Here is a 58,753-nt window from a genome sequence, read left to right on the forward strand (position 1 = left end):
ACAATTCAATTCCCAATTCTACGATAGATTCCTATACTTTCGTCGAGTTTTCTGTTCCAAAATTTTCTTGCTACAAAACTCAACTTGGAGAAATTGGATTGCCACACTGTACAGTGAAATTTCTTCGCTTGAAGTCTGATTTTCGAAAATTTGTCCAGTTCCTGGTTAACTCTCACTACTTTTCTGCCAACGCGGAAAACTTCGACGTAATCGGTGACCCGAAAATCTTCCACTTTCCTCGGAAATCGCGATCAGCGAATCGAATATGTATTTCGATGGATCGAAAACGAGCGAAGTCAGATGTCACTCGTTAGGAGGGCCGACAATGAGAACGACTGGAATTGATGAACTTACTCTGTCGCCGATTACGATAGAACCGTATCGATTGAAGGTGCATCCTTCGTCGATGGAAAGCGAGGGGGATGCGATACGCAACCAGGACGTCTTCCGCGGACGGCGTTACGGGTTCACCAAAGCGTCGCAGCAGCAGGAGCTGGGGCAGAGCTAAGGGACGATAGACGTTTAGTGGAGAAACACGATCACGAAGAGAGAATCATCCAGGCACATCGTTACTCACAAAAGCATCGTTTATTTTCTCTTTATCTCTCTTAAAATGAATTTATAATTTTTATAATAATACATCAATAATAATTATTAATAATAATTAATGATAATAATTAATAATTAATTAATTAATCAATTAATTAATTCATAATAATTAATCCATAATATAGTGATATCAAGATCGAAGGGAGTTCGTCGATCGACGCGTGAATCACGTCCGAGATTCAAGTTCCAAACGCAATCCAAGGGGGAAACGACCGTAATATAGTACTTTACGGTCTCCTCTTTGATACGATGAAACCTGCCTGGTTTTTCAGGATTCGCGACGTTTGGAACCTGCTCGGAGCAAAATCTGTGAATGTTGTACGATTCGAGAATCGTACGCGCGACGTTCGTTGAGTCGGTTTTCTGATCGCACGCCCCCCAAAAATTCTCGGGGGGGGGGGGGGAGGTTGAAGACAAACACGAGAACGATACGACACGCGCGCAACACGTCTTTCATGCATTTTCTTTAATTGTTCTGCGCGTGTGTATGTGTGTACGTGGATGTACGTGTAAGTGTGTAGGTGTGTGTGCGTGCGAGTGTGTATGGGTGTGTGTGTCTACGAACGTATCAGTGTATGATACAGGACGACAGTGCGTTATATAGAATTTTTTTACACCGCTTAACATTACACCGCATAATTAATATAATATCTTTCTCACGCGCTATGTATAAGTATTTACAAGTAACGGAGAGTCGGTAAGTATCTCGGGTGCGTGGGTGAAGGCTCGAACTGTGGACAAAAGGGGACGAGGAGAAAAGGACGAGGGAGAAAGTAGAAGAGAATCGGTGGACGAGGCAGCGATCGCTACTGTACAGAGAGACTCGTTCGAGCGGAAAGACGAAGAATCGAATGAAATCGGATTCGACGAATAGCGTGAAAAGTCGAAAGGTCGGGGGGGGGGAGGGAGGGAACGAGCGTCGTTTAGTCGAAGCACCGTTCGAGAGGATCGCTGCCCGATCCACCGAAGGGGAAAATACAGGTAGCAGGGGCGATAGAGAATGGGCGGCCGATGGAACGAAGGGCTTAGTAGAGTGGCGACGCGTCAACCTAGAGACTATGTACAGGCGCGGGGGACGAGGGTGAGGGAGTCTGCGCGGTCCCCGGCGTGCCAGGATTCTGTTGCACGGAATAGGAATTACTTTGACGCGAGTGCTGTTGCTGTTGGTGTTGGTGTTGATGGTGATGGTGGTGATGGTGGTGATGGTGATGATGGTTCTGGTGTTGGTGATGGGTAGGAGCGGTGTTTGCGGAGGCAGAGGTGGAGGTGGCGTGATGGTGAGCGATGGTCTGGTGAGCAGCGGCGTGATTCTGGACGAGGTTCAGGTTGAGGGGGTAGGATAGGGGGGAGCCCAGGGCCGTTGCGGCAGCGGAACTGCAGGCACCGGCTCCGGGCCCCACCGGGCTCAGTGCATGCTCATCCCCGCGTGCGGGTGGTGGGCCGCCGCCGGGACGGAGGTTGCGTGATGATGCGGATGGTGCATTAGAGGAGGGAGATGCGGGTGGTGGGGATGGTGTGGGGTCAGAGGTGGAGGGGTCATCTGTATTGGGGTCATGGGCGTTGTCGGCTGATGGCCGAGACTGGTGGTGGTGGTGGTCTGGGATGTGGTGTTGTTGGTGGTGTCCTGGCCCGCCGCCACCGCCGCTGCCGCTGCCGCCGCCGCCGCCGCCGCCGCCGCCACCAGAGCCTGCTGCTGCTGCTGCTGCTGCTGGTGCTGGGCCTGAGCCGGTTGGGCCGGTTGCTGCGGTGGCTGCTGCTGCTGCTGCTGCTGCGGCGGCGGCGGCGGCTGCGGCTGCGGCGGCACCGAGCTGGAAGTGGGACTCTGCTGACTCCCGTTGTCCTCGCTGTCGGAGCAGGACTCGGCTGACGAGCTCCCCGCTCCCCCCTTGCCCTTGCTGCCGCTGCTGCTGCTGCTGCTGCTGTGGGTCTTGACGTGCTTCGCGAGATGGTCGCTGCGCATGAACCGCTTGTTGCAGACCGGGCAGGCGAATCTCTTTTCGCCGGTGTGGGTTCGAAGGTGCCGCTGCAACTCATCCGAACGTGTGAACCGCTTGCCACAGAAAAGCCAGTTGCAAACAAACGGTCGCTCACCAGTGTGCCACCGTAAGTGGGCCTTCAGATGCGACGTTTTCCCGTAGACCTTACCGCAGCCGGGTATGTGGCAGCTATGGATGTTCTTCTTCCTGAGATGTACGCCGGCCGGACCGAGTCTCTCGGCTTCTTGACAATTCGGACAGTCGCAGGTCGCACGTCCGGTGTAGCGTCTTTGGGAGCGCGGCGACGGGGCTTGGCTAACGCCGCCTGCCCCAACGCCGACGCCGCCGCCGCTCCCCTGAGGGCTACCGGCACCGGCGCTCGCGCTCGCCGTCGCGGCCGCGTGATGGTGAAGACCGAACCCGGGAGGGCCTCCCGGCAACATCGATTTGTACGTGTCTTGAAGGAGATTGTGGCCGGCGGTGGTCGCGGTGGTCAGCAAATGATTGCCCGCGAGCGCTAGGCTCGTCGAGTAGTCGGCCGAGTAGTTGGCCATTTGCGCGGCATGCACACCGACGCCGACCGTGCTGCCGACGTCCAGCCATCCGCCGGCTGTCGCGGCCCCGTGAACGTCCCACCAACCGTCGCTCGCTTTGATACCGCCGTGTGTCGCGCCCGGCATCGCGTTGAACGGCCACGACTCGTACGGATGTCGGCCGTACACCGAGCCCAAGGTCGCTCCCTCGACCTTACCGAGCAGGCTGCTTTGATGATGATGCGGATCGCCGGCCGGTTGGGCGCTCGCTGTTCCAGGAAAGTACAGGTCGCTGCCGTATTGAGGCGCGGTCGACGCGCAGGAAGTCACCGGCGCTCTCGCGTAGCCGCCGGTCGTGCTGCCGGCGCTGCTCGTCGCCGCCGGTCTTTGACTGACTCCGGTCGTTGTGCATCCACCTCCTCCTCCACCCCCGCCCCCTCCCCCTCCCCCACCTCCTCCGCCTCCACCGCCACCGCTTCCAGCGGAGTGCTGCGGCGAGCTGCCACTGCTCTGCGGACTCTTCTTCCACGGGTGGAAACCTTTGCCCACCGCCGCATCGGCCAAAGGCGGTGGACTCTTGCTGCTCAATTTGTTGCACTGAGCCGCGAGCATCGCCAACGGTGTACCTCGTAAACCTGGATGATCCTGAAACAAGAAAAAACAACCAACGGATCACGACTCGATTCCGTCCAATTCTTCTTCGGTAGATCGTTCGTTCGTTCGTTCGATCGATCGATCGATCGAGTACAGCATGGCACGCTGGCCACGATTTTATTACGGCGAAACGCGTTCCCGAGCAGGTGTTACCTCGGAATTACGATCCACTCTTCCGATACGATTACGCAAGCCGATAATAACGAGTTTCGGCGGGCTTCGCGAATTAGGCGCCCGCGTGTATATCGATCCCGGGCGAAATCGCCCGCTCGATTGAGACGCTTTCTCAAGGTAACGCAGCTCGTAATATCGAAATCCACCGGACGCTCGATGCGGCCATAATCGCAGCTAAATCGACCCAAAAAAGAAACCGCGCTCGCTCGCCACCGGCCGCCGGAACCGAGGCTTCCCCCGAGGATATATAATGACACTAAATTGCCGGTCCTATCCTAGGAGAGAGAGATCCAAGATTACCCGAAACTATCGTCAAGCCCGACTCCACTCCACTCCATCGTCTACCTTCGTTTCCCTTGCTCCACGATCGACAACAACGAAATCTTGCGCGCCCTATACCCTAACGACTTTTGTACCTCGCGTTTTTCCAACTTCAACGCCGCTCCGACGGCGAAAGTCGATCGTGCACAAATTATCGAGACGTCGTTTTCGAGTAGCGAAGGAAAGACGAGCGAGCCTCGGTGGCTACCGAAAGGCTGGAGGCTGGCGAGGGTCCGAAGCGGATTCGGACGTGGAAAGGTAAAGGCAAAGGGTCCGCGGAAGCGGCAGGAAATTAAAGTCTGGCGGGCCGCGCAGCCATTAGCAGCCGGCGCCATCGAGGCGACACGCCCCCACGCGGTTCAAACCTTGCACCAACACCGACCAAAGACAACGGGTGCGCGCACCCTTCGACGATCCAGACAAAGAGCAACACCGTGACAGAGACAGAGAGAGAGAGAGAGAGAGAGAGAGCTCTACCAATCCGTGGTCACCCCGTGCTGTAACTTCGGGCAAGGTTGCCAGGGTAATAACCACGGTTGCGGTCAACGGCGAGCTCCTTTCCTGTTCCGCTCTTTAAAAAAATCTCGGAGTCGTTCTGGCTCGGGTCGTCGACTCTTTCACCCTGTCGGAACTCTTTGACGGAGCTGGTGTATCGAGCCTCGTTAGCGTCGTTTCAAAATTTCCATCCGAAGCTTCTCGTCGGCCCCCTAATCCCCAGCGTTATCGTAGGACAATCCTGGAAAAGGGAGAGTCGAGAACGCGATGGCTCTCGTTTCGAGGCGTCGACGAATAGCAAGGTGGCGACGAACTTTGGCGCTTGCTCGCCGCGGTTTCGCCGCAACGGGGGTGGAAGACGACCTCGTCCTTTCGGCTCTTTGCTGCTGTGGGGTGAGAAAGCTGGTTGAAGAAGGAAGAGGTACCAGAGAGAGGGAGAGAGGGAGAGAGGAGAGGACGAGTCAAAGAGAGGGAAGTAGGAGGATGAAGGGGAGAGAGTATCTCTCGGCCGGTGGTGTACGAGCCACGCCCTCTTCGAGCTTCGTGAGTGCAGGTTGTAGGCAGGCTACGTATTGATCCGGCGGAACGATATGACAGTGGCCTGGTGGAGACAACGACGTCTCTCAATTAGCCTGCTCTGCCTTCCTTTCTTCACTCTATATCCTCGCTCATTCCGCGACCGCTGTAGAGAAAATGCTCGTTCCACTTACACCGGATAATGTAGTCTCCGCTGTTTAGGTCGCGAGTTTCCGATACGATGCATGTATATCGCGTCAACGCCTGTCAAATCGATCTGCTCGCGATGTCAGACTTCTTATCTTGAAGAGTGGATGATATCGTGGTGGATGATCGTTGTGATAGCAGATCAACGAGAACGCGTAAAGCGCGTTAATAGGCTTATCGATTAGGACGATATTAACTGGCACACCGGTCTGTAATTATATCGCGCAGAACGAAAAGCAGTCGTTATTTCGTGCTAGCAATGCACGAGCGCGAGGCGCCTTCCAGTCGCCGATACACGCTCGCTCGTCTCCGCTTATACCTGTCGTCTTTCGATCGTCGCGATTCTTCGCCAATCGTTTATGTTTTATGCATGTTACGCACGCAGGCGACATAGGCTCGCGCGCCCACGTTTTCGTTTGCTCTAGCGAACTCCAGCGACTCGTATTAGACAGCTTTACGGGTGAGGCGAATAGAAAGAACGAATCGTAGAATCGTGGCAACGAAAGAAGCGATAAAGTCTCACGTACGACGATCGTAAATGAACGAGATTTGCCGCGTTTTCGTTGCTCGCCGGTCGGACGTTTCTTTCGGTCACATTTTTACGAATATGATTCGAGAAACGAAGTCTAAGCAGAAGCTTGCTTTACCTGCTAGGTATCGTAACGAGCACCACGCTTTCGATATTTCGCATACTTTTGTATGCAACTTGGAACCGCCAAATCTCCCACAAACGCATAAAAGTCCACAGTCTCGTTATCGTTGAACGGAGGATTTTTACAGAAATTCGATCGCCTGTTCCATGCTATTTTCACGTAAAAATCAACTTTGCAACTTACAATTATGGTAGTATAGCGTCGAAAGGAAAAATTCCACTTTCGCGCAGCGTCAACGCGCGAGAGAAGAATCGCTCGTCTGCATAAGACCGAAAGCGCGGGATTGCGAGCGAGATCCGTCTCAGGTTCGCGGCTTGCTGTCGGCACAGTTGAAAGAGAGCCATCGTAGGTTGGGCACGGCTAGAATCCTTTGTTTTAGCCGCGTGACGTCACGCCCATCCTAGCCAGCTAGGACTAATAACGCCTTCGGCTGTGCCGCGCATAAATTAAAACCAGGCAGCATCGTCGTCTCCCTTCTTCCTCGCCTCTCTTGGCTGGCAATCTTCCGAGAACTACGTAACACCAGCCGAGTCCTTTCGAAGATGCAGGTCGTCGTAAAGTTCCGACAATGAGCGGGTCAAACGTTTCGAGGAAACAGGAAAGTAGAGTGCCAAGGGAACGAAGAATTTGTCGGTACGTTTGCCGTACAGTGTAGACGAATCGACTTTGTCGATGTTTCTCGCGCGAATCTTACGTTCGAGTGAACAGGGGACGGCGCGTCGAATTGGCTCGACGTGTGTAACGAAAGGAATTCATCACGTGTTCGAAGAGATTCATCGATATCCTGGAGTAGACGAGCTCGAGAGATTTTAGGAGTCGATACTAATGTAGAATTTTTTACATTTCCAAGTTCTTTGGTGCAGTTGAACACGCTGGATGAATTTTTTATATGATGTAATATATAATAATTTTAATTTTAATAATTACATTTATGTTTTTCTTGTCTAGAGATCATAGTTTATGTTCTTGCAGATATGGCCTGGTATCGTACGTTCTACGTTCTCGTCACTTTATCAGTCGCTTGAAATTTCTGATAAAAATTGATTTCGAATCATCGAACGATAATATTAGGTTGTCCGAAAAGTTTCTTTCGTTTTATAAGGAAATAATAGACGCACGATGTTTTATATTAGTTTATTGAATTATGCACGAACATAATAATAGAAATAGAACGAAATGGATCACACCTAATTCAATAAGATAATATAAAACAGAAATTGTTGTTCGTCTATTATCACCTTATGAAACGAAAGAAACTTTTCGGGCAACCTAATATAACGAAGAAGGACGAGTAAGCAAACGATGTTATCGGGCTTGATAGATTTTGCATAACGTTCGAGTTGCATGAATTGTCTAATTACAGGAAATAAGCACGGGAATGTTCTTCGAAGAAACGATAGAAATACCACGGTGTCGCATACGATAATATAAATTGCGCGAGTCCATGTATCAAATAATAATTCGATCAGTCACAGACAATTTGCCATTTAGAATATTACGTTATTAATAATTGAAGCCATAGAAATGTATAGAGATGCGTAGATTATCAGAGGATAAGCGTTTTACGTGATCCGAAATCAATGACCAGCGATTGTATTCCAATTCTAACATTCTCACGCATAATTGAAGGTATAGAAGAAAAGAGTCAATCGTTCGGCTATAGACGACGTAAAGAGAAAGCGACAGGGTTGGTGAACGGCTGAAACAAAACGGAACCGGTGGGTGTCAGAGCGAAAGCAAGAGCCACGCGACAGCTGAACGCGGGGTTCGCACAACGGTCGGCTGAAGCGAGGGTGCGAACCCGGTAAACCGTAGGGTGTCGAAGCAACTGGGCGTGTGGCAAACCGCATCCGACGTCTACGCGTCAACCTTCTTTCCCTCTCTCCTCATCAAACCACAAATGGAGACGTTTTTGGTTCCACTATCCAAATACATTTCCAAAGGATTCGTATATTTCCGATCGAAACGACACGATTCTTTCTCTTATCCCGAAAAGACAATTAAAGTATCGAGGCAAAAAAATAAAAAAAAAAAAAGAAAAACGAAAAAGAAGGGCCGGTAATAGAGCTGGACGCGAAATTAGTCGGCGGTGTTCGCTGGTTTCCGTGTAAAAAGCGTCGGTCGTTTTCGAGAGGCATTGACCACCGGCTCCTCACTGGCACCTGCCTCGAGCTGCTTCTGATTGGATCCACCTGCGTTTCTCTTTAGAGAGATCGTCCAAACGGTACGCTCGTTTTTCCGAATCGCAGATTTCGAGAGTTTCTCAACGACGTAAATAAGCGTAGACTATGAAAATAGGAAAATACGATAAGACGTATTGGTCATTTTCTATAGAACAGCAATTACCAAATCCCAGATCTATCAAATTATTTCCTCCTTCGATTATTTCGCATTAAACTATTTCTATTTCGTATTAAACCACCAAGTATCGTAGAAATGGGAAGATTCACAAAAGTAAACTTGTCATGTTTTTCTCGTCTGGTTTTTACGAGTATTAGGCTATCAATACCGACAATACCGTAGGATCTTCCCATTTCCTACGAATCGCGGTATTCGTTCCAGATTATTAGAGGGACGCTCGATCCATCGGGATTTTGTATCGGCGCGTGATGCTATTCGAACTATAATACGTGGTTAAATTTTTATTTTACTTTATTAAGAAGCTTAACCTGGTAAAATACATCCAAGTTAAGTACAAATTCAACAGTATTATCGTTAGGTGCATAAAAATAATTTTACATCGCCACGATATCGTAAATTATTTATCCGAATTACAGCTCACTCGAATGCCGAGAGTTTCGAACTCGAGTCACAAAACTAGCGTATAGTTTCGAGTTTCCTCACGAATCTCGATGAATTCCGAGTGTCGCTACTTATCTTCGTTTGCTGGCAGTTGGACTGATATCTCGCTCGCGAAATAGTACTCATAAACCGCGCAGTAAAGTTTCACAAGCGATTCGCTTCTGTGCTATGCTCCGCCATGGGAAACGGACTGCTACGCAATCTTAATATCGATCTGGTTCCTATAAAAGCAGCTTGGCGCGGGGTTGTAAAAATAAGCTCTTCCGTAACAACTTGGCGCGGCAGTAAAAGCGACCGCGAGAGATTAAATTAAAACGAGACGCGTACGCGCGCTTGCGACCGACGTCGTTCGCCAGATTTTCATATTTTCTGTTAATTGCTTCCTCCGGCCAACAGGAGGAAAAAAAGATGAACGTGTACGGACCACGAATACAGCGGTTGATGGCGGTAAACGGCGTCGTTACAGCTCTGGTTCGGCTCGACGCGTCCCTTTGGGATACGTGGCGAGCTGAGAGATCGCCATGATATCGTGCCTCGTTTCTAATGCTAATTATTTGTTTATCGGCCTCCGCATGCAACTGCTCCGACACGCAGACTTCACCCGATAAAACGCCGCTACCGCTTTCGAACCCTTCTACGAGCGCGGAGAACTTATTATTCCTTCCTACACACTATTTGCTTCGCGGATGGTGTTCTCCATCGCGAAAACACCGTTGTTCTCTCCGATTCGATTTCTCAAGAGTCCTCAACTGTGTATTTATCGATCGACGAGATTGCACGAATATTATTTATATAACACTCGGTATCGATACTATGAAAATAAAACGTAGAAACTTTTAGAAGAATTCTTCGTTGCAAAATGTGAACCACTGTACATATTTAGTGCTGTTTACGTGTACATATCGACCGAACGAGAAATTATTTCATTATTTTTGAAGATTTTGCAGTCATTTTTTCCTTTTTTATTCTATTTCTTTAACGTTAACTAGAAATTCGTACGTCTTTTACACGTTTATACGTTTACCGATACGTAAAGGGGAATTTAAGTAGAATCCATTATTTTTGATCGATCGAAATCGATGAGATTCGCGTGTTTGATTTTCAAGCGGCTCTTACATCTCGCAGTCCGAATGAATTTTTTAGAACAAATTCCTTCGTAATTGATCGCGTGTCAGTGGCGATTCTCTATACCTTACGTTAAAGTTAAGGGAAGAAATTTATGTACTACGGTAGATTCACTATGGCGGATCGTGCTAGTCTACTTCAGAGAATTCGAAAGAGGGTAAATTTCCATGATCGGACATCGTGGAATCAGGTTTCGTGGACGTTGTTGCACGGCTATTGGGAAACGAAACATAGAGAAGCTCATCGGACACGATAGAAACTTTGGTCGGGAGACGGGATTAATAATTTTATTCATGAGTAACCAAGGCTGCACCGCGACCAAGAAGAGCCTCCGTTAGTTCCCACCAGGCGGCAGCTACCTGTTATCCTCCCTTCTAAATTATGTTTTTTAATTAAATCCATCGTGAGAGAGCGACTCGGCTATCTCTGTTTCGCCCTTCGTCCCTGGTCGCGGCGTCCCTCGTCTGTCCGATGTGCGCGCCGCGCGTTACGAAAGGTCCGATCGTATATCCGAAAAAGTCTACCTCGCTGTAACCGTGGCCCGGGGCCAAAACAGGGAGCTGCCCAAATTTATTCGGCTATCGAGCGACCGGAGGGAACACAGAGAGAAGGCTGCTTCTTCTTCTACTTCTTCCTCGCTTTTTTCTCTTCCATCGTGTTGTTGCTCGCCACCGAGTTTTTTGGCCTCCGTATAGGCCCTCGACAAATTTCAAATTGCCCTTGGACCTAATGATTTCCGGGTATAGAACGGGGCACCCACGTAACCAAAGGGCAGCGCAGCAAAGGGAGCGAAAGTCTCGGAGAACGTTGCCACGATCGAAATCGGTCGGTGAGCGCAGAGAAGAGAAACGACAGGGAGAAAAATGGCCAGGCTACCGATTCATTAACACTCGTAAATCTGTCACCCGTCGCTGTTCGGAATATTAATCGCGCACTACAAGTTTGTTATAATTCGTAGCCAGTTAACGCCGTTTATCCTCGGCCGAGTATACGTTTGACGAAGAAACGGAGTATGTTTGACCGCCCTAAACGCTTTATCGCCTCCGGTACCCAGCGATTTTGCGTCGGTAGCTTCGATCCTCTTGGACTCGCGCCCGGTTCGTGTTAACTCGACGACAGATTAAAGCGGAGCCGAAGTCCAAGGCAATAGCTTCCCGCTGACAGCGTTCCTTCCTCTGTATAATCGAATTGACTTCGGTCTCCGAGAGGAAACGAGAAAATGATCGTACTAAATGTCATCAAAAAACACGAGAAGCATCGATCCTCTCGATTTTCCCCGCTCTGGAGATGGGATCGAGGTCCACGGGTTTTAATCGATTCGATATCGAAGTCAATAATCCATTGAAACGGATTTTGATTACTTACGTCGAGTTTTCGTGAAACTGTCGGTAAATCGAACAATCAGCAAACGGATCCAAACAGTGAAACAAAAGGGACGCGTGATATTAAACGTTGCGTGATTAAAACTTTAAATTTTGTCGATAGAGCAATTGCTTTTCGACAAAAATCGCGGCTCGTTTTTCAGACGTTACGTCTTCATTAGGATAATGAGGCTGGCGTAAATCTGTTACGGGAAGCGGCGTGTTGTTGCGCGTGCTTCTGGAATATCTCTGGGATCTGGGGGACGGAAGTCATCGCATTTGCATCGAGTAATTTAGTGGTACATAAAATTCTGCAGCCAATTAGCGGCCAAGTGTCCGATCTATCGCCCGGCTAGTCGTTTACTCATTTTAGAACGCTTCTAATTTCGGAAAGGTGACCCGTTTTGAACGTCTTTCATTTCCTCCGTGTCTACGGCCAGTTTCACCCTTCTCCTATTCGAGGCGATGCTCGCCTCTTGCGCAAGCAAAACTTAACTGACCGTTCTAAAGGACTGACGAACGTAAAACTTTACATTTGCTCGAGGAGCCAGCTTCAATGTTCGACTAAATTAACGTTACGAGGATATTAAAGATTCCCTACGTTTCTTTTTTTCTTTTTCCTTGTCGTTTGCTCTCCTTTTTCTTTTTTTTTTTTTTTTTTTTTGTAGGAGATACGGAAACGAATTTTACATCAACGTGCAGAGTACTTCCCCGTTTGCTATCTATCGTTTATTCCTACGTTTTGTTTTCACTTTTCTCTGTACAATATCCTCATGAAGATTTCTCGCGCTTTGAAGCACTATAAATATAAAACGCCTTGGAAATATTTATTCCTGGCAAACAAACGACACCGATAATGAATTAATCTAAGTCTTGGAACAAGATGGTAATTCTCAAAGGTCCTTAATTATACTGAAATAACTTCCTAATGATATTACAAGCTTACCTCATCTTCTAACTATCCTAATACTTATGTGCACATGGGGGTGTACATATTATAAAAGCCATAACGGAAACCATCGAATCAAGACAGAAATCGCGACTCGTTCAAGAAACCAACAGCCTGAGGGACCGCTGTTAATTTTCATCCAAGTTAGGAAACGGCAACCTCTGCCTTAATCGATGTCGCGTCCAGTCATCTCGTAGAAGTCGGTCCGCCTATATTTCAAAGTGGCCCGGCTATAACGACAATATTTTCCACGCCATTTGTCCGAGGATCTTTCGCGCTCGCGTCCAGAGTCGCGCGAGGGGCGGGGTCGGATAGTCGTGTTTATTGTTCGGCCAGGTAGACCAGCGTGGCCGATCGTTCGATATATTATTCGGCTCCTAGATCAGCCTTCCGAGAGCTTCTCGTTCCCGTATATTCCACGTTTTATCACCAGCACTGCCACGGTGGTCCTAGTCGGCGGCTTTCTTTCAATTACGAAAGTTTAAGTAAGTAGCGTCACCGCGCAGCCGAGAAAGGCAATCGTACGAACGATAAATTAACCGAATATTAGCATTTAAATGATCCACCGGTTGAACCAGGATTTTGATAGGGTTTCGATGGACCCACGAAACCTGCGAAACGTTTCATGCAAGGGTCTATCCAAGGCTGTGCTATGTCGCGCAACATCTGGCGGGAATCATCAGTCTTCGACAACTACGATACGACGTGCGACTGATGGATGAACCTTTTGACGGACCTATCGTTCGACCATCGTTCAGAATACGATGGTTTTGTATCGCCTGTCACCAAACGCCCTGACGATGGAGCCTTTGTATCGCCCTACGACCTCTGAGATTGATACAATCGACGTTTACACGCTGCTCCAGGTTATATGCCGGATTAACGATTAAAGCGTTGAACTTTCATTGTTCATGAATCAACGATCCTGTTATTTTGCGAGAATAAAGAGCGTCGCGGTGAACAGGAAGATTGCGCGAAGCGTAATGATACTGTTAGTGAAACTTGTACTACGCTATATAATATATTTATACTACATGTAATATTAATAGCGATAGTAAAACTTACGATACCAATATATTAGGAACATTAGAAAACATTAGGAACGTGATTGGGTTGTCAGAATTTTTCTGATACCATTGCACATGAAACTAAGTATCTTATTTGAAGAACGACGATTACTCCTTATATTTTCTCAAACTTCATTAAATTGATTTGTACCAATATACAATGAAAACTTGGTACGAAACGTTATTTTCCACGATGCTTACGTGGAATCTCCGGTAGGTGAAAATGGCCCGGCGTTCGCTATTTACGTCGCTTTTGCAGCATCAATCGTTCGAGAATAAGGGGTTGAATCGCGAGAAGAGGATGGAACAAGGCAGGCTTCTTTCAGGTGGCCACACACGCGGCTCTCACCTGCGCGAGCTCGATATTATTTATTCGCGGTATTCGCGAAACGCCGGTTGATACAGGTCTTAGGCAGCTAGTGCCCGTCGTAATTTAGTCGCGCAGCGTTTTACGAGAGGCGCAGGGACCAAGAAGGTGAACGGTACTTGGCGAAATTCGCCAACGAGCGAACGCGCGAGCCGATAAATTTACACCGAGCGGCATACTTCTAACAACCTAAGTGCTCCTTTTACGACGAAAGCTTACATTGAAAGCAAGATACGCTCGATATACATATATACGTATATATACGCAAGTTGGTTCGTAATTGCGGCGGAGATCCGTGGACGAGCTGTGGAGCGGTTCCACCAGCTGCACCTGCGAATATTTACGTTCAATTAAAAACTCGTAAACACCTAACGCTGGCTAAATCTAAATGGACCTGGACGATACAGTTGCTCGTCCACTGTTTCAGCGTCAGTGACTGTCTTTCAACGACCAAGAACAACGACTCTTTCCACTCTTTTTCCACAGTTAGCCGAGATACGAATGAAACGGGCGCCTTCCGCTTCGTCAAAGGAATAAAGACTATGTAAGGTAGTGGTCGCGTGTCGATTACACGAATCGATGGTCGCGCACCTGTCCTCACGGTGGCTTTGCCAATTTCGTCCCCTCGTCACGAGAAACGTCCGAATTTTTGGAAACACTTTAACGAGACAGATACGTCGAATCAAAGGGAAATTGCTCGTATTAGATGGATTATGGTTTCTATCGAAGCTTCTCGGAACCACGTCGCGCGTTTAAGGAGATATTCGGAAAAACTGATTTCCTATTATTGAGATACGTGTAATTTTGTGTGCTACACTAGATCAGCCGCGTAGTAGTGACACACATATACGAGTACGAGTGTACGGGTAGAGTGTGTGTCTCGTAAAACAGATGAATGCAACTGTTCCGTTAGTAGTGTGGTATAAGAAGATGAGACAGAGTGCTCAGAGGCGCGCAAATGTATATCGACGAAGATTTTGTACATCACATATTAAATAAATCTGAAACTATTATGATATCAATTCCAAGTGTAATCTAAGTGTTCCTATATATTTATTTCGGCGATTAAGATCCACAATTCTCAACACCTATCGGAAATTTCGATCAATCGTAACTTTTTGTATTTAGACGTTCCGATCGAGCAAATTATTGGAAATTTCAAAGGACACGAGTTCGACAACGTTGATTAGCTATAACTCTGCTCTCGCGATCTATGATAAAAAGATAAACGTCGCTTTATAAAAGCACTTTATCAATGTAAACTGTCAACTTTACACCGCAGACTTTACCCATCAATAACGATGATTTATATTCGAGAAAATATACTTTTCCCAGTTCGAACGTCACTAACAGTAATTGATCGCTACCCGATGGTTAAAAACCATTAGCATATCTATTAAAACCATCCACGTTTATCTTCCACGATCTTCACGCGCCAAACATCTTACATGCGTATTCAAAATGCTGTGTGTGGAATAAACAGCCATCGAAAGAGTTAATCGATACGCGTTCGTCGAGGGTCCTCGATAACCATCGTTCGCGTCGACAGCGTCCATCTTTTCGCGTGGAGCGGGTCGACACGCGACAGAACCGCGACGTAAAATCGTCCTTCGGTCTGACGGTTGGAAAGAAGCCTGAGAGAGCGACGTGGCGCGAGTTAAGCGGCTGGTCGAGGCAATTTAGCAGAATCCTCTCGAGAGTACATCCGTGTGTACGCGCGGCCCGTGTAATACACGTACACTGCTGGCTTGTCCGAAGTGTTACTGACGGCGCTACGCCAACAAACTGCCACTAAATCACCTTTGGCAGACCGTGAACCCGTTCATCTCGTCGGACGCAGGTGCTGCTAAAGCGAACCGCTCGAGAGGATCCAATCTCGGCGCCGCCGCATCGTCCACGCGGTTGTAATACGCTTTGCGCAAAAAGTAAACGGTTGCCGGATCGGCCTTACAAATAATTCGACAAGGTAAATAACCCTCGTGCGATCTTCCTGGATAGAATTCTCTCCGTGCTTGGTAGCGCTGTTTCGCGGAAAGTATGCTCGATCATAGAGATACGGTAAGTTCATAAAGCGAAACGTTAAGCTTGGCAAATTGGTATCGCTGTTACTAAAATATCAGATTGTTTCTTCTCGAAAGTTCTTTTAATCTGGTTGCTCGCACATTCGTTCGTATTTCGAGTCTTTTCGCTGAAATATTGCATGTGCTTGTTCGTCTTCTTCTTGTTCACTTGATACTACGTGTAAATGACTACGTTGTTAATAATTTCATAACGAAACCTCGCTATATCGCTTGTATTAATCGTATTTACCTTACGATAGAATGCTTCCGGCTCGAAATCCATGGAAAACTTACACAAGTTAGTCACTATCCGATTATTTGCTTCGTAAGGATAAATCAAGAACAGTTAGGCTAGCGACCACGCCGTACGAAGAGACGCGAAACGCGCGCTTTCTCCGGCTATGAATTACACGCGTAACGATTATAGACATTACGTGGACGGAGCGTTGCTGGAAACCGCTAAAGAGGACCACGGAGACTGTTTAATTTTCCTGCTCCGCGTGGACATGCTTGATAAACGTTCGCGTAATTTACCCAGCCAATTTTCCTATCTTTTCCGTGTACCTACATCGAGTCTTCGTTTTCTCTATTGCCTGCAGCTGAGAGTTCGTTGCTGTTCTGAATAAAGGATGTCCGAGATCGTTTGCTCAGATATGTTCGATATACAGCGTGTAAATAACAAGAAAAGAACGTCAGACATCAAGACAAGGAAGAACGTCGTTTGCGGTTCATGTTTTCCATCCGTAAAAGTATAACCTCGAGTTAAATAAATTTCTAGAAATTTGCTTTTCAAAATATCATTATATGTGTGCTTGGATAATGAAATTGACGAGTTCATAAAGAACGCGGTTGATCGGTTTAGCTTGTAAGAAGCTCGTATTCGTTTTTCCCGAATGCTTTGAATGCCGCATAATAGAAATGATTGATAAATGGCCGCGATATCTGGTTCTGGGAGGCGCGCATTAATCAACGTTTGCGTTAAAGGAAATGGCGTCTTTGCGATAATTGGCAAAGATTTCGCATGCGTTGAAAATTGATACACGGGTTTGGTGTCGCGAGAATATCGGTTGGGCGTGCGATTATCGACGAAACGATGCGTTCAGCCGGATCTCGGGTAAATTGGTTCGCGTGTCTTCTACGAGAGCCCGCGCGATTTATAGCTTCATCGTGCTTTCATATCGTAAATTCACGACGTACGCAAGCGCGTGCATGCCTCTATACCGAGGAGAAGCTTTTCCTCGGCTCGGCCACACCACGTACCGAGATTATGCAAATCGACCAGTGTTAACCCGACCGCCAAAGATTATAATAACTTTTCAGCTGTCATGTTTCGTTTGTAATGATCGCGATTTCCCGGCCGATAGCGGTTGTTCTACGGCAAACGTGTTACACGAAGCCCGATCGTTTCTAACTTAAACAGTCCGTTGAGTTCCACGGAAGCACGCAGACTGCTCTTGTTTAGACTCTGCTGGACGATGGCTTATTAAAAAGGAGTTACACGGGATGAAAGAGGCATAAACGCGTGACAAAACTCCGAGGATCACGTAATCTCGCGGCGATACGATCGCTGCTTTAATTTGCCACGTACTCGTGCCATGGAAAATTTGCGAAACAACCTTGACGATTCTGTGAACAGTTCTGTTATTTGCCCGTCGTTAAACCTAACTATTCGCCCCGTTGAAAATTACTCGAACTTTACGAGTTTAACCCTCTTTAACCCGTTAGATACCAAACAATAGTTTACTATAACGCTATAAGTACTTCGGTTCCTTTAAATTTCCTAAAATTGAAGTATTCAAATGGAAGGAATTCTCAAGAATTCCCTTTCGTAGTTACAATATCGAAAACTAGAATTCGATGATGTAATGGAAAAAGAGTGGAAAATGAATTATCAGGTTAATACAACGTCGTTAATTTAATTCGATCGACGAAGATCTTGCCAATTTGATTAGAAATCCTATTGTTTGTTCGTCGTTGAATCTCAACTTTCATCGAACTATTTCTGCCTGAATTGAAAATTATCCAAGCTTCACCCATCTGATTCTAAACCGCAGAGGGTGTTGATTATGAATGAATTGAAAAACGGCGATCCGTTTAATTCGATCGTCGAAGACGCGTGTACCGCGGGATCAGTTTATCAGATCGTCGCTATTGAATCAGTCCATTAGAAGCGTATCTAACCCCACGCGGGCGTAACCCTCAGGAATCGTGGTCCTGCGCGAATCCACCCTCGTTCACGACGATAGCAGAGAGTACTGCAACAGACTGTGACATATTAGGCAACCCCCTGAGGACATCATCCCCGTATAAGAGGCCCATAAAGAGGGTGACTCCGCTCTCAGATTTATTGTTTCGCGATTTAGTGGCCAAGCGAGCCGTGGGAGTCTGCTGTGGTTGCTCTATATTCACCCCCGTCACTCGTAAATAAATTATCGTCCGTACGAAAACACCATCAGGTCGAGGCAGCAGAACGTATAAGTACTCGCGAGTACCAGAAGATTACCGGAGAACGGATCGTTCGGTTTCGAGATCGTTAGAGCTGACCTTCGTCGCAGGTACGAATCGCGCGACCGACGAGAGACGACGACGATCCAGTTTCTTAAAGAGAAAGGCGTTGCTCTTTGCCAAGATTTATGGCCATCTTTATTCCCATGAAACTCGGAAACCGTTTCCCCCCCATAAAAATTCATGGTCGGTGTAACAGTCTCTTCTCGAGTCTACATGCGTAGGTCGAGCGATTTGACGAATCGCGTTTTTCAAACGAAGAACAGAGGAAGGAACGCGGTATAGCACAGTTTCGTTGATTTTCTTATTGATTGTAAGGTAATTGTACGAATGAACGGCGGGATTTTAATGACGCGTTGTACGTAATTGACGCAATTAAAAACGAAAACTATCCGTTAGGTGCAAAGACGTGGTCATGATAGATACGGTTAATTGCAGAGGCGTGTCACGTCTTTTAAAGATAGCTGGTAAGTTAAGAAAGTTTTACGGAAGCTAAACAGATTGTTTTTATTGGAAGAGAAAAATGTATGGGTTTCGTGTTCAAAAGTGCACAAGTTTCTACTACGAATATCAGTTGAATCGTTTAGATACCATGTTGATCTTACTTCGCGAATTGACAAATAAATCTACGAACGTAACTTTGAAAACTTGCCTTGAAACTCACGTTATTACACGTTCTTAGAAAAGATAAATTTGTGGTATTGTATATCGTTTATTTCTTGGGAATTGGACGTTAATCGTATATCTGTGGCAATAAAATTGATATTCACGAAAGCGGAATCGATCAATTTTGCGTCTGAGACGTTCGGTTCACTATGAATTACGAACTTACGCTTGAAAAAAATGATTTAATGCTGATTAATTTTAAATCGATTCTTTGTCGGCTTGTTTAAATTATTGAAAAATCTAGCTGCCTTGTTATTTGCAGCAGCCCCTTCAAACGCGGGAAAAAGGGTGAACGAAGTAACTACGTTCGGAGAGGAAATATCAATGACACCGTGTTTAATGGCCGAGCTATTTTCGGAAGGTTACCCATAAATTCAGCGGGTTTCCGTGTTCGGTTTAACGAAGCGTCCAATCTGTACGTCTAACGGGACAAACGCGGGTTTCGTTATGCAACGCGTCGAAAGAGGATAATTCGTTCCCGTAGGGAAGGAACGCGATAGCGATACGGACGTAGGCACCGAAATGCAAATTATCCCGTTTGCAAGGACGCGGGGAGAGCGAAATGAAGAAAATTGAGCCGATCTCGTTGAGACTGTTCGCTATTCCGGTTTCCTCGCTCGTTCGACTACTGCGTTTTGTCCTTACGCAACGTCTGATCGTGGATACACGTTTGGAAATCTACTTGCTCCAATGTACCACCAGGCAATAGGTACCATGAAAGTCGAGCAAATCGATGTTGCAATAATTTGTCGTTTACGACGTTTCTTGTTTACGACGTGCACAACTGGATGCTGCTGGATACAGCTGAACTATCTCGTTGCAGACGTCTAGACGAATGTACGAAATATCTATGATATTTTTATTCCGGTATATATCTATGCCGGTCGATAATGTACACGATGTATTCAGAACGTTCGTGGATCGATGCTGTTTAGAGAGGAGGTAAATTGTACTATTACGCACCGAGATACGTTACGTGATATTAATCGGAATTAAAGCGATATAACGATCATAACCAATAGCGTTTCAATTCGTATCTCATGAATCAGTTAGCTTGCAAATCTTGCGTCTTTTCCAGGTTGAAAGTAATTGCGGATGGAATTCATTCCGAGAACTTGCGACTTTAAGAAAAGAGAAATATTTCTTCTCGCTGAAAACGACGCGTTCCAATTTCTAACGTCGATAAAAAAGAAGTTTTCCTATCCCAAAAGAAGTTTTCGGCAAGCATCGGAAAAATATCGAGAGATGTCTACGTGGAACGTGAAATAATAAATCATCAGACCAGAAGCTTTTCGAACGTACTGTACGGACCTCGCCAAAATCCGTGTCTACGTCGTACGTCCAACTGGAATATACATAATTTTACAATTTCTTTTTAGCAGTCTGAGAGACGACTCGGTATCGATTCGGTGGCATTCCTGCGTAAACTGCGGCAATTATCCCAGGCATCGCTCAAAACTCGCCGGTTCCTCTTTCGGCCGCGAACAACACGCGATCTTCCGAGGCGCGAACGAACTCCGAGCTCGGTCATATGCATCTGCTAAAGGGAAAATCGCCGCTGTGTTTCTCGTGCAGGGTATACCGGAAGTTTTTTACGGGCCTTGGAAAAGGTCGTTGCTCTATACTGGTCGTGAGAGGTAATCTGCCTTTCCAGAAGCGGCCTCCCTGTCTCCGCGTTGAGCGCGGATAGAACTGGAACTCGAGATAATTACTCGCGGCAAAACGAGTCAACGCGTCTTTTATAAAAAGCTAACTCTCCAACATTTTTATCAGGGTACCAGTTTGTTGTCAGATATCGTACAGCCACCATTATATCGTAGGATTATCGTTATTTAGCGTTACATCAAGGATGACAGGGCTTTCTTTCGTTGCCACGATATTATCTATCTAATAAATTACGCGATAAGCGTTCTCTAAAAGGATAGTTAACGAGCGAGAAATCATTTCTGGAGCTCTGACCGTGAACTCGATAAACGGCTATACTATTGCGCTGGTGTAAAAAATTCGCGCTTCATGGCACGTATAATATGCAGTCGATAAATCATCGAGCACGGTGGACAGCCGAGCCAACGTTTGGTATTTTGGTTCCGACTCCGCGGGGGTTTGGCACCCCTGCGGGGGTTCCCTGCTGTTGCCACGCTTCTTTTCCTAGTGGATCCATCCGTGGTGAGAGATCGGATCGAGAGCCTCGAGGTGTTTGCCACGCGAAATAGAAGGGCGCCAGTTTGCGGCGCTCTGACGCGCGTACGATAATGATTGGCGATTGAAAGACGTAAGAGAAGAAAAAAAAGAAAAGAAAAGAAAGAAAGGCTAAGAGAAAATTCGTAGGAACCCCCCGCGTAAGAGGATATATCTAACGTAATGATGGTAAGCGCAGGAACCGATTGGAGCGTGCAATTTCACAGTGGAAAAAATGTTGCATTGTGTTTAGCGGAGGAAAGTAGTCGGGTTAATAGAATCGAGTCGTTAATAATCGTCTTCCACTTTAGTCGAGTGGCGCACGTTAAGGCCTCGAGGTGTTGACCAGATCGAGTATTGTTCATCTTTCCCATGATGGTCCCGGTGAATGACGCTGGCTGCGATGATACGTCACGATAATGGCCGGTAATTCGACGTACCATCTCAAGGCTCGTGCGCGCTCTACGAGGAATATTGTTTACAACGACGATACCAACCCCGGAGAAGAGAAGTCTTGCCTTTTCAATTATCGAACCTTCCAGCGATACGATGATGGTCGATGGAAAACGCACACATACGAGCGGCTTCACAAGCGGGCGCCGGTAAACCCACACGCACCGGCTGCATCTCTCTACCAAATTGCAGCCTCGAACCACGGCGCTCTATCGTCACGCCATACGACACACACGAGCCGATCGCACGAATCGTCTTTTCGTGTTTAGAATGTCCTCGTTCGCAAGAAACCGACCGTTTCCCTGCATTCTTAATTGTTCCGCTCTCCCCCTCCCCCCCATCGCCCCATTCACTCGTGGAAAAGTTCAAATACGAAGCGGAATTCTACGTTTCTATTTGATGAATAATTCCATCGACGACGGTACTGTACGGAGAATAATGACCGATAATTCGAGGTACTGCTCGCGCGAGCAATAGGAACACCGTGTACGCGAACGAAGCCGAGGGGAGGCTAGGGTTTTCAATTATCGAACCTTCCACGATAACGATGCCAGCCAACTTGCGTACGTGCATTTTACCGTGAGCACACCCCCTAACCGAGGCTACGAAATTGCATCTTTGACCGTTTAATGAAAACCGAGAGCGCACCGTAATGAATATCTTACGCTTCGTACCTTTGAGAACCGCTCGGCCAGTTGCAGCAATCTTTTTCCGTGGAAAAAGCATTCGCTCTAATTCGTTGAACTCGCTTTAAACAGCTCGGCAACGTCGTTAAACCTGATGAAAACTGCATGAGCAACGCGCACAATGACTATCGAGAACCGTTCGCAAGCGCGTAACTTTGGAAAAAAAAAGAAAAAAAAAAGAAAGAAAGGAAGAAAGAAAAAGAATGTTTGGCTCGACAAAGGACATCCCAAGGGCCACGAAATTGATCGATCATACGCAAAAACGGTTTTCCAAGACGTGCACATCGAGCAGGCGGCCATGTTGTCACCCCGAACATCTGCCACTTTCGGACCCTGCGTTTCCAACCAACACGAACGAGTTTTCGAAAGGGTGTTTACACGTCGGGAACTCGCGACGTACTCCACAAAAATAATTCATTAAACCCGGGCAAAGCCTATTGCTTGGTAGGCGTGACGCCATTTCGAAGGGATTTTGTCGTCGAGCAATGAACGACGAAGCCTTTTTTTCCATCGAGGGGAGACTCCTTCTGTCATCTTTATTTCTTCCAGTGATATAAACCAAGCATTTCTGCTCGTCATCGGGCAAAACCATATCGAGCAAAGACAAGCGTTGTGGTCGCTCGAAGAATGGAAGTTTCCGGTCGACGGAAAATTCGTTCTCAGAAAAGACAAATTAGGGTGACATCGTCGTCGCGTCCGGTGCTCCAGGTAAATCCTCTTAGGTCATAAAAAGGCCATGCCGTGCTTTCATCCCCTCCAGCGCGACGAACGACGTATTTTTGCGACGAACGGTGTATACCGTGGCCGTTCGCAGTCCATTGTCATCCTTGAAAATGTCAACGGGACGTCGTTTAAAAGGACACTTTTACCCTGCCAATCGGATTATCGGATTACCAGCGTGGAAGTGAAGTGGAGCGACATGCCGAGGATTTTCGAGCGGAACCTCCGTGTATTCTAATTGTACTACTTTATTTTCTAAAAAGAAAACAACCATGTAACGCGTCTTCGCAAATCGGAGTGGGATAAAAGCGGTCAGCTTTTTATTATAAAGCAGTTACAAGTGCGTAAGCAACTAGAAAGAAACGAGCTAATTTTTGAAATTCCTTTTCCAATGTATCGTTATTCGCGTCGTCTTGTTTTAACAGATCGATTTATGGAAACAAATTATTCGTTTCTCGAGTTCACGTCAATCGTGAACGTTAATCGCGCACGTATTCGTGTAATAAAAATTTGATCGCCCGAGTACCTCGAAGGTTAGCGATCGAATCCGACGTTTCGTTGGGGAATTTTTGCTCGTGTTCCACAACCATGTATACCATAATTGCAGCAGTTTATTTTTGAAAAAAGGAACTTGCGTAATACGCCTTTGCAAATCGAGGAATAAGAATGACCAGTCTCTGATTGTACAAGGTTTATAAGTAATAAGTACACAAGCAACTAGAAAGAAATATGTGTAGCATTGGATAGCGACGGGGTGCAGCGAGTTTAGTTGATGAATATTTGATAATGCTCGCCGATCAATGTAGTATGTATCGAAATAAAGTCTTGTACGACTTAGTCACCAGTTACATTACTTATAGTTCAACATAGATACTTGACGAGAGAAAGTTCCATCGTCGCCTGATTAATTAATTAGCCGAGAATCGATGAAAATCCATCGCGTTGCGGTATGAAAAGTTTCGATAGGAACTTTTGCTAGTAAACGATACTACTATTGTTAAGAGCAGACAATTTAAACACGAACGTTTAAATCATTGTGACAGAAACGAAAGGAAACGTTCACAGAGGATAACGACAGAAGTATGAAAGAGAAAATTCTTGGTCACGTATCCCCGTTTACGAGGATCGAGTGACGAGAGGAAGTAGGTATCGTGTTACCATCCCACGCATCCTGTCAAGTGGATCCTCTTGGTGCACAAAGAGCAGCAGACAAATAATTGGCTCCTTGGGTGCACAGGTAAAGGCCAGTCCCTTTGATCCCTGAGAACCTTGCGTAAGAACTATTATATCAAGGATACTCGATACATTGGGATTGGGTGCTTCAATAACGCGAACGAAAGCAAAGGGACGAAGAGAAAAATAAACTGGTCGCAACATTCTGAACGTCGCGTCGACGAGACGGCGAGTATTTGTCGAGCAGTTTTATATTTGTCTCGGCGTTCTCGGTTATAGCAATGCGAATCGATGTTTTAATACCCAAGAGAACCTGTGCTCTCTCGTTTCGAAAGTCAGCTATGCGAGCTATGGAAATCAGATCGCGGTATACCAAGCATACCGAGCGAAATAAGCGAAGCGGAGTTCGAGACGAAGCAGGAAGAGAGCTGGAACGAGCGACGCACAAGACTTTTCACCGAGATTAATTTTCGGCACGACACACCGACAGGAAACTTTTCTGCTGACTTAATTAACGCTCGTACGAGTCTCTTTTTCGATGCCGAGGATTTAATTACTTTTTTACATCGACTCGTAAATCATCTCGCCGAGGCCAGCGGAGCAACGGCGTCCTTCTTGCCGAGTCATAAAATAAAAAGTTCCAAAGCCGAGAGAAGAGAGTGGAACACGTGTTGTGCCAGAGAGAAGGCACAAAAGCTGCTCGAAACGGTTTCTATCGGATACAGCTCGCGGTTACGGAGATCGTTGCTTCTGTCAAAACAGGACAGATTATCCCGGATAATCTGGCGGATTACAGAGCTGATAATGCTCGCAGGTAGTTGCCGGACAATGTCGAGGAAAGGCTCGCTGCGTACAAGCGACAATGCGGATGCGGAAATGGCCAGCATCTGTGCAACCAAGACGTCGCTCGTATTTTTCGCCGCGTCCACTGTACCTATGCCATAAAAGATGCAGCTAACCCTCGAAAATTTGCTGGATGCCTCTTGAAGCGCCTGGTCCATCGATGCCGAAATTGAAAATTACACGATGATCACCCGACAGATAAAATTCCGAGTCGCGTTCAAAGTTTCGCGGCGATGCCGACGGCGTTGTCTAAAGTGCGCTTAATTCTCCGCTTGGTCGATCTTCCAACAGGACCTTTGATTTTATCGGGTAGTCCACCGAAAGAGCTCTGACGAAGGTGACAAGGCGAACAGTAGCACCTGATTTGCGAGATCAACGATTCGTGGTCTACCTGAACGGATTAAGATCCCTATCTGGAAGGAGGCTGAGTAATTGACCTTGCCTTAGGGAGATCAGAGGTTGACAGCTACCCTTGCCTCTGACGGCTGGCCTGCATTTTAAAGACCACCGTCGCGGAACAAATCTGACCATTAGTTAACTTCTAATCTTGGCGTCTTATTTTTAGTAGCGATCGGGAGCCCGAAAGTCTCGATGGTTGCGCCGCTTGTTACCAATCGTAGCGAGAGAATTTTGGAATAATAACGTTGATTTGAACACAACGATCGTGGCAGGAAGCTTGGCGAACGAACAACTATCTGCGCAAGAAACTCGATGAAATTGATGATCGAGGACTCACCACATGTCCGTGCACCGGTGACTTGGCGATCGACTGTAGCTGCGGGTAAAGTTGGCCAGCCGCAGCCGGTGTCATGTCGGTCAACATCTCGTTGACGCGTATCAACGGCTATACTCGTCAATTCGCGGAATCCTGTCTGCTGTTCTTCGGCGAGTTCGACGAACGACGCGGTCCTCGGCGTTATCTTTCTCTCAGATATCGAGTCTCTCTCTGTCCAATATGCACACTTCACTTGCGTTCACCGACGGTTCGATGATTCGAAACTGGAATTCGTTGGTTGAAAGGAAGATTGGAAAAGTCGCAGGCCTCGGAGGCAGTGTCCGCGGCCGTCGGCTGGATAAAAAAGCGAGTGGATCGGAAACGTCGTGGTGCGTCGGGCAAACCGGTTAACGTGGTTCCCGTTCTTCGCCCCGTGACAGACTGCCGGCTATCCGATCGGCTTTGCCCCGACCAGACAGGGGAATGGTAGTAGGGAAGCGAGCAGGACTTCGGCCCCCGGGCAAAAAAGGGGCAGAGCTTGCTGGGCGGAACCCAGGGAAAACCAGTTACCGCCCCTGACCGCCTCCGTGCCGTGTCCGCTTCCTCTTCGCTTTATTTATCCCCACCGATTTTCCTCCCACTCTTTCCTCTTCTCTCTCTTTCCCCATTTCTCTGCCTCCAGCTCTCTCGTCGTCCCTCTTCCTCGTGTTCCATCCGAAGTATTCTCTTTGTCTCTCTCTCTTTTCAACCGCCGCCGCCGCCGCCGCCGCCAATCCGTAACCCTCCCCTCGATAATTTAACCGTGAAATGCGCGCGCACCGCATCGCCACGAAGAGGAGGCACGCGTACGACGACTTTGGTGGTGCCCTCTCGGCGTTTCACCTCTATCCACCACGGACTTTCCACGTTTGTCCCTACCTCTGCCTCCCTTTCTCGCTCTTTCTCTTACGCTCGTCTCCTGTTCCAAGCGGAGGCTTACGTGACCCGAAGTTGTCGTATTAACTCGAGCCTCGATGTTTGACGTAACGGTATGCACGTCGCCGGTATTTAAATACCAACATGCCACTATCTGATACCAACGAAACCAGCAAAGTTCATCGACCGGGGCTGCGTAATTGATATACAAATCGAATCCACGCGTTTGCGGAAACCGTACGTTTTTCCGATTTGTCACGCTCCCCTGTATTCGTCGGGCCTGGTATTTTCTCATCTCCGAACTTTCACAGATCGAAACTAGGCATTGGCTAATTTTCGTTTCGTAAACTTCGTTTCCAAAAATATGCGCTACCGGCTACGAGTATGAGAATACTCGAGAGTTGCTCGGAAACCATATTGATCAACCCCGTTGATCGAAAGAGAGGGGAAACTAAAGAATATTTCTGAAATTTGTCCGATGATTTACCATCACTTACGTTACCTGCTGCGATAAATAAATAAGCTTGCAGATATATTCGTGTTTTTGAAGATCGCACGCTAATTACGTGTTCACGTAAATTAAAGAAATTGCGAAGAAAAAAAATTACCGAAAGATCGTCAGATAGGTTCGACTAGAATAAAGTTTGTTCTTCATTAGATGAACGTAATAGTTATGACTGACAGCGCGTATCGACGAGGCATCGCTCCACGAACGTCGTATCATAGACAAAGGGAATACGGACGTCTGTGTGAACGCGTCTCGTTCTGCTTACGGTAGCAACGTTGCTGAAGAAGTGCGCGGATCTTGATCGACTTTTTGCCCGGTGAAATAAATTATCGCTTAATCTACAACGACATTTGCGACGATTTGAGCGAGCCGCGGTTAGATTCGGAGCATTATGACGTTGTTGGCGAGATCCATGAAAAGGGAACGCAAGAAGATCACGAGAATACCGTCTTACGACCGTCTAATGTGATTTTAATCGAGGAGTTTGAATTTCAAATGCTATCGACTTGCTCGCATAAAGCAACCCGCTGTATACTGGATAAAATTTTAGCGAACAAGGAACGCGGCTCTATTATGACTCCTGGTCCCAGTGGCGTATTCGATCATCTTTTTAGTAGCTAGCTTGGTCACGTCATTCTGCATAATGCAGATTCATACGATTACAAATTGATACGGACTAACGTAGAGAAACTACGCCAATGGTTAGCGTAGAAACAGACGCGTTGGGATCGTATTAGGTCCTAATTTTCCATAATGGAAGAGAATCGAGGCGCCACTGTGGCGAAGCGACCGTCTAATCGCGGTCCATTCATAACTGCTCCTCGTCGTTCGTCGCTGGGACAAGCAAGGTATTTTCTAAGCCATGTTCGTGACTTCCGCGGTTAATTTATAGCTGACGTCTCGCAAGGATCATCGATTTCCTAACCTTCCGAATAACCCAGGTAGGTATATACGTCGAGAGAAAACTATTCTTAACAATTCCCAGTTTGGCTATGGGCTAACGACGAATATGTGCTCTTGAAAATTGTTATTTTAATTGTAAATAATAATAATAATAATAATAATAATAGTGACGTTTGGATAAATACGATTTACGTTTAACTCTTTCGGGATCGAATCTTTTTCTATCCTGCGAGAGAGATTACCTTTACATTAATCGTTGATAGTCGAAATAGTATTTTCGTACGGTTTTGTAAAGAAGATACAATACAGCGAAATTTGGATTCACTTTTTCTGACAGTAGATACAATTTTCGATCGGTTGATTAATAAATTACTGAAGTAAAATGCGCAACGTAGATCGTGAGAAGGTGGAAAAAGCAACATGGCTTTGTATTCCAAGCGTTGCTTTTTTATTCAAATACTATGAAATGGCGTCGAATCGCGTTAAATTTCGAATCTTCGGTTCTAAATTCACGCGTTTTATTCCGAATGCTCGTATCCAATTTTGTGCCCTAAATTTCGATTGCGAATCTTCGCGTCCAATCCTGAACTTTCACATTCTTTCCGAATCCTCGCGTTTAGCGGTAAAACGTAGAAACGTTCCTTTCGAATCTTAATTTTCTACCTGGTTGCTCGCGAGGACTACGAGGATCGATACAAGTTCTAATCGACGAACAAATATTTCGCGGAACGCGAGGCATTATCGGAGGTCATCCCCCACCGATTCGAGGAGACGATGATGCGTAGATCGCGTGCAATCGGGCAACAAAAGGTGCGATCTACCCCACCCGCTCTCGAGGTCACAGGATAACGGCAACTGTTATGGGAAGCGAGAAAAGGGATGTTTTACAATGAACCGGAGCAGAATCGGGCGTTAACGTCCTTTGAAAGAGGAAACGGCATTGGATCGTGCAAATGAGGGTGCGAGATTCTCCTCGAGGGGTGTTCAGTTGTTTTTTTTTTTTTTTTGTCTCTCTGATCGATGTTTCTCTTCCCTTCGTTTCCAACATCCACGTTTTTAGATTTTTGTATAAAAACCAGCCACCTTATTTATTAGCTTGAGCATCGCGAGTAGTCCGATCACGTACACGCGAACGTAAGTGGACGATTTTTTTTCGAGAAAGACAGATAGAGGCGAAAGAGAGACGAGAAAGCAGGAAGAAGAAAGATCGGATGAGAAAAGTCGATGAACGAGCGACGATTGATTTTCTCGGTAACGATAGAACGATATCGGGTCTATGAAATGACGGATCGCTGATTGGCACAGAGACGAGGCGAACAGGGTTGAAAGGGAAATGGGGCCCACGGGCCTGACGGGGGCGGATAATGACAGGGCGGCCTCGCGATGCTAAGATGGTCCGCGTTGGAACCAGCTCGCCTTTTGCCTCTTATACGGCCATGTGGCCATCGGGAGATGCTGATGGACTAATAATTACCAAGGAACCAGCTTCGCATATAGCGGCTGGGACCGTCGAAAATGAAGATTCACCAAAGCAGACTAGAGCCAGAGTCGTGTAGCTATCGTTGTAGCAGCTACGTAGCAGGCTGCTTGGCCCACGAAAAGGTGCTTTGTGCTTAATAACCACTACGATCCCCGTATCCTGTTTAGTCTATCGCTATCGGATTTTGACGAGAAGAAGCAGCCGATTATGTTGGTAAAAAAGGCGATTTAAACCGTCGGCATGAAACCATCGCGTATACAACACGCTCGTAATTTATCGCGTTCGTGATAATGAGAAAAGAGCGTAATAATTGCGGACTGTTTTCAATGTGACTCTGAAAATATTTAACTCGTAGGGTGTAATGATAGTCCGCGCGTCGGGCAACGAGTGCAGTTAAAAAGCAGTATTTTAGCACGGGCACACGGTGTCAACCTGTTCCAATGCTCGTTTCATAAATCAAACACTCGCGTGAAGTATGTAATGGAAGAGCGTTGATAACGTGCAAACATTCTTTCGACCATATAGCCTTACAATGTTTCGTTTGCTGCACGCGATTGTTAACTCTCTGTGCTACGCATTTCCACGATCCTGCTTATGCCAAACATCGGAGACAAAGACTTTATTATCGATGCTTACGCCGCGTACGTTTGCGTGCACTTGTACGCTTGATTTAAGCAGAATGATAATTTGTATTTAAGCGGATCGTTAGAACGCGAGACACTTGGCCGTCTGTATCAAACCTAACGCGATCAATGATACTGACAATATTTCAACTTTGTTAATAAATATCGACGTTCCACGATACGGTCAGTTTCGACTTAGCGTTACATCGACGATACGTGCAGATCGTCCGAGGGTCCCTTTACACGTACGACGTCGTCGAGAATCTTCACTTCCTGAGACATCCAAAGTTGAACGAGAAATCTATAAAATTTATTCTCAGCGCGAAACGGCCCAGACGTGTCATGGTTTAATCGTCGAAAAGAATTCTAACGATACACCGGCCACGAACAAATAAATACTTGCGTGGCTTGTTTTGACCGTTGTCGACGATTCGTCTGTGCGAACGAACGGCTGGAAGAGGAGGCGCTCGGCAGCGTCTCTTTGAGGCTTTTAAGGTCGAGCAGCTAGTTTTGCCGTGAAACAAGGCGAAGAGAAACTTGTCTAGGACTGATTTACGGACTCGTTGGCCGGGCCGAGGCTGGCGTACAACTCGCGGTTCCGTGTGTATCGTGGTCCGGAATAGAGAGACGCTCTTGGCCAGATTTATGGGGTGTTCCACATGGAGGAGAGAAGCCGATCCTCCGTAACTCATGCGGTACTCGGTTTTCTGTCGGCGCGTAATCCGCAAACAAGGAACTCGCGCCGCTTTCACGAACGCTCGGAAGAATAACAGAACTCGCGCTGGAATCGACTATTTACACGCGAATAATCGTAATAGGCGAATTGTCGAGGTAACATTATGCTTGACGACATAGCCATTAAGTTCAACTTACGTTGTTCTGCAAATAGCGTAAATCGTTGTTTAATTTTAAAACAGTCGCAATTGATAATATAGGAAAAGATTAGCGTAATTGTTAAAGAAACTAATAATTATAGATCGTTTGTGGAATGCTATCGTAATGATAATGAACGACACCACGTTCCACAGATACGGTAAAGTGAGCTTCGACATTGTAAAAGTCTAGTCTCGTATTTTCTACAGAATAATCAAATTTGTTCTACATTACGTGATTATCAATCTTTCATTTAGTAACGAAAGAACGAACAAATATTGCGTACATTGGAACACAGAAAGAAAAGATGTGAAAAACGAGGAAATGATTCGTATAACCATATGGTAGATTTATTTGAATGCGTGAGAAGCTATCGTGCAAGAACTAATAAAGTAAGCCACGAAATATCTTCCAAAGATAAAGTACGATGTAGGGATCATTGAATTATGCCGATTACAGATGTAATCATCCTGTTAACACTGACTCAACAAACTTCTTACCTTTCGACGAGTGGAAATTAATAGGTAGAAAAGTTATGATCGTCGAACTGTCGATGTAACTATATATTTCGCTGTTTACCAAACGACTAAAAACCAATGGGATAATTTACTTTCAGGCAGAAATCGCGCGAAAACTGTCATAACAGAATTTGTCAAATTTCCAAATATCGTAGCGAAATATTCCACCGAGTAGACAAACTTATCTTATCTTAGCCTGAAGAGACAGGATTCGCGCGAAACAGAGACATGTCAGCGAATGATGACGAGTATTTAAAGCGTGAGGTGGCGACGGTGGCTTTCTTCCGGGACACGCGGTACTTTGAACAAAAGGAGCGAAGAGAGCGTGAAGAATTAGCGCAAAAAGGGGGAAACAATTAGCCTGATGGAGGATCGCCGACAAATTCGCGCGCATGTTCGTTGGAAGTTGAGATTGCAAAATGACGTGCAAACTGAGGGACGCCCTCGTCCGCCCCCTGGCAATACGGTAATCACTATAATTACGTATCGAGCCCTTATATTAATATCCCCCAGCTACGTCTCTCTTTCTCCTTCTCGTGCGCCTCTCTCTTCCGCGACGATTCGTTCGTTCGTTGGTTCGTTCGTGAAGCCTTTAGCCTCGTGAAAGTAGACTTTTTTCCGCAACCTTTCACGCGAACCGATCAACTCCGATTTATTATTGCTGCGAACATCGTTACGCTGGTTAATGAGAGCTTTCGAACCACGTTTCCACGTGACAGAGCGCGAGCGTCGCGTCACTTTGTACAATCGCTGACAAGCGAGTCTGCGTAAGCAACGAAGCGTTTGCCATACAGATTCTCCGTGTTTGGCCAAATTTTTCCATGACCCCGACCGTGGATCGTGAAATTCAATTGCGAGATCCGATTGGCAATCGCGCAAATTGAATTCTCAACGAGCGCTGATGAATTGGCAACGCGTTAAGGAGACTCGGGGGTGCGTGAGGCTTCGCATTGGCCTCTTTCGCTACTGGGAGATGAACAATTAACGGGAGGGTGTTGCTGGACCGCCCAGGATGTCGTCGCAGAAGGGAGCAGATGCTGTTGATAGATTCTGTCAAACATTACTGGCAGCTTGACAGAAAGTATAAACTACTTTAATCCAGCATAGTCTCGACGACGCTAATTTTTACAAATAATTATTGACAAACTTTACCTCTAGATATTCGGTATCCGTGGAATGTTGAGGTTGTTGGACAGCCGTCGGCGGTATGGTCATGACGTTCTGCGGATGAGCAGGATGCGAATACTGATACGCGCAATTCATGTTGAAACACCTTCAGTCTTGACAAACTATGTTGCGATAGATATAAAAATATATATCAACGAGTCTGTGCACTATGGTTACACGAAACCTCTGTGTTTTAATCGACCGACGATACCGCGGCGCACCATGCACAAAGTGACATTTAAATGTCGAGTCAGAGGATCTCACGGACTAACTGCGAACGAGCGTTTCGAGCACACAGATCAATGATCATCGTTTTCACGACGGATCGCTGCGAAATTGGTTCAAGATTGTTACGAAGGAGAAGCTGCCGTTACAGATCCTTCGAGTATCGAGGGAATCTGGTGCCGGTGGAGGTCGATCGTGCGGCAGAAGCGCTCCACGGCATCGGTAGTCCGTTCGAAGGTTGCCGTAGCCCCTCGTATATCCTGGTAATCACAGTAATTTCTGTGGCTGTTGGCCACAGAAGGCAACCAGAGGAGGTCAGTCGACAAGGAGGTCGGTCGAGGACGCAGGAAACGCGGACGTTTCGCGTGGTCGTTGCGATGCGTCCGCTGCGATGCGGAAGGAGGTTACAATTAGACGGAGGGACTGGAGGTGCAGCTCGCGGCGTGCAACAATTATAACTGAGCTTTTTCGTCCCCCACGTAGAAGAGGAGAACGCGTCTACGGAGGCGGATCCTCTCTCCTTCTTTCCCTGTTTACCGTTCCTCTTCCTTCTCGGTTTCTCTACAGCGCGGCACCGTTCTCGTCTTTTAACACGAATAGGTGTCCGTATGGATACGCGAATGCGTGTGCAGCGAGGTCGTCGAGTGTGCGTGAAACGCCAGTGGTCGGGCCACGTCCCGCAGGAATTCCCACAAGTGTGTGTACCCATCCTGGAAGGTGTTACTGGTGGGGCAGAAGCAGCGCCCGCCCTCGCAACGGTCCTCCTCGTACAACCTCGCGATTGTCTAATCCTTGTGGCAACCCTAACGAACCCTCTCCGTTCCCCCTTTCCCTCTTTTTCTCTCCCTGTCTGTCTCTCGTCCTCCCTCCATCGCACCGCAGACCGCACTCCCGACCAATTAAAACGCGCTGCGATCACGTGGTTCACCGCCGCGACCACCGCTGCTGCTTCTTCTTCTTCTTCTTCGTCGTCGTCGTCTTCCTCTTCTTCTTCTTCTTTCTCAGTTTCTCAGCTTCGACTCCGTTCCTTCGTCCCGTCGTCTCATATCCTCCTCTTCTAGCTTTCGCTTTTATCTTTGTAGCCGTTGTTTTTACTCCGCGTCCTCCACCTCCGTATACCCGCCACCCCTTCGGCCGGTTCGCCTTTCGCCAGTACCCCCTTTGTTTTCTTCTTGTACCATTCGTGCCCGTGCCGATACTCGTTCGGGGTCACGCGCGTGGGAGGCGAATGGGCAGATAACGACGACTAGGTCCGAGATATTAGTATATCGTTACGGTCGTGGAACAGGTTTTTCGATTTTACGGAGTCAATGGTAATCTTCCAGGGACGGTATACGCGCAACGATGGGGTTGCCGCGTTCAACGCTCCGGCTCCGACATTTCTCATACGAGGAGTTGGCGCGCGCGCGTTAATGGAATTCCTCGAATAAGCCGGTGGAAAGTAATCGCGGCAATCTCGTTAATGAGATATCGTCTGTTTAAGGGTCGTGGAAGCATGCGTTAAACGTATCGCGTACGCGAGACGCGATTACTCATTGGCGAAAGCTGGCAATTAAAGTTCAATTATCGAAACGCCGTGGCTGTATTTGTCGCTGCGTGTCGTTCGCGCGGTTAATTCAATTTTGCGCGTTTAGAAAATAGCCGGCTATCGGTCGTGCAAGTTAAACAACGAAGCCCTGATATATGTGGTCCTCGTTGAGTTATCGCTTCAATTAAAAACCAGGTGAGAAACTTTCAGAAAAACCCGCGAGCACGTACACGAGATTAATGCGATAAAGTAACTCGCAGCGTAATGTAATAGCAGGATAGTGTGCTCTATCTATCCGTAATGCTCGTGGTTTACGTTACCGCGTCGATGCGCGCCGTTTTTTAGCGTTCGATCTCCGCCAGCGTATAGATATAACGATCGTAGCCTCGGGATCGAACCTATTATCGTACACGCTAATGATATTGCGTACTCGCCAAGAATTTATCGTGCCACGAACACGACCATTCTCCGTCGTACTCCAGTTCCGATCGTTCTTAGTTATCTTTACGTAACCCTAACAGATCCTTTTCTTTAATTAAAAATCGATCGGATCCTCCTTTACGCTCTTCGTACAGGACACTGTACAACGCTGTGCTTTCTTAAGCAAATAATCGTCAAAAGAAACATTTGCAGATAAAGGGCGTACAAATTCTGAAGTCGAAAAGAATCCAACCAACGAAGAAACTGTAGCAACCCCCGAAAAGCGATATCGGTTTTAAGCGATTCCCATAATATTCGCATTTCGATTTTACCTGCCACTTCGCTTTATTCTACGAGGATAACGTTACGTCTTTATTGCTTAAAAACAAGACGAATTGTCCCATTTAATTGTAACTTGCTGCGTTCTGGGATCTATATAATACGAAGTTCGGAACTGTTATCTCCCCTGTTACAGGGATTTCTACTATACTACGATCTTTGCGCCTAAAGAAAAAGAAGATAAAGACATAGAACGATCGAAGAATAGCTCGTTTAAACGCCACGTATTGTAACGCGACATTTAATCCGCAAACTACGACTCGACTTTCTCCATTCGTAGGCTCGGCTGACGCTCGATCGATCGTTCGCGATTATTCAACTCGATGGAGGATCTTTTGCCTGGAAATCGCTTCGAAAGTAAGCACTACGTTCCGATATTTTTCCTTCTTTTTTCTTCCATGATTCGGACGACCGATGTTCCCCGTTTCAGTGTGAATTACTCGAGCTAGTTTAACAGCGACAAGGACTGAATGAACGAGACGGCGAGCAAGAACGCTTGGGTGAACGGATGATTGCCGGTGAATGGATTCGTATTCTCCCTCAGACGCATAATGCCAAAGTGCTTCTTGCTCTTTCTTCGTCTCCCTTCGCTTGTAACTCGATACAGTGGGAACCGCGTGTGATCTCCATTCACCACCGGCTAGAATGTTATGGAAGGACCGAAAGGATTGCTTCGCTGACACCGCGGCCTCCCTCGCCGACAAAGTCTTCCGTCTCCCCGAGCGGGATAGTTGAAGGGATTTCGACGCTCTTTAAACTTAGTCGATTGTCGGACTTTTATTTTGCGCCTCTCGTGCACACGATACCACCACCCTCCTGTTCCCTTTCAATGCCATCGGACGTCACAAAGTACCGACGCCCCTTAATCGTTCGGTAATTTTAGATTTCCTCGTCGAGATATTTTACGGCCGATTCGCGTTCAATTTTCGATATTTTAAACCAGTTAAAAAAAAAAAAAAAAAAAGAGAAGAAAATACATTTATCGATTGATACATTTAATAGATTGTTAAGAAATATCGGTAAGTATATACTTATGCAACGACGCACGAGTGCATACACATTATAAATCCAATGTTTTATGATGGCGGAGTATCGTAGTAAACGATTTCCGAAACTCCAGCCTGTTTAACGAGTACGTTAACGTTGGCCTACTTAAGGGTGCGATTGATCGAGGGTGGTTGTACGGTTGCATCACCAGAGAGCGTTCTTCGTTCGATTCGGCGGAACGATGACGTCTACAAATTTTAAATTCCCCTATCGAAGGATGTTTAACGTTCGAAGAAATCGAAGATCGGTTTATCCCCGAAAACCGAATAATTTCTTAAACTTCCACCGTCTTTAGCTCGTTTAACGAATGAGTTATGTTGGACTAATTAAGGGCACGATTGATCGAGGGTGGTTGTACAGGCTGCCCCCCCCCCCCGCTGTAAACGTTCCTGGTTGGAGGTAGGTCGATCTATCGATATTCGACCAGGTGGCGCCAACGAGGTTTTCCGAAACGACGTAAACGCCGATCGCGTTAAGGGATGATGAATGAGGGGCCGGGGGATGGCACGAGAGTAGACGGAAAGAGGCGTATCGGCGTAGAATCGCGGCACACGGGATCCACGATGAAAAATTGTGCCGGTGGAGACTCGTGTGTTCCCTCGGATATGAAACTGCCAGACGGATGGACGGACGGACGAAAAGAACGGATGGTCGTTCTTTTCGTGCGCGAGCGGGCTCTAGCGCTCTGTTATTATATCTTTCTCCCTTTCTCGTTTCTCTTCTCTTTTCTTCGAGTCTTAGAGAAACGGATCGGCGTTCGGGACAGCGCGTTACCGACGAGAGAGAAAGAATAATAGCCTCCCCCTATGGTGGCCGCGGCCTACAATTAAAACTCTCGCGCGTTCCCAAGGGCGGGAAGGGCTCTCGTTGGTGCGCGCCGGTTAATCGACTCGCTCAATGTCCAGCTCTCGTGCACCAACCTCTCCACCCTTGCTGTCTATGACGATCCACCGATTTTATTCGGCATTCGTGGGTACAAACGATTCCAGGAAAATAACAGTGGATCGAGAATGCGACCGGTTTCAGGGGGCATTACGCGTTAGAGTGCTTCCGGAATACATCGATCGAACCCTCTTTTCTGTCGTCCGGAAAGGGAAACATTCGTTTTGCTAAGAACATGAGAAAAAAGCCGGAGATAGGGAAACGGGGATACTTGGTATCGAACGTAAAATACGTCGTTTGGATAGACGCGAAGTTGCGAAACGTAGCATATTTCAGCTATCCAAGAAAAAAAAGGTGTATCCTGTCTCTCGTTACGAATAGTAGCATGTTTCACCGTCTTGCAAACGAAGAGTAACGCGTTATATCGTTGGTCAAATATGCTCGTTTCCACGGTGAAGCGACATGATTCTTTCTTTCGAAACGTACGAATGTGCTGTTCTTCGCGGAGGGAAACGACGCGTTGTATTTTCAACCGCGTCGAGGACAAACGTATTCTTCTTCTTAGACGAACGAAGGTTTGCACCGAAACGTAAATGATTCCTATATTTTTTAACATCGATTTCATAACGAATCTCGATACGTCGATATGAAATATAACGAAATGGGGTGAGATTAATCGGTGTTTGCAACAGGCAGACGAGATCCTATTAATTCGTTCACGCCAGGAGAGAAATCTAGTCCTTATCTGCCGACGTGGAGAATAATCCGAGACCGTGGCATGGCTCGCGGTGAGAAATGGAGGTGATCAGTTGCTGTCGGGTTAATAATATAAATTAGCGGGCACAGATCGGAAATAGGTATGGTACTCGGTCGAATGGCAAGGATCAGGGAAGGAAAAAAAAAGGAAAGAGAGAGAAACGAGTACATGGCACGGTGGCAGTTGCTCCGGTGGTTTGGTCCGCATTACGGGTTACGCGGGCGGGGTAATCACGATGATTCCAACTTCGGGGTCGGTCATCATCTCGTCACCGCGTCACCCGCGGCCAAAAAATCGTGGCACGCACGTCCTTAACCCTGTGCACGTTCTTTGGGCATCAACAGCTCCGCCACCATCGACAACACCGAATGGAAACCACCGGAGAAACAGGATGCAGCGAATGCTTTATGGACTTATCAATCATTTGGTAGCGCCGTGCAGAGAGCTGAGAGTTGCCCTATGTTTCTTGCCGATTTGTAGCCTGTTATTAGGGAGGATTGAAAGATTCCGGGGTCAGGAGGAATCGGGCTTCATTCACATGAATTTACACCGGTCATTTCGCCTACGACGACGATCTCGTGTGATTCTTCTTCCTTCGGTCATCATAATCCATCGGTATCGCATCAGTATATAAAAACCGATTCGCAGGATCTATGGAAATTGAGATATTTCAAGGTGAGAATCGAACGAGCTCTATTCGTATGAATTTACACCAGGCATTTCGTGCAAGATGTACACTCCACTCTATGGTTCCCTGCGACATCTTTTGGTTCGGTTACAGAAATTTATTTTCATCAAGATCTAAAAATCGATTCGTCAGAAATAATCCGAAGGAAAGTAACGAAGAGCCATTTTAACAGATTCGTTTGGGTTCAGAACGATGTACCAAAATGGCGCAGACTCCTGGCATCTTAACAGCGGCGAGGTTTGCGAGAAGGTGGGCCGAGGTGCGAGCAAAGGTGATATATGCCGCGATGCAGCTTCGTGGTAGGAAGACGAGCGACGAGTGGGGCACGTAAAGTGATACGTGGGTGTAAAGTAAGATGGTGGCTGGTCAATGGATATACCGAAGCCAGTACCTGATCGAAAACGATGTGTACACGAGGGCGAGTACATTTTCGTAGCATAACTTGTAAACCCCCAAAAAGGGTGAAAGGTGCGGATTGATCGGAGAGTAAATCTCCCACTTGTGTCGCGAATCTGGTTTCGCGTCGGAAGAAAGGATCTGGTCTCTCTCTTTGTGGGTGGACTTGACCGAAACGCATCTACGTGTGCTCGCGTATGAATGTACTCGCATTTTGACCGGGCGTGTAGGGGGCCAGGGATGGCCGCGGCAGGGCCCCAAACCCGGTAATTAAATAGCTGAACCCTGCAATTAAGGCCACTAAATCGTGGCGGACCATGGACCTGACCAGCGAAGGGCCCGCCAGACACAAAAAACAACGTCGAAACGTTGCTTAAGCCAGCGCGAGCGAACAGAGCACAAGGATGTACGAAGCGAGACCCAAGACGTCGACGTCGACGTCGCGGGGGTGGCTTGGTAATATGTGGGAACCTAATCGAGAAAAAATGCCCTTCTGCCTAGACGCGATCTACGAGCATCTACCCTGATTGCCTACTTGGTTCGCACGCTCCTCTCACAGTCGGCTTTGCCAACGCGATGGTCGAATCGTTTGGATGAGCCGCGTTTGAACGCAACAAGGGACACCTTTGTCTTCCGTGGAAAGTTTAAGCGATGTTTCTATAGTTTCCAAGTTGTGTTGCTGGAAGTTTTCACGTTGACGACTGTACGAGAAAATAATGGTACCAAGTTGAAGAACAAAGATCTTGTGCATTCGTAAAACGATACTAAATTATGGAGGTTGTCGCAGTTCTCGCGACATAAAGATGCAAATTATAAAAGCAAAAGATGAATCGCTATATAATCAATATAAAAATACATTTTTGTTAAAACTGACGCTGTTTTCCTCAATTTTATGCTGTTAATTTTCCATTAATTCTCCGTTTCATTAATTGAAACCGTAATTCAATTCCTAAAAAAAAAAAAAAGAAGTCTGTCTCTCCCCAACTTATTTCATGAAATTTCTCATACGAATAATAACGAGACGTTTAACAATCTTCGTGTTTCCGATGAATACACCTGGTTCGGAATTTGTCAAACATTTCCTGTTTTCATCAAGCGGCACAATTACGTACGAGTGTATAGACAGGAACGAAGATAATAGTAACAAACTGTCTTCCTTCCTGTTCCAGACGAGGCCGGCGGTTTCTTCCTCGTACACGTTACCACCGGAATGCATCGTGATTTCCGTGTATGCAAAATCGAGCGTGCACACGCACTAACAGCTCTCGTGGCGTTAGATGGATGACCGAGCATCACGCTCCCCCGTCGTATTAAAATATCAGAGAGTCACCCCCGCCCGTTCGTCCCTCGCTTCGAGGTTACCCCACGTTCGTCCGTTGCCTCGGCATTAAATCAACCACCCACCAGCCCTCGGGTTATCTTTCAAGCCTATCTGTGGACCGGCTAAGATATCGCCAAGTCTCCCCGCTTTCCAACCGACTCTCTTTGCATTTGTAGTAAATCTACGAGCTCTCCTCTTTCACGATAGCGGCGCGAAAAAAAGAACAAGGTAAGAAATCTCTTCGACTTACGATACTTATTCCTTCGATTTATAATACTTATTCCTTCGACTTGGTGGTTACTTTTTTCTCAAGAAGAATCTCGTTCTTGGAGGCTACTTTCTCGAACAGATCTCGCCACGAGGAATTCTGTCCGATTAAAGCGTAGCGAGCATTTATCGATTCGTGTCGTCCAGAGGTATCGTGGTTAGCGATAAGACGCTCTGCACATCACCATGTTCCACACGTCATTCACTGTACGTGTAATTTGCACGCGCGTGATTTGATTACGTCGATCCTGAACAAAGCTACGTATACCTGAGCCGGTACTTTAACTCTCACGCTGCGTAATTAATTTCCTCAGCTACTTTTGAATCTCAATTCGAAAAGAACACAGATCCTTTTCACAGATTCTCTATTATTTTCCCATTTCTTACTAACAAAAGGAAAATCCGACTTTTTACCAAACTGGTAGCGATCGACCATAGCGAAGCGTCGCAGCGTAAAGACAAAATACAACCCTTGTGAGCTTGCAATCGCGATTCGAGTTTCAAAGACGAGCATTTTTTTGTTCTGTGTGCGTAGGTAGGATAAAGCGTAAATTTAGTCGAACGCTGTGTTACATGCTGGCGTACGTTATCCACGAAAAAAGATTTGCGATGAAATATAAATTAGCAGGTGCACGGGTCCTTTCTCGAAAGGCTGGTCCAGCATCCCGAATCAAGCAGACAATTTAATTTTCTAATTATCGTGACGTTCGACCGATCGAGAAGGTATGGCATCCTTATCTCGATGTAACATCTACGCGCGTATAAAGGCTAATGGATCCTCGTGATCCGTCCCGGCTCTCCAGACTCAATCTCGACTAATATCCGTGCTAGGTGCTGGTGTCGGTCTACACGGATACCCGCTCACAAAGTAAACGTGGATCAACGCGGACGACGAGCCGGAGTACAAGGGTGAGTCGGAGGATGCCTGCGTACTGCACTGCGGTAAATTAATTGATTACTGCACGTACCCACGTACAACCGTTCTCGCCAAAGAGCAGCTTGGCTGTTGTGAGAATAAGCGACGCAGAGAAAGAGAAAAAGGAAGGATAAGCCAAGTGCAGAAAATACCCGGATCATTGGAGATTCATAAATAATAATACGAACGGAACCGAATCTGCATTTTCTTGCACAATAATTTAGTAATTAACGATGTTAGTGAATCGATAAGTTACGGGTTATAGGTTACAGACCTTTCTTTTAAAACTGTGCAATTTTGATGATCGCACGATAATTACAATTTGCAAAATTTCATTCGGTTGTAGAAGAGAGTTGGTCGATACTGATGAGTTGCGGTTTGTGGCTAATAACATTGACAATATCGATTCGATTCAATAATATCGATTGGTTCGATCGTACAATGGAAATCTCTTCTCGCTACTCTTGAATCGTTCCGATGACTATTTCAATTTCGTTCGATCGCTGAGCTTTAAACAGTTTCAAAGTGAAATCAAAATTTTATCAACGGAATCACGATGACACGATTACGAATGTAAAAAGCGAAAATTCGATGGTCGTACGTATTATTCTTGAGGTGCAGGTTGTTGAAAAGCAGCGCAGATTAGATAGATAGATTGAATTCTTCGGGTGGAATGAGAATCAACGGCGTGAAGTTACAAAGTCGAAGAACGGTTACAAGCATCAGGAGAACGGAAAGATGGCACATCGTATTGTAGAGTCACCGAGACGAAAGGAACAAGCGATCACCCGCTGGGAAGGCGCATGCTGCGAAAGATCACCTCCCGGTCGAACACACCTTCGCGGCATTGTTGGACCGCGGGTGGTTTCGATCTTTACAAATAGGTTGCTAATGCAATAGGATGTACGGTCATGTAGGCGCTAAGTGGAAAGCGAGAAGTAAACTCGGCTGTCGATCTTCGATAGGGTGTCCCTCTTTCGATCGATGCCGGTCAACTCACCCCCTGCGGGTCAGACCTCGATAATATCTGGATTACATTAACGCGCGAACCAACGTGTAAACTTTTCTAATCTTTCTCCATTTCGATGTTTCGTACAATATTCTGTATCTAAGAGTGAACTTATAATAATAGACGTACAACGTCGTTTAGAAAGTATCTGGGCACTCGTTTCTTCTCGACAGGATGTCGGATTCAATCACGAGTTTATGAGGGGAAAATGTACGATTATTTTGTTGTTTAACATTGTTGCGACTATGTGTTATAACGAACTAATTGTATTTCCGGTATTATTTAACGATCGTACGAGTCTCAAGTACGAGTTTCTCAAGTACGAGTCAAACGAAGAAGATTCTCTTTCTGCTGGAACGCGGATCATCGATATTATACGTTGTACAAAGTTCACGATGAAACGAGCTACCAGGAGCCACGATACCTTCTCTACAAATACCAAAATCCTCAAAATTTCGTTTCCGCGAATTTTCATTTTCAGAGAACCGCGTCACAGCTGACTAGCTAAGTGATATCTCGTGCCAAGGATTGCTCGGGTAAGACGCAGACCGTGCGATTATGGAGAAATATGCAGCCGTTTAAAGTGGCATGGTAAGTCGTTGCGACCGCAATCACGGGTTCTAAGTAGCGAAGGGAAACACGACGTAGCTTACAGAGAGGGTTCTTACGGTAGTTGCTCGTACGTGTTGGCTCGCGTTCGACTTGCGGCCGAGGTCCGAGCTATGGTCCGGCTGGGCTTGCCAGCGGTTAGGCCGCGGTTACCGCGTGGTTATCAAGTTAACCTTTTACCTCGAAGCCGCGCGAGCTCTCGATGAGGTTTGCGGCCGACCGAGAAGGAACGTCGGAACGGAAGAAGAAAGAGCGACCGAGGTGTGAAACCGCTCCAAAGCAAAGAGGCAAGAAATTGCGCTCGATTATCCTCCTGGTAAACGTGGCCAGTCCGCGATCGGTTCCTCTCGTCTGTCTGGTAGACCTTCGATAACGATTCGACGAAAGTCTCTCTGTACTCTTCTTCTTCTCTGTTCCTTTTTCGTTTCCTTCTTATCCCCCTTTTATCCCTTTCTGCAACCCCCCACCACTGTTTGGTTTCACTGCGTTCCCGCGAGTAGACGCAACCACGTGTGTGCATGTAATGGAAGCCAATAACGGGCAACAGGTATACCGCTGAAACGGGCACAAGAAAAAGGACGATCAGGGGAGGAGGAGGAGGAGGAGGAGGGGGGAGGGGGAAAGCGCGAACGCGTATATATACTTTATTCATTATCCGGTTTGTAATTCATAACGCGCCATTAGTCATATTATTATAGTATTTACTCGCGACCCAATAGCGGGTGTCCCGGGCGTAACTCGTTATTACACCGTAGCGCGCGCGGTAATTACCGAGTTCCATGTGGAAAGGGAAACTTCGAACTATGTACGTGCATGTAGGTGCGAACTGCAAACGCCACGGAATACACACGGTTACTCGCGCCTATTAACATCATCGCTCGTGCCAAGAACGGACAATTATTCAGCGTGCTTCGGTCTCCACTTCGCGACCCTGTTAACCGCTCCAATTTTATCGTTTGCCACTTCGTTTCGTGGCAATTTAGGAACGTGGCTGTCTGAAAACGAGTCTCGTATTGCCGTACTCGGGCTGCTCGGATTGCGCAACATGTCCATGAGTGGAAAATAAGAAATAACGAAAAGGTTAGAGCAAAGTGATCGCAAACCGTGTTAACTCGGACGCTGGTAAACGGTACCGGGCCAATAGGCAAGGAACAGCGTGGCTTTTCAGTACACACGTTGCACGAAGACGAGGAGTTATGGCCGCATTCGTCTCCATTATCCGGTGAATCATTGAGGGAACGACCTAACCTCCGACGTTCGAGCTTTAACAGCACCAATTCTTGTACGTCGATATCCTTTGCCAGCCGACTCGAACACCGGCGTACCTCTGTTCAGACCGGTTATATAGCCAAGGCGCATTATTGTTTGCATAAACGCGATCCGTAAATCTCCCCTCGTTCACCGATTTGCAATTCCCTCTTCGCATGTCCGACGCTTACGTAAATGCGCGTACGACACACGCGCGCAGCACATATTTTATAGAGATTTCTAAGAAACCACCTGCCTCCGTTATGGATTATCGCCGCACGAACCTTCCATTTCTTTTCTGTGATTCCTTCGTTACAACGATCATATACCAGGGAAATTTTCGAACCTTACCACGATTCTTAGCGCAACAATATCAATCTTCGATTCACAGTCAACGTGCATAGCTTTACTTCTTAAGAGCATCGTATTGTAATCGCGAATAGTTTCATACGTAAATTCTACGTCATTGTGTTCTGCCTCGTTTCTTTTCATCGAGAGTATAAAATGGGTAGATTAATAAAAGCGCGAGCGAATGTTCGTTTCTATGAAACTACCCGAGCAAAATAAAGCACGGAGATCTACTTCGATAGAAATGCGACAAACTGACCTCGTGAAAACGTTAAATATTAATCGGTCGCAACGGTCGACAGATTCTTAAAATAAGCACGCGTGCAACATCGACAATGTACTTTTCCTCGAGAAAGCCGAAAGTACAAGATCCGGCAGTTTGGCTTGGACAAATAACACTGTTCGACGAACTCGATAATAACTCTCATAATTCTTTCCCTTCCCCCTGCCCGTACTTTTCGCCCGCTCCTTTTCTTCGCCGCGAAACGCTTTATCGATTTAACATCTCGCCACATTCCATGACCGTGGCCGCGATGAATTATCGCGTTGCGTATAAAATGCTTTATTTGTCATCTCGATAATAACCATACCAGAGGGCTGGCCAGCGAAGCCCGTAACGTGATCCAAGATCGTACTACCTCGTAGCCCGTCCGATGAATAGGCGAAAATAAGCGCGCCTTACAGTCTCTCCAACTACGCGGACCATTTAACAATGCGCATACGAATACGCGTCATTTAAATTCATTTGTAGTCCGACGTCAGATTTATCACCGAGATATTACGCTGGAAAACAGATTCCTGCGTTTTGCGAGCGTCGCGTCCTGTCTTTTCTTGGACACGTACGTTCGACGGTCTTATAGGTATGCGACGCGCGTCGATACTCGATCGCTCCTCTTCGATACAGAAAAAAAAAATCCAATCGGGAGAAAGACGGAGAATCGTCGGCATCATTTTGTATCATTTTCCCGCTACACACGGTTCCATGATAAATCATCCACTTCGGCCGGTAGCGCGGTTCATATTTTGTCCAAGGCAACTGCGACCGTTCGTGTTCGATCGCCGTTCAGGGGCTGTCAATAGATTTGCTGCTGGTAATTCGAGGATAAATTTCCCTCGTTGTGGCCGCGCGCGTGTTATTATTTCGCGTCGTGAATTTCAACGAACACACGCGTGCGTGCGATTCTATCTCGTGGTTATTAACATCCGCGGTATTTCGTATAACGCTCGGATTTCTCTCGCCGAGAACATCCGATCCGCTTCTTCTTTAAGGGGGTGATAAACATTAGGAAAGAATCAATATTTCTTGTTGCATTTTTTACAACAACATAATTTTAATAGTATGCCTCTCTATGTGTGTGTGTGTCTATGTAGAATTCTATGTCCTTAACAATTAATAAGATAGTATCTGATTGAAGAACGTGTATTACGCACTATGGTGTTACAATGGCACGAAAAACTATAATTTCCTTCCAACTTTTTCCAATGTATTAAGATCTACTTAACAGATTGGATGAAAATTGTTCACACGTCTTTGGTATAATTATAGATATTTTATCGAAACGGATCGACTTCTATGTTCGAACGGCAATGTTATCCAAAGATAAGTTGACAAGACATAATTATACAATTTCACAATTTATCATTCTAACTAATTTATTTTAATTTATTTACACCGTGCTGGGTGGTCTAGATAAGTCATTCTACGATTCAGGAAACTGTCTGCATTTTCTCGCTCAGTTTTCCGAGCGGATTGGCTCCGAGTTGCCCGACGATTGAGAAACCATTTCGGTGGTGAGAGACAGAAAGAGAGAGAGAGAGAGAGAGAGAGAGAACAACCGTACGGACGCCTGTTAATCTCAATAATGCTCGCGCAAAGCGGATGCGCAAGCTCGTAAATCGGTACCCCCTGCGCAACATCCCCTTTCTTCCAGAGAATTCATTCCCCCTTGGTTTCTCGTCGAACGTCTGGCTTGGTCGTTCACGGCCACGAGAATACCACCGACGACGAGCAGAACACGAGACACGGTATTTTCTCGACACGAGTCGGCAAAGGTCCAAGCCGCATACATAATTTATACAATTAGCCGAGGTGTCTGCCGTGTCCGACAGAATATGGAGCCTGAGTGGACTGACACGGCGCCAGGAACGCGAATACCATGTCGTCGAACGATTGCGGAGAATCTTTTCTAACCTCGTTTCCAGGGATCCTGCGTCGTAGAAAAATTTCTAGATTTCGTGACGCTTATCGTTGACTTCGCTACTGGTTATGACATTCGAGCATTGTAGCGTTCTGAAGTAAATATAGTAGAATCTTGATTATGCCAACTAATGACGCACGCTGTTCGGATAATCAAACTTTTCGGATAACAGAGCAACTTAGTTTTTAGACCAGAGCAGGTGATTTATTTCCAACTATTTTATAAATATTCGTATTGTTGTAAAGAACCGTATTCGAAATTTCCATCGATTTTTACTATCGTTTTATTGAACGATTTTGTTGTTTCATTGATTCGTTAATCATCACCGTGGCGGTAAAAGAGCTTTTTCTTCAGTTGGCTCGTAGCTTGAAATAAATACTGTAAAAAATCTATCGCCATGAAATAAAATACTCGATGCTCGTTATAACGTTGGACGGAAGTTAACCGATGTTCCGATAATCGATCGAATCGTTAATGGCAGTTCTGATAATGGAGACTCTACTATAATATCCAATTATAGAAAAGGTAATAACTGTGTCTGTAATTGCATGGCAGAAGAATTACACGTAATTAAAGCACGAAGTTGTGGATCTACAATAAGGTTTATTTTTCTACGATCACTTAATTTTTTTTATTCCACGATCAATTAAGAGGTAGATCGTTGTTCACGATATCGACCACGTCATCTTGTGAGTGCCGTTTCTTATTACTAAAATGCATCGCTATCGATAAAGTTGGAAAAATTGGTAACAATCGTCTGTGTTCTAAACCCTTCGAACAGTCGTTTAATAGATCATTGCCTTTCTCCTTGTTTCTATCGAGAAGATGAAATTTAGGTCTTACGAAACGAAACGAAACGAAACACGATACCAATTTCGCGTCTCGTTTACAAACAGATGGAAAAATCGGCAGAATTTTAAAGATTCAGGTAGAGACAATGGAGAAAGGTACGGGAGATCGGTGATCTCTCGCAACACCTTACGCGTACGTATCTTGTTGGTTTCCTGATACCAAGGAAGGCTGTGTAAAACCTTCTTTGGCAGATCTTGTGCTTGCAGAACGGGAGAAAAAGATGGTGAGATGGAGAGAGGAGAACGAAGACCGAGGGAGTTGGAAAGAGAGAAAAGAAAATATAAAACGGATGTCCGCAACACGATCACGTGATCGGGATTTTATGGTCGGTGAGTAAGAGCGTAATTACGTGCAATGGAATAAAGTGGAGAAGTCGGTTATCGACGTATCTTCATCGTATTCGTTATAACATTGTGGGAAATTGAGCTGGCAACCGCGTTATAAATATTGATGTTTACACTCATTACAGAATTTATACTGTATGCCCTGGTAATTATTCTGTCGATAGCGTTGCGCGTGCGATAATTATCGTGTTAGATACCGAGTTTGCCCTGTTTAGAGTTTGAGCTGTGCGCGCTTTTCAGATTTCAAGCAAATCGCACGATCTTTATCTTCGCTCGCTGCAAAAATGGAGGAAAAAGACGAACGAAGGTAAGATCGCCGATACATAAATCTTATGGCTAGAAATAAAAACAACTATACGTTTTTACGTTATTAAATGTATTCAAACGATGTAATCGTACATACCGGCACTTATAGTAATAAATGTTAATGAACCGAGGTTACTTATATTATTTCATTATTTATATATCGATAAAGTGTCATCATAACGCGAATCCTGTCCTGCTATAAATTGCAAAGTAATATAATTAATTAATTTGCTTGTATATTTACTTATATTTGCTTATACATTTATTACATGTACATTTATTATCGTAAGCGTTTCATACGATACACAGTCACATATACTTGAAAATATCGTTCCTTTTATTCCAACGCATCGATTATTCGAATATTTTGGTCTCTCGTTGTATTAGGTTGTCCGAAAAGTTTCTTTCGTTTTGTAAGGGAATAATAGACGCACAATGTTTTCTGTTTTATATTAGTTTATCGAACACGAACATAATAATAGAAGTAGAACGAAATGGATTGCATCTAATTCGACAAAATAATATAAAACAGAAATTGTTTTTCGTCTATTATCACCTTATGAAACGAAAGAAACTTTTAGGACAATCTAGTGGCTACACATATAGTAGGTCGACTGTCGACGAAAGGACAGAAAGGCTGGCCACGATTGCAAAAGTGTAATGCATGAACGCGATTCGACGCGTAGATCGCGTCCCTGTTCGTGTCCACGGGAAAAGTCCGGATCCTCTAAGGAACTCTCCGAAACGTTTTATACGACTGGCAAATTTATGGCTACGGGGAAGGAGAAGCGAAAGTAACGACGACGCCAAGGAGAGACGCGGTACGCTCTAGGGGAATCGACTTCCAGACAGGTCAAGATATATCGATACATAAACATCGATATCGACGTGCAAATGACGGTATACGTGGGCGCTTTCGTGCACAGTTTCCGTCGATATGTGTACGTAGGTGGATCGCACAGTCTATCTAGCATCCGCGATGCTTGGATGCACCGATGTCGCTGAATGAAACGAGTCGCTACATCGCGTCGCGTCGAGCCCGGATCGACTCTGCTCGTGCGAGCCAACCAGCTGCCCTGTAATCGCGATTCGCGCACTGCAATAATTATTGCCTTTGCTCTGTCATCAGCGGCGACATCTATATACAACCACGCTATCCCGATGCTGGTCGCCGTCAACGGCAAGGAAAAGGGGGCCAACAGAAATAACTCACGCGTCCGCGTAGCTATACGCTGAATAGGGGTAAGGGTGTTCGTGGAACGAGCTCACATGAACGACTGCGGGAAAAGCCGGCTTCATCAAGACCATATTGTGCGATGGTTTTATAATCAACGTCGTGGTTTCGTTACGGGCTCGTCGAGATTCAGTCGAGCTCGAATACTTCTTTTTTCGCTAGACGATGTCAGGGTTCGGGGAATAGAAGAAGAAAAATTACCAGATCTGGATAATTTAAGCGAAAAAGGGAGAACAAAGAACGGCCACGTGTAAAGCTACCTGATGTTGATACTTGAAACTCGTTATAACTTGTGACGAGTTGGAGCAAAAGAAGGTTTATAGATCGATTGATCGGATTCTATAAATCTTCTATAAGTATCTCGAGAAAAAGAAACGATAGTTTTAAATAGACCGTATGCCTGAACGCTTGTTGAATAGCTTCGAAACTCTGCGAGCATTCTACGAGATATTTCGTATCATTGCGATATTATTTGTAAAATTCCAAAGAATAATCTTTCCAATTTTCACGTGATATCGAATAACAATAATCAGATCCCGAAAGAGAATAAAAAGATAATTTTGAAACTGCTGCTGCTACTGTATCACACGATTGTAATGCCTGCCTATAAAAGGTAGAAAATGTGATTTATCGTGTTTTTCCCCCCTCGCATTGACTTTGATCTCATCGCCAACCGCAACGACAGACGAGCGTGAAACGAAAGGCGTGAAAATCACGCGAAACCGGCCAATTCTAACGAACTCGAGGAAGATTTTCATTAAAACGTGTGTTTACGGAGACTATTATAGGAATTAATACGCACGAGGTTAAGTGGTCGGCAAGGCGAAAGTGGTGAACTCCGTCGGCTATCGTATTATGGTCGGTGATTTAGTCGACGCGTTAGCAGCTGGTAATATCTCCGCGACGGGACTCGCGTATCTTACCGTCATCTTTACATCTCGCGTATTTCCATACAAGAGTGGCGGCATTTGAATATCCCCGTGTCCCCCTGCGCCCTTCTTGCTCGAAACCAGACGGGCCTGCACGCCCGAGCGAATTACATAGCCGACATCGGAGCGTGGCGATCTGATATCTCCTCGACCGATGTAACGCTGCTGCGTGAGGCGCAATGACTGGCGAAAATATAACAATTTTGACAGCGCGTCTAATTAACATGCCATCGAGTCTTTCGCCAACAGAGACTCTCTATTCTTTCCTTGATCAACTTATTTACAAAAAAGCTCCTCGAAATCTTTGGTGATACATCGATCGGGAATATTAAAGCGTACGCTATTCGCAAAAATATAACGATCTTGTCAGCGCGTCTAATTAACGTGCCATCGAGTCTTTCGTTAGCAGAGAATCTCTATCGTTTTCTTGATCAATTTATTTACAAAAAGCCCCTCGAAATCTTTGGCGATACATCGATCGGGAACATTGAAGCGTACGTTATTCCCGAAAATATAACGATCTTGACAGCGCGTCTAATTAACGTGCCATCGAGTCTTTCGTTAGCAGAGAATCTCTATCGTTTTCTTGATCAATTTATTTACAAAAAGCCCCTCGAAATCTTTGGTGATACATCGATCGGGAATATTGAAGCGTACGTTATTCTCGAAAATATAAAGATCTTGACAGCGAGTCTAATTAACCATCGAGTCGTCCATTGCCAAAGATTGTCTGTTGCATCTTTGATCAATTTACTTATAGAAAATTTCACGGAGGGTTTGATAATACGTCGAATAAGAATTTCGAAGCATATGTTATCAGAGAAGATATAACAATTTCGACGGCAGGTCTAATTAACACGCAATAATTATAATACCAAACGCTGCTTATTATCTCCTCGATCAATTGTCTTTGTAAAAAGTTCGTCGAAATCTTTGGTAATACGCTGATCGAGAATTTTAAAGCTTATGTTACGAGACTGGTAACGAGAGCTCGATGACAGCAATGTTTCCAAACGAACGAACACTTTTCTATGGGAACGATCGCGTTACAGGATTATGGATAGCCATCGTGGGTAAAAGCCCTCGAGCTATCGTACACGAATTCAATCGCGTTACTTCCAGTAGAGGCTTTTCGAAGCGCGATCGGTCATCGAGAAAATCAGACTATTGAAAGGGAATTCTGATTGCGAGAACGTTTTCCCGGAAATTTTTCAGTTGTACGATTTGCCGAAAAGATGATATAACCGCGTTCAGAAATGTTACAACATCTCGATCGTCTTGCGTTTATTATTATAATAAATTGAGGTTTATGCATAGATATCTCTATCAAGTAGTGTAATCGGATCAGTGAAATTCACTTACGAAGTAATAAAATGGTTTTCTAATCAGCTCGTTGCTTGTAATTCTGCATTTTTAACTTGTAAAATATCGTCGTAAATGTCGATTCATTATTCACCATCTGTTAATTATTCGAAAAAGAAATTATCCCTGACTAAAGTATAGCTTGCTAATCGAGGAAAGACTCGACCACTTTTTCATAGATTGAGCAAGTAATCGATAAAACGTAGATTAAAGCGCTTTCATTATCGGTTGGTCGTAGACTTTGTTTCAGAAGAAAGTCTCGTTTCCTTTCCACCTCGTCCCCTCCACGGCTCCTAACTAATTACCGGTCAGGGAAATAAGAAAGGGTAATTCATCGAATCTTTTGTTTCCTATTTTATCAATTCTTTATCTCCTTTTTCCCCCGATATCCTCCATGTAGGTATGCATTTTCATTTCTATTTGTACAATTAATGGATCCAATTTGAATGTCAATTACTCAACCGAGAAAATGACAAACTGTCATAAATTGGTTGCAACGACGACGAATATGACGAATGATTTTAGGAGCACGTTTACCAGTAATCGTTATTAATTACCGGCAATTGTGGTGAATAATAGGCATTTTTCAAATATTTTCTCTCTTTCCATGATGGACTGCACAGCAACCGAACTGTACCGCGTTCTCTTCGTTTTTCTTCGTTCGCTCGTTCCTCTTCCTCGTCTCGAGAGCGAAACGGCGAGCCGGAGATGGACCGGTCGAGATAACGCCGCGAGGCCGGTAACTGCGGTAATTGTCGGTGATTAGAGGAGTCATAATTACCGGTCCACGTATAACGTTACCAAGTCCATTCATTCTCCGCTCGATTCCTCGCTGTCTTTTCTTTCTCGTTCCTTGCTCCCAAAGCTGCCGAGATTCGTCGATCTTTCGCCAGATACAATGTATAGTAACTATACGCGATACATTCGAAATCGTTCGATGGCGTGATCGTTTCAAGCATCTTTTTGTTCCTCGAAACAAATATCTAATTGGAGCTTGCATTCGTGAAACTGCGAACTGTATGCAACGAGACGGTCTGACGGTCCGACGTAAAGAAACGATTTTCAGACTGTCTCGGCCGGTTCCCACGTGCAGAATGAAGGAACAATTAAAAGATACTTTAATAACACCTCGTCGAAGTTGCCTATTATGGTGCACGCGAGACGATCGCGTCTGGCCCCAAGGGCCGAAAACTCTTTCGAGTCTCGGACGGCCGAGTCTAGCGCAAGATTTTTTTCAGTGACGAGGGTGCTCAGTCATATATCTCCCTCGTGGCACCAGCATGAGTTTCGACGTTTGAACGGCCCACGAAATTATACGTCAGAGGCGGACTTTTCAACGTTAGGTTTCAGTCTAAGAACAAAATCGCGTACGTTCGTTGACGAAGGGAAATACTTCGATACTCGGCATTGACAAGCGCCACCTTAGGCTTTTCCGATCCTATGATCCTACAATTTGTATAATCACATAAATGAAATTACCGATATCATAGATTCTTCCTGATTAAATTTCTAATTAGTTCTAATTAATAATCATTCTCATATACTCTGATACTCGGATATCGTATTAACGTTTACTCCAATACGATAATTTTACGTAATATCGGGTTCCGAGTCCTTGCACGATGAATATATCTTTAAGAATATAATAAATGCAGTATAAACACAATCGACGATAGTTTGTCGACTCTGAGATGGCGTGTGTATCGAAGTGCGTGCCATGAGAAGCGAGATGCGCGTCAAGATATGTCGAAAGCCATCATGTAGCTTAAATACCACACGTTCGTAATTAACCCCCATAACAAGTTACTTTTCTTTCAACGTCAACGATCCAAAGATCGGACTCAACACCTACCGTGGAAAACCACAATTACCATCATAACCGTAGGAATATCGGGGCGAGCGTATCGTACGTGTCAATGATACCGCTCAATTTCCACGATAATTAGAGCCGATACGTGAAAGTACATGGCAGTTACATCCCCGCGAGAGTCGACCCAATTAGGTATCGATCTTCTCGATAGATATGCCTGCCCATTAACTCCTATAGCTTCTATAACCGTACGAGATGCGGCTTGGATAAAGTGGCCGGCGTGGCTCGGCTGCTTTAGCATCTCAATTATCGATCTCACGGATGTACGTTATCAATCACTCAACGTGTCACTGTGTGAAGACGATTTCCGCCGCGGTTTCATCGCCAGTCAAACTGCCAATTGCTCGAGAACACGGAATGCCAGCCGAATACGATAAAACCAGCGTGGCAAAAGCAGAGATAAAAAAGAGCGCGGATAGAAACACGGATAGAGACCGTAATCGAGAAGAAATGGTCACAGATAATTATAATCGCAATAAGGGTTAGCTGCGTGTGATTCGACAATGATATCGGATAATTCCTTCGATAATTAGATACGATAAAAGCGGCGGAGGGTGAATGCGCCGAGGTTGGCCGATGCGAGCACTATGCGTGCAACCAACAGACCAGATACGAACGAGTCGTAATATCGTTGGCTCGAGCAAAAAGGTGTTCTCCGGTCGTCTAGCCGGTGAATTACACGAGGCACGATGCTGTTAGCGAGTGTCGTACGAGCTGGCATCGGGATCGGAGCTCGTCGTTATCGTCGATGGTCAATCGATAAGGAGGCTGCTAGGACGCAGCTGTTTCCACCGATCACGATCCATCCTTGAACGTTATTGGCTGATACAGCTGCCGTTTTTAACTCGTTGCCGATTCGTTTGCTCGTCTTCTTCCCTACGTGTATATAACCTGTCGCGAAATCCTCTTTACGCAATCGATACGGGACGAGAAAAAGGGGAATGTTCTCGAGAGCAAGAACGAGTCCCGACGATTTAACGTATTACGATAAGAGTCTATTCGACTAATAGCGGCGTTTAAGCGAATCTGCCCGGAGGTCGATGCCGATAGACCGCGAGTCGGTGAAAGAAGAATGGCGGGAGAGAGAGAGAGAGAGAGACTCGTGACGTCACTGGTACATGCAAGATCGTCCGGTTTACGAGCCGGGGAGATAGCACGGAAGACGAAGAACACAGAGAAGAGGGGAAAAAAGTAGAAAAAGAAACGAGACAAGCTGCAGGGAGGAGGTAAAAAGCGAAAGGCGCGAGAAGGGGAAACATTATCCTCCCACGCAGCTCGGGACGGACCTCGAAATTCCGCAGATAAAATCGGCGGTTCGCTCGGCCGACCAATATATCCATAATGGCCGCCCTCTCGGCTCTATTTCCAGTTCGATCTACGCGCCTTTCGTCGGTCGATAACGATATTTCGAAATTAGAGACCGGCCGAGATGGAAAGCGAAGAAAGTTCGACGCCAGAAAAGAACTTTGGCTCCGCTTCCGAAAGGTATCGGTTGCCGATTCGGATCAAATTTTCCAAGTATTATTGGCAACAGCGGTGGATCTGCGTTGCGAAATTTCCGCTTCGACTAATCGTTCGTTAATTCGTCATGCTCCTCTGATAAATCTTACGAACGATGATTTTTATTCTTCGTTTTTATTCTCTACGAATGTGGGATTACGATCGGTTATTCGTTTCTTTCGTAATTCGAGACAATTATTACGACAGCAAGACGTGTTCCGACATTTGTAAACGAAGCTGTGTACGTTTTACCATTACCTGTACCCAGGATGTTCACCAAATTCCATCTTGATCGGCCATCAGTGCCAGCAACGCGATCCAAAACTTGGAAATCGACTTTTGTTCGGAGGTACGTCGCACACTGTGATCGTGGTAATAACGGGGCGTTAATGAACGAGGGAATGAGCGATAATTAGAGATTCGCACGGTGCGTTTCCGCGTGGAAGGCGGCTCGGAGCGTCGCGATCGAACCGACGACCGAGCAGAGACCTTTCGCAGCCGAAAGGAAAATGGGATCAGATAGCAGCGAGGCCGTTTAGTATGCAGCGATGCATTCATATCAATCGGGGCATGCATATGCAACATCCCGTCCATGCTTTGCCGGCGCGGACTTGACGTGTGTGCGACGAGGAAAGAGAGAAAAATACCGACGCATAAATTTCGTGCGTGTAGGCATGCGTGACCGTGCGATTGTTAATCGTCGTCGTTCGATTACCGAAATCGCGAGTCGATCGACCAAATCGAGGTCGCGCTACGAGATCCAGTTTCTTCTCGATACGCTCTCTTCCGCTTCTTTCCGCCAGACTTTTCAGAAATCTGAAGATCTAGTCGCTTATTCGGCAAATCACAGGCGCAAGCTCTGTGCGGGTACAAGGAAGCAAAGGAGTTACAACGATGAATAAAAAACGTACGACGAAGAAGAGAAAATAAAAAAGAATATAAATACATAAGGAAGAAGGTGGACGAAGGAAGTTACATTATCAATGCCGATCGATTTAATTTATGGTAATATCCGGAGAAGAGATCGACTCGTTCGGAGATACTGTTTGCGTAGTTGCATATACCGGAATCATATAAAATCGGAGATCGTTCGCGAAGATGTTAACCTGGAAGACCAAAGTATCGTGAACAAACGCTGAGATTAATTCGTCGAGGTAACAGAGGACTGCCAATGTGATTATAAGTCCATCCAATGACCAAGTCTTATTATTAAATTGCGTATTTTTATACACTTACGGCAAGTTAAAAAATACACAAGTGTCCAGAATGCATATAACGTTTAAAGTAATATTTAGAGGAAAGTTGAGATTATTTAGTGTCTACTTGTCGCAATATTTCATTTGGAAGCATCTAACGACACCAAGAAAATAATTGATTTTCGATCGCTCATTCGATGAAACGATTGATATTCGATCACTTAACGTGGATTGCGTTTTACGAGAGGACGAATAGAATTTGGTTTGTTCGACGAGTTCCGCAAAAAGCTGAAGAGCCGCGTGGTTCGCACGCAATCGCAAACTGCGACATCCTGCATCGCTCGCGGCTGTAATTATGTTGTAAGTATTTCCGCGAAATATTGCGTGCGAGACAATTTTCCAACGCGTTCCTCTGTAGAATTCTTCGACTCGACGCTAAGGAGTCTGCATAAGACGCTTCGTTGAATATTTTACGTGGACAAATCAGTGGTCAGGTTGAAAGTAGTTCCCGGGAAATCTTTCTCGTCGTGAACGGTGAAAAAAAAAAAGACAACGCAACGCTTCGTGTTGGAAACGATTGATCCACGGGTTTAACCCTTCTCAACCCTTCTCAATTTTTTCCCCTCTCTTTCTCTTTCTCCGTCAATTCGTCAATTCTACTTTGTATCGCGTATTTCTTTCTTTTTTCTTAGACGAACTCGTCGTGTATCTTCCCGGATGCGTTGCGATTTCTGCGATAACGCAATTTCGCTGGGTCTCGTTCGAGTGGCTCGCGATGGCGCTTAACCGGCGAACCATGCTATATCATTCGTACAGGCATGAATATTCACGGGCCGGCACGTATGTATAAATATGTGCCGACGTTTTGCATACCTGAGTACCATAGTTTTCGTACCTTGCACGCCGGAAACGCGATCAACGATCAACGAGTCTACTAATTGGCGTGACAAGAAGTAATTGCGAACGATAATCTCCCGCGTGTTTATATTATCGATCGAAATCTAACTTGATTCCGTATTAATAGAGAGATATTTTAAAACCTATACATACTGGCAACGACACAGGCTGTGGCAAGGTTGATTTACTCACCGGCTGAAACAGAAATTACGTTAAATTAGTATTCTGAAGGAAATGCGAACATTTGAATTATTACTAATTTTAAGTAGACATTAATTTCAATAGTAACTTAAACAAATATAACTCAACGCACTCGATAATATTACTAGTCGTTAAGCAACGTGTCAACTCTTTGCACTCCGAATTTTATTTTAATTTCATTACCAGCAGCTGCCAACGCTTTTAAGTGTTTTGCTTAAAATTTACGTAAACTACAAAATAAGACTATTTAAAATTTATTTTAACTACAAAATAAGACAATTTAAATAAATAAAGGAAGAAACAAATCCACCCAAATATCAGTTTTATTCACACTATTGTCGTATTTTGTAATTTTTAAGCGTATGATATATCTTGAAACAATTTCCAGGATACAATCCTGGTTTTCTTTCGCACGTTTCATAAAAAAAAGCTGAGACTGAAAGAATGTGGGACTCGACAAAAGAGCTGCTGAGATAAAAACTGATGTCGAGTTACGCTCGACATAGGAGTGCAAAGTGTTAAACGTAAAATCGTCAAAGTAAAATGAATGAAAAAATTCCAGTGCTCGAAAACACCAAAAGCCTGACTTTCATATATCCTTCCTTTTCTCTCTACACTTTATCCTCAAAATTAGCGTTGCGCCAGAGTAACGTTGGTAGCTAAAAAATGAAAATAAGTTGACCGAAGAATCGTCTGTTACTCGCTCGAAAGCTAAAACGCTTAACGGGGATATCGAGCCGGCAGTGGTTCAAGTAAGATCGCTTCACGGTATTTTTCTCTGCAAATCCCGAGCAAAGTGTAGCGAAAGCTGGGTTCCTCGGTCGTGGACGGACGAATGGATGGAAGGGCAGAATGTGTCGGGGTCTCTCGTTGTGCAGGAGAGGGAAGCGGGACCGAGAGGGGTGGCGAACGTTCTAGTACTCGTACGTGTACGTACACGTAGGAAGGTAGGTGCGCGTAAAGTGTACACAGGCGCGGTACGATGCGGCTGGTAAGAGGAAGACGTGATCGATGCCCGTGGGATGCGAGGGCGTTCCTGGTGCGGGAGGCGCACGAGACAAATGGACGT

At 45.8% G+C, this 58,753-nt stretch overlaps 1 protein-coding gene across 2 annotated transcripts; it reads right to left on the minus strand.

The window, feature by feature from the left end:
- Window positions 1–214: 214 nt before the first annotated feature.
- Window positions 215–57,669, minus strand: LOC126872544 (transcription factor Sp9). 2 transcript variants are annotated; one of them, XM_050632628.1, is made up of 3 exons: window positions 57,637–57,669; window positions 2,701–3,763; window positions 215–2,632 (listed from the first exon to the last, which is right to left on the minus strand). In XM_050632628.1, the coding sequence occupies exons 2-3, from the start codon at window positions 3,728–3,730 to the stop codon at window positions 1,659–1,661; spliced, it is 2,004 nt and encodes a 667-aa protein (XP_050488585.1). In that variant the 5' UTR covers window positions 3,731–3,763; window positions 57,637–57,669; the 3' UTR covers window positions 215–1,658. The 2 variants fall into 2 exon arrangements, with proteins under 2 accessions (XP_050488585.1, XP_050488584.1); XM_050632627.1 differs by lacking the exon at window positions 57,637–57,669 and adding an exon at window positions 25,830–26,962.
- Between the last annotated feature and the right edge of the window lie 1,084 nt (window positions 57,670–58,753).

This window comes from Bombus huntii, chromosome 13 (assembly GCF_024542735.1).
Source record: "Bombus huntii isolate Logan2020A chromosome 13, iyBomHunt1.1, whole genome shotgun sequence".
In the NCBI taxonomy this organism is placed as follows: Eukaryota; Metazoa; Arthropoda; class Insecta; order Hymenoptera; family Apidae; genus Bombus; species Bombus huntii.

Excerpts from the sequence above, each read along its gene's own strand:
- LOC126872544 (XM_050632627.1), bottom strand. The coding sequence starts at position 25,916 with ATGTTGACCGACATGACACCGGCTGCGGCTGGCCAACTTTACCCGCAG. Across the intron at positions 3,764-25,829 it reads CACCGGTGCACGGACATGTG|GATCATCCAGGTTTACGAGG; the intron begins GTGAGTCCTCGA and ends TTCTTGTTTCAG. Across the intron at positions 2,633-2,700 it reads CCACTTACGGTGGCACACTG|CGGCACCTTCGAACCCACAC; the intron begins GTGAGCGACCGT and ends GATGAGTTGCAG.